At 41.6% G+C, this 72,089-nt stretch overlaps 2 protein-coding genes across 5 annotated transcripts; one reads left to right on the top strand and one right to left on the bottom strand.

Annotated features, from left to right (window-relative positions):
- Positions 1-35,621: 35,621 nt before the first annotated feature.
- On the bottom strand, positions 35,622-37,873 carry LOC103000541 (sperm acrosome-associated protein 5). The gene is made up of 4 exons (XM_007180280.2): positions 37,729-37,873; positions 37,146-37,304; positions 35,826-35,904; positions 35,622-35,721 (listed from the first exon to the last, which is right to left on the bottom strand). The coding sequence occupies exons 1-4, from the start codon at positions 37,871-37,873 to the stop codon at positions 35,622-35,624; spliced, it is 483 nt and encodes a 160-aa protein (XP_007180342.2).
- Positions 37,874-42,693: 4,820 nt separating this feature from the next.
- Positions 42,694-69,613, top strand: LOC102999915 (zinc finger protein 182). Of its 4 annotated transcripts, none has more exons than XM_057537835.1 (6): positions 42,694-42,857; positions 43,056-43,241; positions 44,126-44,184; positions 61,324-61,450; positions 61,765-61,857; positions 65,908-69,613. In XM_057537835.1, exons 3-6 carry the CDS (start codon positions 44,170-44,172, stop codon positions 67,536-67,538), a joined length of 1,866 nt encoding a protein of 621 aa, XP_057393818.1. In that variant the 5' UTR covers positions 42,694-42,857; positions 43,056-43,241; positions 44,126-44,169; the 3' UTR covers positions 67,539-69,613. The 4 variants fall into 4 exon arrangements, with proteins under 4 accessions (XP_057393818.1, XP_007180339.2, XP_007180340.2 ...); XM_007180277.2 differs by having other exon boundaries at positions 42,695-42,857; positions 61,762-61,857; positions 65,908-69,612; XM_007180278.2 differs by having other exon boundaries at positions 42,698-42,841; positions 61,762-61,857; positions 65,908-69,612.
- The last annotated feature ends 2,476 nt before the right edge of the window (positions 69,614-72,089 follow it).

Here is a 72,089-nt window from a genome sequence, read left to right as displayed (position 1 = left end):
TGGGGAGGGTGCCAACCCCTCACCTCTAGTGTATTTTGGGAGACAGGGAAAGTGAACAGACTTCCCCTTCCAAAACCTCTCAGGAGTGGTTCCCTACCAGCCAGGCTTACTACTTCTAGAAGTGGGCAGGGAGTGAGGCTGCACTTTGGGGCTTTAGGAGTAAGGGCTGCGAGGAACTTCCCTGGTGGTCCAGTGGTTAAGGCTCCGCACTTCCACTGCAGGGGGCGCGGGTTGGATCCCTGTTCGGGGAACTAAGATCCCACATTCCACGCAGTGCGGCCAAAAAGTAGGAAAAAAAAAAAAAGAGTAAGGGCTGCGAGCCTTACTCAGTATTTTGCTGTCAGCACAAGGAAAGCCAAGAGAGAGTCTTGACTCCAGGACTCTGAGCCTTCTGCCGAGTGTGGTCAGAAGGTAGGTAGATCTTCCTGCTCCAGCAAGGCTTAGAACTCTCAAGGGTCTGTGGAGTGCCATCTCTGTTGATGGCATCAGCTCCGTAACTCTATCCAGCACATTTCTCTTGTGAAATCACTACCTTGGGAGCAGACCGTTCTCAATACACCTGGGAAGAGACAAGCTGTGCATTGCAAAGATTGGTAATGACAGACTGGTTCCCCATAGGCCTAGGCTATCCTCCACCCCTTCTTCCAGAGCAAGGGCCTGGAATGAAGGCAGTTTCCCCTCTGTCCTTGGAGCCTGGAGATTTGCTTTGGTTCTTTGAGGTGGAAGAGACTTAGGGGGCCCTGCCTAGAGCAGCTGTGTGTGCACAATCTGGCCCCTCTCGGGCTTTCTGATCTCTTCCATCGCATTGCATCTTATATCCCTCAGCCAGCCAGACAGCCTCCTCGCTCAGGAGTGGTTTGGTGTGACATTTGTGCAAGTCTTGGCCCACTACATCTTCCCCTTAGGAGGAAAGTTCAGCTGTCAGTTGAGTCAGCAATTAGTCCACAGGCTTAAAACTACATGAAGGCAGGAAATTGTCCATGAGCAGAGCTGGAACAAAGCTTCAGTCAGTAAGAACCCGCAGGATGTTGAATGGTGTCCACAGGCTGCTCTGAGGGGACATGACCTCCAGGAGTGGGGACGGGAGAAGGTTGCTGCTGTCTTTACAGTTCCACTGCCTAGACCAAGTTTCTGCATTCTAAATGGATAGTGTCCATCCCTCATGTAATAGTGGTTTCTGGCCCAAGATGAAACTATCCTTTTCAGTTGGAGAAGGTACAGAGGTGGGCCAGGTGGGAAGGCCAGAAGTGCTGATTGCTCAGCCGTCGGGACCACCTGTTCTTGCTCCCCTTCTCTAGTGGGAGCCAAGGGGAGGCTGGCTGATGGGTGTCTGTGGATCAAGGATGTAGTAGGGACTGATGCTCTCACCTCCCTCTAGCCAAAGATGGGGCTCTGCCTGCTGTGTGCCTGTCACCACCCCCCAGCAGTCATATCCTGGCTTCCCAGATGGAGAAGTGGCAGGCAAAATTTTAAAAAGAAAGAAATGAAAACAGGAAACTATGGTGTTGGGGGGAGATGGGAGGGGAGATGGGAAAACATTTTGGATTTTGTGTGTGTGTTTGTGGGTGTTTTTGGTTTTGTTGTTGTTTTTAGGCAGTTGTCTGTAACTTTCCTTAAGTGCTTTTTCTTTTTTTTAATTTTCACATTGTATTCAATACATATAGCAATACATATTAAAATATTTAACAATAAGGAGATTTTTAATTTTTTTCTTTTATAAATTGCTTTTCTTTTCTTTTTAATTTTTTTTTTAAAAAGTAAGCTGCAGGCTTTAGCTTGGAAAACACCAGGGGAGTGGGGGGCAGAAACCTGAGGCTGCTGCCCCTTATCTGCCTTCACGGTACTGTCCCCTTCTCCCAGCTCCTCCCTGACTCTGTGACCCAGGCCTCAGACCTTCCAGCTAACCACTTCCCATGAGCCACTACTGTGATGTCAGCCTATAACCAAAGGAGCTGGGGGTCTGGGCCTGGTGACCAACCCTTCTCCACCCACTCAGTCAGGGTGCTCCCCACCTGCAGGCAGGAGGCAACACCCTATCTGCTACCAGCAGCCCCTTCCAGAGCCCACTGCCCCAGGCCTCCCTGTCTAGCCCAGCCATATGCAGCTCTGCCCCACCTGGGGATGATCTGCTCAGAGATGGGCTGGCAGGGCCGGCCCAGCCTCCCTGGTAGGCAAAGACTCTGGAAACCTCTGGGGTCCTGTGTTCGGCCATGTGATCCCAGGGGTGCACATGGGCCCCTTGGGTATCTGAACAGAAGGGTACGGGAGGGAGGGCCACACCCCTGCAGTCCTGCTCTGCTGGTCTAATGGGCAGCTGCCCACCCTACCCAACCCCGCACCGCGGGCTCCTGAGTCAGCAGATTAAGCATTTTATAAATTGAATTTTAAATACATGTTTTAAACTTGAAAAAAAATAAACTGAGGGTCTCTTGAGAGCCCCCAGAAGCAGATGTTGCCACAAGGTAGACTGCTTTCCTACGAACTTCAGACCAAGTAGATGACATCATGAGGTGATCAGCTTCCACCCAAGATGCCAAACAAGACCCTGTAGGATTCTTTTACATACTTCCTAATCTCACCATTTTTACTGTTCTTCTTGCAGTATCATCCTTTTTCTCTCTCCCCTCCAGCATCATCTTTGCTATCCACATAACTCCCCCCATTACAACTGCAGCTTTCTGTAATGAGCCTTCATTTGTATTATCTCCTCTTCCCCTTCACCCAAGCTGTTCTCCCCTTTAACAATTCTGCCATCCCTGCAAGGACCCCAGAATCTATAGCGTTCCTTCACTCAACTCATAGTACAGTCTCACAACCTTACTTTAGAATGCTGGTTATGTTCTCCCTCTTCTTCGGAAGCCTCCAGCTTCCCTTAAATTCCTATGCCATCTCATATTTAACAGCATCCTTTGTGCTATCACTCAGGGTCCCTTTAGCTTTTCCCCCCTAGACTTCAAAAGGAATCTCCTTCAACCTCAATACTCTTCAAAAAGGGCCATCTATGCTTAACCAGACTGCCTTCTTTTCTCACCTTAACTACTCTATTACCTCTGATTTAAGTTTTCCAGACACTAGATGAGGCAAGAGGTCTACAAAACATGTTACAACTACAAGCTTAGGCAGAATCCAAGCCCCAGAAGGAGGCTGTGCCCTTCTTGTCTCATCAGGTTCTTAAGAAGCCTTAGAACAAGAGGCTAAGAGACTGGGAGTAAATCTAAAAAACTTGCTGCGACAAGTCAACTATGGCAACCTGCATGCCTAGAGCTGCTGCAGTGTGGGCCACTTAGAAGTTCACCCAACCACCTGCATCTTCTATGCTCTGCTACCGAAAATAACCATGATTGTGGATCTTACCACTAACATCTAAAACCACTAACATCATTGCCAGAGAACTACAGGAACTCCAATGAGTGGATCTTCATAATTGTCTGGCATTGGACACCATCCTGGCCCTTCAAGGGGGGCGCTTTTGTAATGATCGGGAGCCATTGCTGTGCATGTGTTCCCTGAAAGCTCTCTGATGGATATGCCATCACCAAAAACATCCAGACATTCCAGAAAATTCTTCAGATTTCCATTGTCATCTTCACTCCACTATCTGAACACCCTTCAGGCCCAATGTCTAGGAATCTTCTCGACTTGCTCTCTCTGACCCTCAAATCTTGGTTTTACTCGCTTATTCAACCTTTAATAACTATTATTTTATTTTATTCCTGAGTATTTCTCTTGTTAAATGCCTAATCGCTAAGGCCTTCCAACAGCTGTCAGCCTAACAGCACAATCAACAGATGATACAGTAGTCAGTTCTTCAGGAACAAGAGGAACGTGAAGGCCAGCACCCCCTTGAAAACTACTTGGACCTAACTCAGCTTCCCAGTGACTCATTCCATCCCTAATAGTGCTCAAGGACAGATTTTGTCTGACTTAAACAACAAGGGGGGACCGACTAAGTGTTCACGATTACCTGTTGCTTACCCTCCGCTTTGTCTTGACCAAACTTGAGTCAGGCTTCTCCCTTCCTACAGGTTCCTGAACTCTGCTTGCCCCCAAGCCTGAGCAAACACAAAAAAGTGAAATTTGCCTCCCTTCTCAGCTTCTCCTGAGAACTGACTGACAACAGCAGGATACTTTCCTGTCAGACCCCACTGGCCATTTCCCCTTGCTTGTCCAACTTCCCTCGAAAGATTCTGCTTTTCTCTGCTTGCCTCCTCCTTACCCTGTGAAAGAAAAGCCTTTTTCTGCTTGATTTTGAGACCCTTGTAGACCTTATGGTCATAGCATTCTCCCTATTGCAACCAGCCCTCCCCCATTGCAATAGTCCCTTTCCCTCTCTTCCAATAATCCTTCTGAAAAAAAGTTTCTCAAAAAAAAAAAAAAAGTTTCTCCTTACTAAGTCCTGATTTGTTTTTCTTTGACAACCAACATGCAACAAGATGTGTTAATAAGGGCCCAGAAATAGGTAATCTAGAGCTATGCTGTTATCTAACACCATGGCTGCTAACGTATGGTGAGATTCAGCCAAGAGTTCCTGTCCTTGGGCAATTTATTTAATTTGTGTGGATAACTCCTAGGACATGACTGGCTGTGTTTCTTTTCATTGTTGTGTGACGTCCTGCACATACCCTGTTCCTACTGTCCATCCCCTCACCAATTAGTGATCCTAAAGTGGTTAGTATCAGGGGAATATTTGGAAAGATTGTGGCGTTGGAGAGTTGTGGCTAGTGTTGTTGGTGAGGGTAAGTCCTTGCGGGGTTCTGTTGCTGAGTAAAAATCTACTGCAATTTTGAGTCAAACCCAGTGTCCAGTGTTGGACAAGGGGAAGCTTGTAATAGGGAAAGCCCTTTACCAGGGATTCCCTTACAGGCCCACCAAGGCTCCCATTGTTGCCTATATTCTGTGTTCCTGTGAAGGCAAGTTGTGTGGCTTAGTGCAATTCCAGGTGGTGTTAATAGGAGCTTATAATGTTATAGCCAAGTAAATGTGCATGTTATCCACCCCATACTCAGCACCTGAGTCAACTCAATTGGTTATGTGCTCAGCCCATGATTGGCCACATATTTGAAGCTAGAGTTGACCCACAGAATTAGAAGGCACCTGTGAGTCGCAAGCCATATCTTAGAGCCTGGCTTAGCCAGAATGGGTGTGGCTGGTAGCAGTAGAGATGGAAGGAGGAGTGCTAACCTCAGTGATGGTGTCTGTGGTCATGTTAGTAGGACTGACCAAACTGAATGGCCAGCAGCGTGCTTCCCATGGTCCCCATCCTGACCCATGTTGTGTGTCTCCCGTGTTGTGCATGTGGCATGTTGTTTCCAGGCCTTGTCAACAGTAGGGTGTAGTTTGCCAGGGGAGGGTGATCCATCAATGGGTGTGTAGTCGACACTGGTGAAGGGAGGAACTTCTCAGGTATGGAAGGGGCACAGCAACAGAATAGGGGTGAAAGTCAGAGGTCATCTGTGGGCAGCAGTAGGAGTTCTGATTGTCCCTTGGGTATCGTCCAAATGGTGTTACCCAGTCCAGGGGTAATTAGTTCCACCTCCTGGGTATCGGGAGCTGGTCCAAGATTGTTCTATGGTGATTTAGTGGAGTGTGTGGGCAGCAGATGAGGACGCCTGTCTCTCCAGATAGTGGTGAGTGGTCTGCTCATCTTACACTGGATGAGGAGCAGAAGCATGCTGAATGTGGTCCCAGAGTTGGTGGTCCACAGCAGGTCCCTGTTGGGCTCAAGGGAGAAGTGGCTGCTAGGCTCTGGAGTTTCTATGAGGGAGAAGGGAAAAAGGTGGACGTACCAGGTGGATGTTCATTTGCTGTGGGCAGCATGCAAGGCTCCCATGTCCATGAAAACTGGTAATTGGGTTGTGTCCAGTGTGGATGTGTCCACCAGGAGAGGTCACAGCGTCTCTACAGGTGGTCATTTCATTTGTTGTGAATTTTAATACAGTGCAGTTATGTCTTAGGTCTGCACTTTTGAACTTGAGGGACCATCTTCCTCCAGGTTCTCTCAGGAGCCCTTGTTTTAAAATACCATTATGCCTTTCTGTGACATCTGCTGCTGTAGGACAACGGAGCAGGTGAAAACTCACACAGTGTGATTTTGTAATGCCCGCTGTTGCGTTGCTTTGCAGTGGGAGCCTTGATCTGTTTGTATAACTGGCAGCACTCCCAAGGGCTGTGAGGCTGCGGTGTTAACACTTCAGTAACATTAACAGAGGTTGGGGCCCCACAAGAGCCATCAGTGGAAGGCCTGTGTGGGCACCCACCACTATTAACCATGTGTTAACATATATGTTCCTGCTGCTGCAGGGGGAGGCCCAATGAAATCAATTTGCCGTCTCTGATGTGGCCCTCCTCCTCTGTAAATTGTCCCTCCAGTGAGGTAGGCCCAATGTCTAGATTTCTGGCTTCTGGTACAGCCACTAATGTTTTGTCTCCCTGCTGAGCCGACTCCTCTACTAACAATCCATTTTCATAACCCTGTGATGCCCCAAAGCCCTGACCTCTCGTGTGCCCCCTGATAGAAGGGGAGGGTGGCTCTTCCCAAAGGTCTGGAGATCTCCCCCTCCTTCCAGAGCCCTAGCTGCTTTGGTGGTTCAGTTAGTTCATCAGGCTTTGAGTCGTAGAGCACTTCCTCTGTGTCTTGTTTGGTATGAGCCGAGGTATGGTGCACCCAGGTGGGCAGAGTGGGAGCCAGTGTGGCAATTGGCCCCATACCTCTTTAGCCCAAATGTCTTGGCTTGTATTTTCCAGCCCTGATTTTGCCAAAGTCCTGACCAAGTAGTTAGCTCATGAACACCAACCAGGAGTCAGTAAAATATGAACCTTGGGAAAATGTTTGTCAAAGGCATACTCTATTGCTAGGACTATTATATGCGGCTCAGCCCACTGGGCACTTTGGTCTGTGCCCCGTATGGATTTGGGGGTGACAGGCTGTGGCTCTCTATTGTCTGGTCCCTTACACCTTGCGCTCACTCCATTGGTAAAGGAAGACCGTTGCTTTGCTTGTTTTGAGGGTGCTGACCATCCTCCCTCCCGTCCCCGTTGAGCAAGGGGTAGAGGCATTTCTGAGCTTTGGGCGAATGAGCTTCAGTGGCAGGTATGTGGTTATTTCCTCATGGAGTTTGTGACACTCCAGTAGGGCTGGGTTTAGCTCAACCCTGTAGATAGCATTTCCATTTTAATAACGGGGCCTCTGAGGCCAGTCTGATTTTATGGGGAGTTTTTCTTCCATTACGTAGGGCATACGAGGAATCTCAGTCTGTGGGATAACTGGCTCTGCCCCAGAAAGGGCCTCAGTTTCCATAAGTGCCCTGTATGCTGCTAGAAATTGCCTCTCTGGTGGCAAATACATCTGGGCTGAGGCTAGGGGCCCCTTACAGCAAAAGCCCAGGTAGAGGTTTGCCTGCCCATTTGGTCCAGAGGCCCCAGGAAGCAAATTTTGGGGTGGGAGCAGAAACTTCTAAATGTAAGTCCTATCCTTGGGGCACTAGTGGGAGAGCTGAAGTGATAGCCTCCTTTAGTTTATCTAGTGCCTGTTGTAGCTCAGGTCCTCACTCAAAATGCAAGACTTGCAGGTGACTCAATACGTAGATAGGGTCTAGCAAATAGTAGACGTGAGGAACGTGTTGGCACCAGAATCCAAACTTTTCTACCAAATGTTGGGCCTCCTTGCTGATGTGGGAGGTTGGAGCACTAGGAGCTTTTATTTTATTGGATTAGGAAGAGTTTGCCCTTCTCAGTTCTGAATGTAAACCCCCAATTTAACAGACTGGTAGGGGCCTTGTACCTTATGGAGGGAGGCAGTTGCCCATCCCCTTTCAGTGAGGTGTTCACTCAGGGTTGTGACAGCCTGGCCCTCAGTGCCTTGTCATATCCTGTACTATGGCGTGTTTACCGCCCACACCAATAACGAAATGGTAACTGGTTCCCACTGGTTGGCGCCCACCAATAGAGCAAAAGCCTTGGGTTTGTTCCATGAAGTTAGCTGCTGACTGAGCCGGTCCAATAATGGGAACAGGGATAGTCTCCAAGAGAACAACCAGGAAAGAAACATCTTTTAGCAAATCTGGGCCAATTTTAATAGTTAAGTGGGTAATTTTCCTTTTAATTAATTGTCCTCTGAAGTCAGTCACCTCCTTGGCGGGGGGGGGGGGGGGGGGAGTTCCCTTTAAAGCATGAATGCTCCCTGGGATTAGGAAGGTTTGAGCACCTGTGTCTAACAGAGCCAGCCAGTGTGTTTGTGTTCTGGAGCCCAAACTACAGTTAATGTGATACAAGGGCGATTCTCTTCCAGGCGGGGCCCTATATCTGTGACTGCTGGATCCCTCTGTGTGGGCTGTCCTGGCCACTGGTGGAGACCAGAGGCAAGTACTAAAGATGAGGCTGCCTCTGAAAGGGAAGCCTGCCGCAGCTCATAATCTAACCCTAGTAAGTAGTACTATTGCTGCACTGATTTATCAGAGAACCTCCAATTTGGGACCCTCTTGTCCCTTAACCTGTGATGGTTAAGTTTATGTGTCAACTTGACTGGGTCACAAGTGCCAAGACATTTGGTCAAACATTATTCTGGGCATGTCTGTGAGGTTCTGGATGAGATTAACATTTGAATTGGTGGGCTGAGTAAAGCAGATCGCCCTCCCCAGTGTTGGTGGGTCTCATCCAATCAGCTGAAGGTCTGAATAGAACAAAAAGGTGACCCTCTCATAAGTAAGAGGGAATTTCCTCCTGCCTGACTCCCTTGAGCTGGTACTTTTTTTTCCTGCTTTGGGACTCAAATTGAAACATTGTCTCCTCCTAGACCTCAAGCCAGCAAATCTTTGGACTGGAACTATACCATGGTCTCTCCTAGGGCTCCAGCTTGAGGACTGTAGATCTTGGGACTTGCCAGGATAACCCTGTGAGCCAATTCCTTATGAAAAAAAACCCTCTTTTTATATATACATCCTATTGGTTCTGCTTCACTGGAAAATTCTGACTAATGTATAACCTGTCTTGTTTTCTCAGAGTTCACGCTTAAGCAGAGGCCAAGCTGTAAGTTTGTTTGACTTAGGAGGGGGGAGGCTTCACTCTCGATAGTAATTTTGATTTAGGCCAGGTGGCCTAAACACTTGGATCTGAGTTTGTCTTTCAGGAGTTTCTATTAAATCCAAGGCCAGCTGTGACTTTTGAACTGTTTTCGTGTTAACCATCATTGCCAGTAAAGAGGACTTACCTTTGTCAGGAGCCCCTCTGAGAAGCAACGCTGTGGACTCAGGACTCTATTCACCCTCCTCCCACTTGCCCAGTCATCCTGCTGCACACCATCTGTTACCTGATAAGCCCACTCCAGCATCCCTAGCTGATGGAGGAGATCTTTGGCCTCAGCTGGTGTTTTCCGTTGACAGTCTGCCCAGGTGATTATGAGGCCTCATGTGGGGTGGGTGGCCCTCCAAGCCATAAAAAAAAATCCATATCAACAAGGTATATGTGAACTAGGGTCCAAAGCTGCCTCTGGGGGTCCTTCCTCCCTTCCTCACTAATTGTGCAAGATCCCTTACCAGAGGCCCATTTTTCCATCCCATTCTGTGGCCACCAATTGTTTAATTCCAGACCCTGTTAGGTGGAATTCTCGCTCTCTGCCTGATACATTCTATACAGCCAGGCAGCCCCTTTTTCATTTGGTTCCCGGACTCTGTCCTTATGGAAGACTGGGCCTCAGGGAGAAGGGGGATGTGTCGCTTCCGCCAAGTGAGAACCTGTCCCTTTTTTTTGACCTTCCCCTCCTGTGTCTTCTGTCTGTTACTTTGTGGGTGGTCCTGGGTGGAGGGGTAGATTCTCCTCACCATGACCGTGCTGGCATCATGCTGCCTGGGCCTCTAGAGGGCACCAGTCCTCTTCTCCAGGGCCCTCCCCTCCATCTGGTCTTCCCGTGAGTGTAAGCTCCTACCTCCTCACCAGCCTGTGGCCTGGTGAGAAACCACCAAGAGGAAGTTCTGGCTTGCCTCTCTCATTCAGCAGGATGGCCCCCTGTTTAGGAGTCCTGGGAGAGGCAGGAAGATAACTTCCTTGTCTTTGTCACTTTAAGTAATGCTTTAGCCACCTCAGCCCAAGAGTTGGGGTCCAGATAGCCCTCCAGGGAAGGGCTAGAATGATGCCACCTGTAACAGCAGATCCAAGTGCGACAGCATCAGAGTCAGGCTAGCTGTTTGCAAAGGCGCCTCCCCCAACTGCACTTAGGGGACTAACCTTGGCCTGATGCCTCTGCCTTATAGGCTTGTTTAGCTGCCACAGTGGCCCCCAGCGACAAGGATGTCCTCTCGTCACAGAGTAACCCTGAATCGCTGGCCATTGTCAGGGAGCTCCTCCCATTATAGCCCATTACGGGGTCAGGGGTATCCACCCCTCAGTCCTGAGGTGTGCACCCCTCCCCCTTTTCTGTTCAGGCCCACAGGTCTTACAGTGTCCACCACCTGCCTAATGGATACCCAGGTGGGCAGGCTGACTTCCTACCGCATGCAGCTGGGCCCCTCTGGCCCCCCCCCAAAATTAGTTCCAGTGGCATGTGTTCACTCAAATACTGATGCTATCACTTGGCCAGGCTATTGAAGCACAGGAGGATACCCCCCAAAATATAGAGTGTAATACAGTACAGAGCAGTGCCACGCCAAACCGAAGCAGTGGTATTCCAAATTTTGAATCCCACCCATTTGAGGCCATCCAGGGTTTTTGCTAATTGATTTTTCTGCTGACTGGGTGGCCTCCATATCTATTTCCTAATTATCTCCAGAAGTTCTCCCCTTATTGCCACTTACGGGGTTTGAGCTATTTGGGGGTTATCAAGAAAAAAATATGACCACGAGGTGGCAGGAGCACACATGAGTGTTACTGGGCTTGCAGGCTGGGGAAGTGCCTCACGGCAGGAGCCTGTACGAGGAGGAGGGCAAAGGAACTGCTGGGGGCTAAGGGGTTAAGAGAGGGAGCTTTTGTGTCTAGGTGATGTCACTCAGCAGCAAAGTGGGGAGTCTCTGGGTCAGAGAGCCCTGAAGGGCAGCAGCAACATGGGTCTTTTACAGCCCGGGCTTACCTTATCTATTGCTAGCAGATGTAGGGTGAGGTTTCGTTGGGTATGCAAAACAGGTAGGCTCTAAATGGTGAAAAATCTACTTGTTTGGGCTATTTATAAAATAATTGGATGCGTACAAATTTAAGTTGGCATCAGCAGGTTTTGAGCTATTGGGTCTCAGCCTGCAGTGAAGAAATAAACAACCTAAGGGCCAATACAGAAAGGCCATCTTTGACCTATCTATATAACAGGTGAAGGCACAACCCATCCCATTAGATCCTTAGGAATTCTGGTGGGATCTTAGTTCCCCGACCAGGGATCAAAACTGTGTTCCCTGCAGTGGAAGCACAGAGCCCCAACCACTGGACTGCCAGGGAATTCCCAGAATTCTGGCATCAAGGTATAAAGGTAGAGTTACAGATTCTCATTTAGAGATCATCCCTGCTTCTGGCACCTGCAGTTGTAGCCCCGGTCCCAGGACCACTGCATCAGGTCGGAAAGAAGAAAGTTGAGGTGTTGTAGGGAAAGAATTGTGTAGTGGTAACAGCATCTTCCCTGCCCTCTCTGCCTCAGACCTCACAGAAAAATGGAGGAATCTATCTAGCAGGGACTCTCCCTTGGCCTGTATCATGTTAAATGTGACCATACATTCATGAAGGGGTGTAAGCCAGTTCTTCATGCCTTTATCTCCCCCACTTTAGGCATCTACCTGTTCCAATTCTCTATGAAATGAATACTCTGAGCTATATATGCAACATTATATATTCATTTAAGGCGCTATCTCTTTGCTCATTTTTGGACACTATGAGCTGTAAAGTGTGTTCTATGGTTTGAAATAATGTAACTCAGTGGTCCCAATTGCTACAGTAACTTCTATTCCAGTCCTTTTTTTTTTAAATGCACCTTTATTGGAGTATAATTGCTTTACAATGGTGTGTTAGTTTCTGCTGTATAACAAAGTGAATCAGCTATACATATACATACATCCCCATATCTCCTCCCTCTTACATCTCCCTCCCACCCTCCCTATCCCACCCCTCTAGGTGGTCACAAAGCACCGAGCTGATCTCCCTGTGCTATGTGGCTGCTTCCCACTAGCTATCTATTTTACGTTTGGTAGTGTATATATGTCCATGCCACTCTCTCACTTCATCCCAGCTTACCCTTCCCACTCCCTGTGTCCTCAAGTCCATAATCTACATCTGTGTCTTTATTCCTGTCCTGCCCCTAGGTTCTTCAGAACCTTTTTTTTTTTTTTTAGATTCCATATATATATATGCTAGCATACGGTATTTGTTTTTCTCTTTCTGACTTACTTCACTCTGTATGACAGACTCTAGGTCCATACATCTCACTACAAATAACTCAATTTCGTTTCTTTTTATGGCTGAGTAATATTCCATTGTATATATGTGCCACATCTTCTTTATCCATTCATCTGTCGATGGACACTTAGGTTGCTTCCATGTCCTGGCTACTGTAAATAGAGCTGCAATGAACATTGTGGTACATGACTCTTTTTTTTTTAACATCTTTATTGGAGTATAATTGCTTTACAATGGTGTGTTAGTTTCTGCTTTATAACAAAGTGAATCCGTTATACATATACATATGTTCCCATATCTCTTCCCTCTTGCATCTCCCTCCCTCCCACCCTCCCTATCCCACCCCTCTAGGTGGTCACAAAGCACCGAGCTGATCTCCCTGTGCCATGCGGCTGCTTCCCACTAGCTATCTATTTTACGTTTGGTAGTGTATATATGTCCATGCCACTCTCTCACTTTGTCACAGCTTACCCTTCCCCCTCCTCATATCCTCAAGTCCATTCTCTAGTAGGTCTGTGTCTTTATTCCCGTCTTGCCACTAGGTTCTTCATGATCTTTTTTGTTTTTTTTCCTTAGACTCCATATATATGTGTTAGCATACTGTATTTGTTTTTCTCTTTCTGACTTACTTCACTCTGTATGACAGACTCTAACTCCATCCACCTCACTACAAATAACTCAATTACGTTTCTTTTTATGGCTGAGTAATATTTCATTGTATATATGTGCCACATCTTCTTTATCCATTCATCCAATGATGGACACTTAGGTTGCTTCCATGTCCTGGTTATTGTAAATAGAGCTGTAATGAACATTTTGGTACACGACTCTTTTTGAATTATGGTTTTCTCAGGGTATATGCCCAGTAGTGGGATTGCTGTGTCGTATGGTAGTTCTATTTTTAGTTTTATAAGGAACCTCCATACTGTTCTCCACAGTGGCTGTATCAATTTACATTCCCACCAACAGTGCAAGAGGGTTCCCTTTTCTCCACACCCTCTCCAGCATTTATTGTTTCTAGATTTTTTGATGATGGCCATTCTGACCAGTGTGAGATGATATCTCATTGTAGTTTTGATTTGCATTTCTCTAATGATTAATGATGTTGAGCAGTCTTTCATGTGTTTGTTGGCAATCTGTATATCTTCTTTGGAGAAATGTCTATTTAGGTCTTCTGCCCATTTTTGGATTGGGTTGTTTGTTTTTTTGTTATTGAGCTGCATGAGCTGCTTGTAAATTTTGGAGATTAATCCTTTGTCAGTTGCTTCATTTGCAAATATTTTCTCCCATTCTGAGGGTTGTCTTTTGGTCTTGTTTATGGTTTCCTTTGCTGTGCAAAAGCTTTTAAGTTTCGTTAGGTCCCATTTGTTTATTTTTGTTATTATTTCCATTTCTCTAGGAGCTGGGTCAAATAGGATCTTGCTGTGATTTATGTCATACAGTGTTCTGCCTATGTTTTCCTCTAAGAGTTTGATAGTGTCTGGCCTTACATTTAGGTCTTTAATCCATTTTGAGGTTTTTTTTGTGTATGGTATTAGGGAGTGTTCTAATTTCATACTTTTACATGTACCTGTCCAGTTTTCCCAGCACCACGTATTGAAGAGACTGTCTTTTCTCCACTGTATATGCTTGCCTCCTTTATCAAAGATGAGGTGACCATATGTGCATGGGTTTATCTCTGGGCTTTCTATCCTGTTCCATTGATCTATGTTTCTGTTTTCATGCCAGTACCATACTGTCTTGATTACTGTAGCTTTGTAGTATAGTCTGAAGTCAGGGAGCCTGATTCCTCCAGCTCCATTTTTCTTTCTCAAGATTGCTTTGGCTATTTGGGGTCTTTTGTGTTTCCATACAAATTGTGAAATTTTTTGTTCTAGTTCTGTGAAAAATGCCAGTGGTAGTTTGATAGGGATTGCATTGAATCTGTAGATTGCTTTGGGTAGTAGAGTCATTTTCACAATGTTGATTCTTCCAATCCAAGAACATGGTATATCTCTCCATCTATTTGTATCGTCTTTAATTTCTTTCATCAGTGTCTTATAATTTTCTGCATACAGGTCTTTTGTCTCCTTAGGTAGGTTTATTCCTAGATATTTTATTCTTTTTGTTGCAGTGGTAAATGGGAGTGTTTTCTTAATTTCACTTTCAGATTTTTCATCATTAGTGTATAGGAATGCAAGAGATTTCTGTGCATTAATTTTATATCCTGCTACTTTACCAAATTCATTGATTAGCTCTAGTAGTTTTCTGCTAGCATTTTTAGGATTCTCTATGTATAGTATCATGTCATCTGCAAACAGTGACATCTTTACTTCTTCTTTTCCAATTTGGATTCCTTTTATTTCTTTTTCTTCTCTGATTGCTGTGGCTAAAACTTCCAAAACTATGTTTAATAATAGTTGTGAGAGTGGGCAACCTTGTCTTGATCCTGATCTTAGTGGAAATGGTTTCAGTTTTTCACCATTGAGGATGATGTTGGCTGTGGGTTTGTCATATATGGCCTTTATTATGTTGAGGAAAGTTCCCTCTATGCCTACTTTCTGCAGGGCTTTTATCATAAATGGGTGTTGAATTTTGTCGAAAGCTTTCTCTGCATCTATTGAGATGATCATATGGTTTTTCTCCTTCAATTTGTTAATATGGTGTATCACGTTGATTGATTTGCATATATTGAAGAATCCTTGCATTCCTGGAATAAACCCCACTTGATCATGGTGTATGATCCTTTTAATGTGCTGTTGGATTCTGTTTGCTAGTATTTTGTTGAGGATTTTTGCATCTATGTTCATCAGTGATATTGGTCTGTAGTTTTCTTTCTTTGTGACATCTTTGTCTGGTTTTGGTATCAGGGTGATGGTGGCCTCGTAGAATGAGTTGGGGGTGTTCCTCCCTCTGAAGTATTTTGGAAGAGTTTGAGAAGGATAGGTGTTAGCTCTTCTCTAAATGTTTGATAGAATTCACCTGTGAAGTCATCTGGTCCTGGACTTTTGTTTGTTGGAAGATTTTTAATCACAGTTTCAATTTCAGTGCTTGTGATTGGTCTGTTCATATTTTCTATTTCTTCCTGGTTCAGTCTCGGCAGGTTGTGCATTTCTAAGAATTTGTCCATTTCTTCCAGGTTGTCCATTTTATTGGCATAGAGTTGCTTGTAGTAATCTCTCATGATCGTCTGTATTTCTGCAGTGTCAGTTGTTACTTCTCCTTTTTCATTTCTAATTCTATTGATTTGAGTCTTCTCCCTTTTTTTCTTGATGAGTCTGGCTAATGGTTTATCAATTTTGTTTATCTACTCAAAGAACCAGCTTTTAGTTTTATTGATCTTTGCTATCATTTCCTTCATTTCTTTTTCATTTAGTTCTGATCTGATCTTTATGATTTCTTTCCTTCTGCTAACTTTGGGGTTTTTTTGTTCTTCTTTCTCTAATTCCTTTAGGTGCAAGTTTAGGTTGTTTATTTGAGATGTTTCCTGTTTCTTAAGGTAGGATTGTATTGCTATAAACTTCCCTCTTAAAACTGCTTTTACTGCATCCCATAGGTTTTGGGTCGTCGTGTCTCCATTGTCATTTGTTTCTAGGTATTTTTTGATTTCCTCTTTGATTTCTTCAGTGATCACTTCGTTATTAAGTAGTGTATTGTTTAGCCTCCATGTGTTTGTATTTTTTACAGATCTTTTCCTGTAATTGATATCTAGTCTCATAGCATTGTGGTCGGAAAAGATACCTGATACGATTTCAATCTTCTTAAATTTACCAAGGCTTGATTTGTGCCCCAAGATATGATCTATCTTGGAGAATGTTCCATGAGCCCTTGAGAAAAATGTGTATTCTGTTGTTTTGGATGGAATGTCCTATAAATATTAAATGACATATTATTGACAGTTTACATAATCCAGATCTAAGTGTCAGCCTGGTGGGTCATGTGACCCCTTACAAGATCAAGAAGGAATGTTATCTTTTATGGAGTTGTCTTGCTGATGCTAGGAGAATGTTCCTCTTTATGGTTGAGCAGGTACTCCTGCCAATGGGGGAGGTTTGGTCGATGCATAATGCAGATACACAACACACAGTCGGGGGGAGGGAGGAGGTCAAAGGGCAGAGAAGAATTTTTATGTTTAAATTTTTCTTGTCTTGCCATAAAGTATGAAGTTTGTTTTGCATGAGTTAACAGAGTCCTAGTTTAGATCATGGGTTCTACTTGTAGAAGCATTAATAATGAAAGAGTTAACAGAGGCCTGGGGTCAACAACAGCTCACAGGGACATTAATGGTGGATGAGTTAACAGAGAGTTGGGTTTGATGTCTACAAAGAACTCTTTTGCTGGAATAATTAACAGAGATTTGGATTTAAGGTTAAAATAGAGGGTCTTTGATGGTGAAAATATTGAGAGGAACCCAGGTTCAAGATGAGATTAGAGGAGCATTTGAACCAAGTCCCCCTAAAACAGAGTTCCCCCGCCAAGTTTATGATTAACGTCTCTATCTAAAATTGTATTCCCTTCTTGTTCTGTCCCTGTTCCCCTCAGGATATAGGAATATCAAAAAGGGGATTGAAACTGAGCAGGACCCTGCAGGAACTTCCTGGCTACAAAAGCCCCTCTTTGTCCCCTGTTTCTTGTTTGTAGAAAAAGACTTTAGTCTCCTAGACCTTCTCTGAGCTCCAAAGAGCAGACTCAAGCAGTTACTAATTAGGGAAGTGAGGGAATGCTGAAACAAGGGAAAAGCAGTCAATAAACAATAGTTCAGTGACAAAACAGAGTCCTAGTTCCTCCTCAAGGGATATACATAGCAATCTGACACATATCTTTGAGTTGTTCGGTGGAAACTAAAACTCTCTACTCAGGTGAGGGATGATTACATGCTGAGCACAAGCACTAGACCGCAGACTGGTTGGAACCAAAAGCTTGATGATTAAGATTCCTGAAACATCACCCTGTTACTATACCACCACCAACCAATCAGAAGAAAGTCCATGAGCTGATCACACACCTTGCAATCCCCAACCCTAATGTTGCTTTAAAAACCCTTCCCTGAAAACCATGGGAAGTTCTGGTCTTTTGAGCGTGAGCTGCCCCTTCTCCTTGCTTGGTATCTGCAGTTAATTCTGTACTTTCCTTCACCATAACCTGATGTCAGTAGTGCTGCACAGTAGGCAAGCAGACCCAAGTTTGGTTTGGTAACACACTGATGGTTGAAAATATAATACAAGCCTTGATTTGAGGTCAAACCAAATAGAACTTTATGGTGAAATTTGTTCCATATGTCCAGGAACAATATCCAGACCAGAGGAGTATTGATGGTAGAAGAATTCACAAAGTCACAGATTTAAGAATCACAGGCCATTAATATTGGAAAAGTTAACAGAGACCTGAATCAGAAGGTCAGTGATGTGGGAATTGTTAACAATTGTGGCAGATTGTTATATTAATGTATTTCATGCCTTCCAATGAGTCACTCCTCCTGGTATCCAAACTCTTCTGTAGTCACTTGAAGGGGCCCAGAACTGAGATTGGACCATAGCAGCATAAATGGTGGAAAATTTAATAAATATCCAACTTTTCAGTCTGTCCAGGGGGGCATTAACGTTAGAACCATTAACAAGTGCCTGAATTGACAATAAAAGCAGAGAGGCAGTGATGGTGGAAGAGAGCTCAGAGACCTAGACTTTGAGATTTAGACCAAAGAGCCATTGATAGTGGAAGAGTTAAGAGTGGCCTAAATTTGCAATCAAAGCAGAGGGGCGCAGTGGGGAAGTATTAATAGAGGCTTAGGATTTGATATCTAGATTAGGGGATCATTGCTGATAGAACTGTTAGCAGAAGGGTTCAAAATCTAGACTAGAGGGCTTTGGTAGCAAAATCATGACCAGGATAGGAAGTCAGAGCAGAGGGATAATGGTGGTGGAAGAGTAAAAATAAGCCCAAGTTCAAGTCAACAACAGATGGTGGAAGAGTTAACAGAGACAAGTGTTTGAGTTCACAAAGGAAAATTGTCAGTGGATGAATAACAGAGGCCTGGGTCAGAGTAGCAATGATGGTGGAATAGTTGAAGAATGCTGGGATTGAAGTCATCGATGGTGGAAATATTAACAGAGGCCCAGGTTGAGGTTATAGTGGAGGGCTAGTAATGATGGGATACTTAACAGAAGCCTGAATTTTAGGTCAAACCAGGGAGGTATTAATGATAAAATAGTTAACAGGGGCCCAGGTGCCAAAGCAGAACAAAGGTGTTGTATTAATCTGGGTTCTTCAGAGAAACAGAACTGATTGTGTGTGTGTGTGTGTGTGTGTGTGTGTGTGTGCGTGCACGCATGCATACATAAAAAGATTTATTATAAAGTAATTGGCTCACACAGTTATGGATGCTGACAAGGCCCAAGATCTGCAGTCAGAAAGCTGGAAACCCAGGAGAGCCAACGGTCTAAGTTCCAGTCCCAGTGCACAAGACTGATGTCCAGCTCAAAGACAGGCTGAGAGAGTGAATTCTCCCTTACTGAGTCTTTTCTTCTATTCAGACCTTCAATAGATTGGATAGGGCCCACCCACTTTAGGGAGGGCAATCTACTTTACTTGTCTACAATTCAAATGTTAATCTCATCCAGAAACACTCTCAGACACTCCCAGAATAGTGTTTAACCAGTCATGGCCCAGTCAAATTGATATATAAAATTAACCATCACAGCGTCATTGATAGAGGAAGAATGAACAGGGGCCCAAGTTTAGGATCAGGCCAGAAAGGCTGTTGGTTTGATGTTGGCATAGTTAACAGAGACATAGGTTCTAGTTCAGAATCAAGGGACACTGATTGTATAAAAGTGAATGGAAGCACAGTTTCAAGGTCTAGAATAGAGAGTTACTGATGGAATAATTTGAAGATGCCCAAGCTAAAGGTCATTTCAGAGCAGCATAGATGGTACAATACTAAAAAGAGGCTTGATATCAAAATGACAAGAGATAACAAGTGTTGGTGAGAGTGTGGAGAAAGGGAAACATTTATACATTTTTTGTGGGAATGGGAATTGGTATAGCCACTATGGGGAAAAGCATGGAGATTCCTCAAAAATTGATCCAGTATTCTCACTTCTGGGTATATATCCAAAGGCAATGAAATCAGGGCCTCGAAGAAGTATCTGTACTCCCATGTTCATTGCAGCATTATTCACAATAGCCAAGGTATAGAAACAACCTAAGTGCCTGTTGACAGATGAATGGATAAAGAAAATGCACACACACACACACACAGAGGAATACTATATAGCAATAAAAAGAAGGAAATCTTGCCACTTGCAACAACATGGATGAACCTGAAGGGCATTATGCTTAGGGAAATAAACCAGACAGAGAAAGACAAATACTGTATGGTATCACTTATATGTGGAATATAAAATAATCGAACTTATAGAAACAGAGAGTAGAATGGTGGTTGCCAGGGGCTGGGGGTAGGGGAAATGGGGAGATGTAGGTCAAAGGATTCAAACTTTCAGTTATAAGATGAATATGTTCTGGGGATCTAATTTACAGCATAGTAACTATAGTTAATAATACTACATTGTATACTTGAAATTTGCTAAGAAAGTGGATCTTAACTGTTCTTACCACACCAAAAAAAAAGTAACTATGTGAGGTGATGGATGCGTTAATTAACTTAATTGTGGTGCTCATTCACACATACACACACACACACACACACACACACACATATATATATGTCTCATCACGTGCATTCCTTAAATATATATACTTTCTATTTCTCAATTATACCTCAATAAAGCTGGGGAAAAAACTGAGAGGCTTGAGTTCAAGTTCAGACCTGAAAAGCTGGATATTAAAATATTTAACAATGACCCAGATTCAAGGTTAGACTAGAAGGGCACTAATGGAAGAATAGTTAACAGACGCATGAGTTACACGTGGGTCAGAGGAAGAGCATTGATGGTGGAACAGATAACAGGTATCCAGGTTCAGTATCAGTCTGGAGAGAATTTGAAGGTAAAAGCATTAATTCTAGGCCCTGAGTTGAGAAGAGCATTGATAATAGAATTTGTAACAGAGGTTCATGATTTTAGATCTATACCAAATGGGCACTGATGTTGAAAGCATTCACAGACCAAAGTTTGAAGTCAGACCAGAAGAAAACTGATAGAGGTAGATAAATCAGAGGCCTGGAATTTGAGATCTAGACCAGAAGGTAATTTGTGGTGGAGGAGTTAACAGGGGCCTGGGATTAAGGTCAGTCCACAGAGACATTGATGGTACAATAGTTAAAAAATACTTGAGTTTGAGGTCTGTCCAGAGGGGCATTCATGTTGGAAGAGGTAACAGAGGCTCTGGGTTTGAAGTTATAGCTGAGAGACACTGATGGAGGCATAGTTAACAGAAGTTCAAGGGGTATTTTTTTAAAATTAATTAATTAATTAATTTTTGGCTGCACTGGGTCTTCATTGTTGTGCAGGCTTTCTCTAGTTGCAGTGAGTGGGGGCTGCTCTTCGTTGCGGTGCGCGAGCTTCTCAGTGCAGTGGCTTCTCTTGTTGCGGAGCACAGGCTCTAGATGCGGTGGGCTTCAGTAGTTGTGGCACACGGGCTCAGTAGTTGTGGCACACGGGCTCAGTAGTTGTGGCTCGCGGGCTCTAGAGTGCAGGCTCAGTAGTTGTGGCACACGGGCTTAGTTGCTCCGTGGCATGTGGGATCTTCCCGGACCAGGGCTCGAACCCATGTCCCCTGCATTGGCAGGCAGATTCTTAACCACTGCACCACCAGGGAAGTCCCCAGAAGTTCAAGGGGTATTAATGGTGGTAGTTTAAAGTGACCTGGCTTCAAGGTCACAGCAGATGGATATTCACAGTGGAGAAGTTGACAGAGGTCTTTCTCAATTTCAAAGTGGAGAGTCATGGATGAGGGAATTAACGGAGGCCCAGGATTTGAAGCCTAGACCCAAGGGTATTTATTGCTTTGTATTGCACTAATTATTAAAGGGTTAATTAGGATAGTTTCAAGTTCTAGGTGGAGTAGTTTAGAGAGGCTGACTTTGAGGTCAGTCTAGAATATCAGAGATACTGGAAGACTTAATGAGGCATTAATTCTCATTACAATACAGAGGGGAATTGATCAAGGACAAGATAATAGAACCAAGGACAAATTCTAAAAAAGAAGGAAATTGATGGTAATTGAGTTAACAGAGACCCAAATTGGAGGTCAGTTTAGGGGGACAGTGATGATAGAAGAGTTGTTTGATGCTTGGGATTTGGTATCCAGACCAAAATGAAATTGATGTTGGGATAGTTAACACAGGGCCAGATACAAGGTTAGAAGCAGAGAGGTATTGATGGTGGTATTGTTAATAGAAGTCTGGATTCAAGATTTACACCAAAAGAGCTTTTATGATGGAATAGGGCTGGAATTGACATGAGACCAGAAAGCTATTAATGGCACAATATTTAACAGAGACCTGGGTTTAAGGTTAGACCAGAAAGGTGTTGATGGTGAAAGTGTTAACTGAAGTACAGTTGGGATGTCAGATCCATTAGTGGTGAAATAGATAAGACAGTCTCAGATTTATGGTTAGGAATACGAAACAGGTGATGGTAGAATAGTTTGTAGAAGTCCAGATTCATGGTGAAAGCAAAGGGATTTAGATGGTGGCTCTTCAATGTGGCAGAGCCTACCCCTACCTGTCACTCTTGGTCCGAACATTACCACCTGCAGCCCTCCTATTGGCTTCAGTGCTGGTACCACTTCTCCTAGCCCCAGGGTCACTGCCTCACATTGGGGCTTCATATTGGCAAGGCTTGTTCCTGCCCATCACTCACAACCCAGGAGTCACTGCTGTCTAGGCTTTCCATTGGTCCTTTAATGGTGTCAGGGTATGCCCTCAGTCTGTCACTCATAGCCCTAGCATTACAATTTCCATTGAGTCTTCAATGCCAGCAGGACCTGATCTGGCCTGTCACTCACAGGCCCAGCATTACCACCCTCCATGTCTCTTATTGGTACTTAGACCCAGTGTCACCTCCCCCCCAGCCTCCCATTGGGCCTTCAATAGGATAAAGCCTGCCTCTGCCTGTCAGTCACAGCCCTTGTGTCCACCTCATCCAGAATTTCCATTGGTCCTTCAGTGATGGCAGGGCCCACCTCACCTGACCGTCAAACCCCAGCACTGCCATCCTTCAGGTCTACCATTGATTCTTCAATGCTAATAAAGCCAACCCTCACTTGTCACTTGCAGCCCCAGGGTCAGCACCCTCCAGGGCTCCCGTTGACACTTTCATTTTGGCAGGACCCCCCAGTCTGCCAGCACCAGTGTTACCACTTTCCAGGCCTCCCATTGGCTTTTCAGTGTGACAGAGCCCATCCCAGGCTGTCATTCAGAGTGCTAGTGTCACATTCTCACTGCCTTCTGAGCCTCCCATTGGCACTTCAGTGGGGCAGAGTCAAATCCTGCTTGTCACTTATAGCCCAAGCATAACTGTCCCTCAGGGCTTCCATTGTCTTCCCAGTGTCTATCCTTGCCTGTCACTTTCAGCCTAGTATTGTCACTGGCCAAGTTTTCCACTGGCCCCTCAAATGGGTACAGTTCACCTCTGCCTGTAACTCACAGTGTTAATATCCTCCAGCCTCCCATTGGCCCCTCTGAGATCTTCCAAGGCCAGTCTTTGCCTATCACTTACAATCTTTCTGCCCCTGGAATCCCAAAGTCTCAGATAGAATTAACAGAAGTCAGAACAGATTCAATATTCAGATTCAAGAATACACTTGATCAATACTGATGATGGAAAAGTAGACTCATAATTTGAGACCCATACTTTGATTACAAAAGAATTAACAAAGTCACAGTTTTATGATCCATAGCAGAGAGTCATTGATTGTGAAATGGTTGCATAAGATCTACGTTTGATGCTCAGGCAAGAGGAGCATTGCTAGTAGAAGTGTTGAGAGAAACCTGGACTCTTTGCATACTTTAGAGGGGTTGTTTTAGGGGGAATATTAACAATACCAAAGATACAGTTTAGACCTTATCCCTAAGGTCTAAACCTTAGACTCAGATTCATGAGTCTAAAAAACAGAGAAGCATTGATAGTGGAAGAATTGATAGCTAATTTGATTTAAGATCTAGATCAGATGGGCATTGATATTGGAAAAGTTAGCAGGGGCATTGTTTCTTTGTCACATGTGGTAAGTTAAAAATGGCCATAATCCTTTGCTGCTTCTCCCATTCTTACATTGGGCTGACCTTGTTACATACTTTGACTAGTAGAATGTTGCAGAAGTGATGTCATGCTTGTTATAGCCCAAATCTCAAGAGTTTCAGATTTGCAGTTTCTGACTTCACTCTCATAGAACTCTTCCTCCATTATTTAAAGAACCCCAGGATGGAAATCCAAGTGGAGAAGAGAGGCCCAGCCATTCTAGCCATTACAGCCATCCCAGGTGAGGCCCCAGACATGAGAGAGAGGTCTTCCTGGACCTTCCAGCTGCCTGCTGCTGCATATGTGAGCCCATGTGAGAACAGCAGAGGAATCACCCAGTCAATCCTCAGAATCCTTAAAAATAATACATTGTTGTTTTAAGTCACTAAGTTTTGTGGTCATTTGTTACACAGCAATATATAACTGAAATCTCATATCAGAGGAGTTTTAATGGTGGAATTGTTATCAGAGGACAAGGACAAGCCAGGGTCCATTGATGGTCCAGAAACACATTGGTAATACAATAATTGATAGGACTTGGGTTTGATTTCAAGATCACAGGGGCAATGATTGTGGAAGAGTTAACATACACCTAGGCTGAATTTCAACCAAATGATCACCGACAGTGGAATAATTTAAAAAGGCTGAAGTTAAAGTTCAGACCAGAGGAGCCTTGATGGTAGAACATTTAGGAAAGTCCCAGGATTCAAGATCTCTACCAGTGATATATTGATATGGAAAACAACAGTAGTCCTGGTTCAAGGTGAAATCAGAAGGACCTTAATGGTGGAAAAGTTAATAGAAACCTTAATTAAGTTAATAGTCACTTTTGAAAGTTTTGCTTAGTAGCTACTACCCAAATAATGTCAGGAAGTTACAAACATGGAAAAAAAGATGAAGAATAAAGTGAGGGAGCATATGTATATAAGCAAAGGGTTGTGATTAGATATGAATAAGGCATTATTTGTATTGGAGAACTAATTAGAACACAGTGGAACAGAAGCTACTTTATTTCATCTAATTTAAGCTACCATCAATTGTAAGATGCAACATTATTTTATGTACCTCTAAGGAAGAAAAATCCCTCTGCTAATGGAGCCATTTCTTGCCATTAATACTAAAACAACCTGATTTTACAGATGTTACAGTGTGAATAAAAATGTGTGTCCTTAATAGAATGAAACATGACATTTTTGGAGAACTTGTGTAATGCAAGTTTAGATGCATGGGTGAATCTTGACTGTGTTAGGCTTTGTTTGTCAGGCTGATCACTGTAAAATTTTTCTCATTCAATAGAATTTAGAGATATGAAAACCAAGATCTAAAAGTAGAGGTTAAAGTGTGGGGCATCTTTTAATTTTGGCCATAATGTAGTTGCTTGTATTGGACTCTCTTGCTAAAACAACTATAAATGCTGGATAAATACATACAAAACTTGTCTGAAGGTACTGGAAGCCCACCAATGCATGCAGGACTTGAGGAGCTACAATTCTTGAGAGAAGGGAAGCACAGGGAGTTCTACTTTAACTTTGGTATTTTCCAAATGGCAGTGCAAGACAATAAGAGGGAATAGAGACCATTCAGAAAGTGACTAGCTTGCCAAAACAGTTGGGATTAAGAAGCAAAAAATCTCAGAGAGGAAGGAACTGCAGAGAGAGAGCCAAAATATCTGTGTACAAATACCTCTTTGTCTGACTCTAAGCTCTATGTGTGCAGGGCAAGATTCCAAGAAACCCAATAGAAAACTGTAGCTTGGAGAGTGAAGAGATGAGTGGAGATTTTGGTAGCTATTTGGTACTAGAGAAGCAAAGGATGGAGTTCAAGCCCCACCAAGGTAGAGAGGCCCTGGCATGCACTCTAGGCTTTCAGTTGAGACCCAGAAGAGCCACGCCCTTGGACTAAGAGCTACAATTTAGTAGTAAGGGTTACACCCTATGAGTGAGGTATAAGTGGAATAGACCAGCCTCAACAAAGCCTAAAATCAAGTCTCAACGGGATCGATGTGATTTCACCAGATTCTATCTGCAGCCAGAGGAAAACTATGATTAATATGTTCAAGAATATGGAGGGAAAGATGGACAAATAGATGGAAAGATGGAAAAATTTAACAGAGAACTACAATCACTAAGGAAAGGATCAAATGGACATGCTAGAACCCAAAATTCTAATATCAGTGATTAAGAACTCATTGGAAGGGCTTAACTTTAGATTGAACACAGTAGAAAACAGGAATAATGAACTAGAAGACAGGACAATAGAAAATATACGAAAGTAGCACAAAGAGAAAAAAGAATAAAGTATAACAGTATAAAAGACATAAATAAAAGAGAGCTATGGTGGAACAGCTCCTCCACAGTGCCCTGGTGACCTTGTATGTATCCACATAGGCCACACAGACAAGGCTGGAACTAGAGCTGAATCTATGTCTTGGCAGAATGACTGTATTGTTCCTGGAAAATGAGAGCATGAGAGGCTTGTGAGGAGCTCCTATAGGGTCATTTCCCACTTGCCTCCCTATCTCCTCTGGGAGGGCACTTCTCTCTCGCCGCAGGTTCTATTGAGGTATGAAGTTTTCTGCCTCACTCCCTAAAGGTAGAGCTTCAGGCTATAAAACTTCTTAGCTGCAGCATGGCTATAGGTGTCTCAGTAACAGAGTGTCCTATCCTTCCTGTTGCAGTCATCAGGCCCCTTTGTTTTGGTGTTGCCCTGAACAGGGTCTTAGGGAGCTGTAATCTTTAGTTGATCCTTTTGTTTGCTGTCTAAGTAAGTAATAAACAGTCTGAATCTAGAAGGGGCTCATTGTTTCTTTACAGGCTGAATATGTCAGGCCTTGGCCTGGCCTTGCCTTTTGCTTGACAAGAGGATAGAGAGAATGGGAACAGAAGTAATATTTGTAGAAATATTGAGTATTTTCCAACACTAATGGTAGTCATCAGCCCACAGTTTCAGGAAGCACACCAAACCCTAAGTATTAAACACAAATAAAACTACATCTAAACTCATCATACTCAAACTGATGAAACCCAAAGTTATAAAGAAAACCTTAGAAGCTGTCCTTAGAAAAAAGGACAAAGGAAAAACAATAAGATGAATGGCTGGTTTTTTCAAGAGAAATTCTGGTAACCAGAAGAAAATGGAATGATATCATTGAAGTACTGAAAGGAAACAAAAATCTGCCAACTGAGAATTCTATACCCAATTCTATACCAGTAGTCCAAAAAGGCAAGTGAAATAAATACAAATATTTATTACAAAGCTTACTACAAAGCTAAGAGAATTCATCATCAGTAGACTTATACTACTAGAAATACTAAATATTAAAGTTATTTAATCTGATCCCAAATGGAAGCAAGAAACATAGAAAGGAGTGAAGAAGCACAGAAAGGTTGAACATAAAAAAATGAAAAAATATATGCAATGCAAACACTAATAGAAAGCTGTTGTAGCTATAATAATAACAAAGAAAGTAGGCTGTAAGGTAGAAGTAATGCTAAAGATAAAGAGGGAAATTTCATAATGATAAAAGGGTCAATTCAAGAGAAGATAGAACAATTCTAAAATTTTAATCTACCTGCATTATTAGTTTTTGTTGCTGCTGTAACAAATTACCACAAACTTAGCTGCTTAAAGCAACACCCATTTATTACTTCACAGTTTCCATGGGGCAGAAGTCCAGGCAAAGTGCGGTTCAGCTGGGTTCTCTTCTTAGGGTTTCATAAGGTTGAAATTATGGTGTTGGCAGTGCTGTGTACCTTTCTGGAGGCTCTAGGGAAGAATCTACTTCCAAAGTCATTCAGTTTGTTGTCATAATTCACTTCTTTTTCACATGGTCCCCTCCATCTTTAAGCTGACAATAGCATGGCAACTTCTTTCTGTGCTTTGAATCTCTGACTTTCCCTTCTGCCTTTCTCTTCCACTCCTGCCCCTGGGTATCTGCTTTTAAGGGCTCATGTAATTACGCTGGGCCCATATGGGTAATCTGGGATAATCTCTCTAAATTAGGATCAACTGATTAATAATCTTAATTACATCTGTAAAGTCCCTTTTGTCATGTAACAAAACATTCATGTGCATGGCAACTCATCATATTTAGTTTCTGGGGATTAGGACAGGACATCTTTGGGGGTCCATTATTCTGCATACTACATCACCTAATAACATAGGTTCAAAATATATAAAGTGAAAGCTGATAGAATTACAAGATGAAATAGACAAATCCACAACATAGAGATTTTAACACCTCTCTCAGTAATAGAATAAACAGAAAAAAAGTCAGACATGTTATAGAAGAGTTGAACATCACAATTAACCAACTTCATATAATTGGCACAACTTCATATAATTACTACACCCAACAACTGAAGAATTCAGTCTTTTCAGGTGCACAAGGAGCATTTATCCAAATAGAACCCATGTTGGGGACTTCCCTGGTGGCGCAGTGGTTAAGAATCTGCCTGCCAGTGCAGGGGACACAGGTTCGAGCCCTGGTCTGCGAAGATCCCACATGCCGCGGAGCAACTAAGCCCGTGTGCCACAACTACTGAGCCTGTGCTCTAGAGCCTGCGAGCCACACAACTACTGAAGCCTGCACACCTACAGCCCATGCTCCGCAACAAGAGAAACCACCGCAATGAGAAGCCTGCGCACCACAACGAAGAGTAGCCCCCACTCGCCGCAACCAGAGAAACCTGTGTGCAGCAATGAAGACCGAACACAGCCATAAATAAATAAATAAATAAATAAATAAATAAATAAATAAATAAATTTATTAAAAATAAAGAACCCATGTTGGTCCATAAAGAAAGTCTCAACAAATTTCAAAGGATGAAGTTATACAGTGTATATTCTCTGACCACAGTGGAATTAAACTACATGCCTATAACAGATAACTAGAAAATCCTCAGATGCTTGAAAATAAGTCACGCACTTGTAAATAACCCCTCTTTCATTCCCCTTTCAATTGCTATCCCCTGACTCATGGGTAACCACTATCTGATTTTCACCATCATAGATCATTTTTGCTTCTTCTTGAATGTCATGTAAATGGAATCATACGTTATTATTCTTTGGGTTTGGCTTTTTTTCATTCATCATGATGTTTTTGAGACTCATTCTTGTTATTTTATATATCAGTAGTTTGTTTTCTTTCCATTACTGTGATTCTATTGTATAAATATATCACAATTGTTTATCCATTCTACTGCTGCTGGATGTTTCCATTTTGGCTATTACAAATAATACTTCCATGAATATTCTTGTTTATATCTTGGTGAACATATGTGTTCATTTCTGTTGGATATTTACCTAGGAGTGGGATTGCTGGGTCCTAGGTTAGGGGTATGCTCCTCAATAGTAGATTGAGTTACAATGTTTTCCAAAGAGGCTGTACCATTGTACTCTCACCATATACGAGAGTCCCAGTTGTTTCACATCCTCACCAACATTGGGTTTTTGGTCTTAATTTTAGCCATTCTGTTGGTATATAGTGGTATCTCATTGTGGTTTAAATTTGTATGTCCCTGATAACTAATGATTTTGAGCACCTTTAAATATGTTAATTGGCCATTTATATATCATCTTTTGTGAAGTGTCTGTTCAAATCTTTTTCTATAGGATTGTTTATATTTATCTTACTGGGGGCTTCTCTGGTGGCACAGTGGTTAAGAATCTGCCTGCCAATGCAGGGAACACGGGTTTGAGCCCTGGTCCAGGAAAATCCCACATGCTGTGGAGCAACTAAGCCCGTGCGCCACAACTACTGAGCCTGCCCTCTAGAGCCCTCGAGCCACAACTACTGAGCCCACGTGCCACAACTACTGAAGCCCGCACTCCTAGAACCCGTGCTCCCCAACAAGAGAAGCCACCGCAATGAGAAGCCTGCGCACCACAACGAAGAGCAGCCCCCACTCGCCTCAACTAGAGAAAGCCCGCATGGAGCAACGAAGACCCAACGCAGCCAAAACTAAATAAGTAAAATAAATGAATTTATAAAAAAATATATATATATATATCTTACTGATTTGTAGGTGTTCTTTATAGTTTCTATAGTATAAAAGTCCTTTGTTAGATACAGGTATTGCAAATATCTCAGAGAAGGCATCTTTGAAATGATTAAACAGTAGCTTTTCTCTTAAGAATATTCCCTTCTTAAAAAATATTATTTTAATTTTGGGACTTCCCTGGTGGGCCAGTGGGTAAGACTCCATGCTCCCAATGCAGGGGGCCCGGGTTCAATCCGTGGTCGGGGAACTAGATCCTGTATGCCTTAATTAAGAGCCCTCATGCCACAACTAAGAAGTCCTCATGCTGCAACTAAGAAGTCAGCATGCTGCAACGAAGAAGTCCACAGGCTGCAACGAAGATCCCGCGTGCTGCAACTAAGACCTGGTGCAGCATAAATAAATAAATAAATAAATAAATATATTATTTTAATTTTTATCAAACTGATTGAATAGAAGTATGTAATTACAGGGATTGGTGTCATTCGAAGATGTGTCTGTGGACTTCACCCAGGAGGAGTGGAATCATCTGGACCCTACTCAGAGAACCTTGTACAAAGATGTGATGCTAGAGAACTATAGCCATTTGGTCTCTGTGGGTGAGTACAGCTTCCTTGAGTAATTCATAGTGTACCCAATAGAACAACTTTCCATCTCTGAAGTGTAGTAATACTTTGACCTCAAGTTCCAGGAACTAAAGATTTTTATTTTTATTTTTATTTTTTTTATTGACATATAGTTGATTTACAGTGTTGTGTTAGTTTCTGGTGTACAGCAAAGTGATTAAGTTATATATATATATATATATATATATATATATATATATATATATATATATTCTTTTTCATATTCTTTCCCATCATTTTTTTTTTCTTAAATTTTTTGGCCGTGCCGCACGGCATATGGGGTCTTAGTTCCCTGACCAGGGATTGAACCTGCATCCCCTGCAGTGGAAGCGTGGAGTCTTAAACATTGGACCACCAGGGAAGTCCCTCCATTATGATTTATTACAGTATATTGAATATAGTTCCCTGTGCTATACAGTAGGTCCTTGTTGTTTATCTATTTTATATATAGTAATTTGTATCTGCTAATCCCAAACTCCTAATTTATCCCTCCCCCACTCCCTTTCCCCTTTGGTAACCATAAGATTCTTAAAAAAATTTTTTTTTATTGAAGTATAGTTGATTTACAATATTGTATTTGTTTCAGGTGTATAGCAAAGTGATTCAGTTATATATATACATATATCTTTTTGAGATTGTTTTCCATTATAGGTTATTATAAGATATTGAATATAGTTCCCTGTGTTATACAGTAAGTCCTTGTTGCTTATCTATTTTATGTATGGTAGTTTGTATCTATTAATCCCATACTCCTAATTTATCCCTCCTCCCCCTCTCTTTCCCCTTTGGTAACCATAAGTTTGTTTTCTATGTCTGTGAGTCTATTTCTGAGGAACTAAAGATTCTTAATCGCTCTTAGACTGAACAAGGTGTTTGTATTTTCACCTCTCATGTGAAAGTTATGCTTATTAAAATGTACCTTCCTAATTACTTTGAGGCCCTGAAGCCCACACAGATGTGCCCAAGTCTTGTATCATTTCCCATTACAGGGTATCCTGTTACTGAACTAGATATGATTACCTCTTTGGAGAAGAGAGGACTTTGGATCATAGAGAGAGAAATCCCAAGTTCGAGTTGTACAGGTAAATAAGAAATGAATAGGTGGGAGACGATGAGGGTAAGACTCCAGTGTGTCAGTGAGTGCCAGACATCTCTTAAAGCTCAGAAATATCTTCCTAAAGCATATGAACTTTTTTTTCTAACTCCAAATTGTTAGTTTTGTGAGTTACTGTCTCATGGTAATCTTGGAATGAGATGGAGAGGAACTAGACTATAATCTAGCCTTGTCCTTCTGCTTCTTCTCTTGGTCACCTCAGTTGTTTTCAGCCTTCCTGAAAGGCTCTTTCCATCCTATTTTGAGTCCCCTCCCTCCAAATCCTAGATCTGATACCATTTCAAAAAATCATTTTTTCCTACTCAGTGGCTACCTAAACCCATTTTCACTTTCTCTCCTCAATTTTAAGGTACTTTTCTTAAACAATCAAAGTCACTTATATTTATTGTTACTCTCCTGTTCCAATATCTATTAGAGCAATTTGAGCTTCTTTCCCCTTAAGCTCAGCATATAGGAGAGACATGTGCTTCGAATTACTTTCTGACTGGTATCTAGTCAAAAGAAAATAAAAGTCAACCCTACAAAGGTCTGCTTCTGACAAAAGGTGTATTCACACGGTATGGTTTATTATTCTTCTTTCTAGAAGTCTGGAAAGTTGACCAGCTGGAGAGGTACCAGAAAAACCAAAACAGACACCTGAGGCAAGCTATAGCCATTAATGAGAAAAATTTGACTAAGGAGAGAGGTCATGAATATAATGGATTTGTAAACCCACTTCCTCAGAGCACAGGGGTGGTTTCTTCATTACACACTCCCTGTATATATGACTCAGAAAAGTTTTCAAGATAATTCGGGTTTACTCAGTCATAATAGAGGCTTTGCAGCTCCGAATGTTATGAATGTAATGTATGTGGAAAATTATTAATTCATGGCAGGCTTAAGAAAAATAATGGAATGAAATTCCATGACCATAATGTGGGTGGGAAAGGTCATAAGCATAACCCATTCTTTGTTCAGCATAATATAACTCAAGCTGGAGAGAAAATCTGTTAATTTCCTGAGTGTAGAAAAACTTTCAGCAAGAATTCACTCCTATTGCTCATCAGATCACTCATGTAGGAGAAAAACCCTACGGATGCACAGAATACAGAAAAGCCTTCAACAAGAAGGCATGCTTCAGTGTACATCAGAAGTACAACGCACAAAAGAGAGAAACCCTTTGAATGTAATGAATGTGGCAAATCCTTCAGAGAGAAATCAGCACTGCATATACATCAGAGAACGCACACAGGTGAAAAACCATATACATGCAACGAATGTGGCAAAGCCTTCCAAGAAAAGACAAAGCTCATTATACGTCAGAGAACTCACACAGAAGAGAAATCCTGTGAATGTAATGAATGTGGGAGAACCTTCAATCAAAAGGTACATATCAGAGAACACACACAGGAGAGAAACCCTATGAATGTAATGAATGTGGCAAATCCTTCAGAGAGAAATCAAAATCACGTAGACATCAAAGAACTCATACAGGAGATAAACCTTTTGTGTGTTCAGACTGTGGAGGAGCCTTCACCCTTAAGCTGAATCTCAGTGCTCATCAAAGAATTCATACAGTAGAAAAAAACCTATGGATGTACTGTATGTGGGGAAGTCTTCTCCCTGAAGTACTATCTTATGTTACATCGGAGAGCTCATACAGGAGAAAAATTTGAGAAATCCTATGAATGCAAAGAATATGACAAAGTTTTCTTCCAGTAGTCATATCTCATTATTCATCTGAGAGCTCACACAGGGGAGAAACCCTATGAGTGTAATGTATGTGAGAAAGCTTTCTCCCTGAAATCATATCTTGTTATACATCAAAGAACTCACACATGAGAGAAAACCTATAAATGTGATAAGTGTAGTAGAGCCTTCAGAGAGAAGTCAAAACTCACTCTACATCGAAGAACCCACATAGGTGAGAAACCCTATGGCTTTCCTGAATATAAGAAAAACCTTCCAGAAGTTAAAGTTCATCATGGATTAAAGAACTCAGAGAAAAGAGAAACTTTGCAAAAGAACTGAAAATGGAAAATCCTTCATAAAAATGTGAAAGGAAAAGAAAAAGGTGAGGTGAAAGGATCATGCCTTAGCTAAAGTGGTCAGGGAAGGTCTTTCTAAAAATAAGAAGCCAGCCATACTGGGGGTAAGAACATTCCAGGCATAAGGAATAGCAAGAGCCAAGATCCTGGTGCAAAATACTTGGCCTCTGTAGTTGTTATCATGGGTGTATAGTGGATGACCATTATACATCAGAGAGGTTGTTCAAGACTGCAGTCCTTTGAAGCCTTGAATATATGAGAGCCAAACCTCATGGTAAATCTGGGCACAGGTATCAAGAGAAACCCAATTTAATTGATTTCAATAAACATAGTCCCATGGCAATGATATTAAGGGAAATATTCCAGATTTAATATCAAACTCTCATAGAAAAAAACCTAATACAGTCTATTATGAAGAACAGCTGCTTTGACATCTCTCATAATGGGGAATAAGTGCTACCTACAGAAAAAAGAGTTTACCAAATGATATAAAATTAGAGATTTAAAGATAACCACTAAAGGAATAACAATGATAAATATACTATAAATATTGTAAATTATTAGAAAGGATGCATAATCGGAACAATGTAAAGGAAACACTAGGGCATCAAATCCAGTTTTCAGAAGTAGCAACGGTTGATAATGCCAATATTCTTGCCCCAACCTATTCTACGTTCAAGATTTTGGCTTCTTCTTCTTCTTTTTTTTTTTTTTTAAACAATCACTTTTGTTATTTATTTATTTATTTATGGCTGTGTTGGGTCTTCGTTTCTGTGCGAGGGCTTTCTCCAGTTGCGGCAAGCGGGGGCCACCCTTCATCGCGGTGCGCGGGCCTCTCATTATCGCGGCCTCTCTTGTTGCGGAGCACAGGCTCCAGACGCGCAGGCTCAGCAATTGTGGCTCACAGGCCCAGTTGCTCCGGGCATGTGGGATCTTCCCAGACCAGGGCTCGAACCCGTGTCCCCTGCATTAGCAGGCAGACTCTCAACCACTGCGCCACCAGGGAAGCCTCCTGGCTTCTTCTTTGTGTGGACCTTCCCCCTGTCTGAGCTAGATCATGCAGTCTTCCCAGAAATACTATGAGCTACCTGATAGGCTTTTAGGAGATCTGCTTTTTACTTAAATTCACCAGAGTTTATTTATGCTGCTTTTGATAAATAACTATCTCATTCAGAAATTGGTATCCAGAGTGATGGTACCTTTTATGGACCCCAGGGAAATGTGAGATTTGGTTATCTAGGCTGGTTGGGGCTGAAGGCAGGGGAAATCCAGGTGGCATTAAAGAAGGGGGCTCTGGCATTCCTTGGCATGCAGTAGCAGATAACTGCTTTAATGATCATCTGTGCTTATCTGGATGAAGTCAACACTGAAAACAAGGCTTTGGGTAGTTGAATATCCACCCCAACCAAAGAGTACAAAGGACGTGAGGGACTGCTTCCTCACGGGGGTGGCTGCTTCCAATGGGGCTGGTCGGCACAAAGAGAAAGAATGGCAAGTTCAAATTCCTAAATTCTCTGCTCAAGACATAGACTGAAACCCGGGGATTCTGTAAAAATAATTATTACCTTGTGCAGCCATTGAATTCCTGGCCTAAATTTCCAGTTTGTCATTTGAAACTTTGGTTACAGATCATGAAAGAAGGAGTTGGGGGCTGAGAGTTAGAATGGTAATAATGTGGGAGGATGTGGGAGAATGTGAATACTTTAAAATCCTAATTCCCACTGAGCTTTCTCTGTAAGCTGAAACCAATTCCATTTTCCCCTGAAGAGACTGTATCTACCTTAATTAAAGACCCTGTAGTTACTTCAACAGAGAGTGATACTTTTTAAGGGAAGCCAATTTTCATACCTCCCCACACCACCCTTCTATTTCCAGACCTAGAATTGTCTTGTGTACTAAACACTTTATGTGCTTTACAAACATTAATTCATTTAATTCTCTCAGCAACCCATGAGATAGTTACTACCACTATCATCCTCATTTTGCAGATGAGGAAACTGAGGCACAAAGAAATTAAGTGCCTCACCCAAGGCAACTTGGGGACAGTAAGTGGTAGAGATTGTTTCTGAACCCAGGAGAACCTATGCTCTTAATCACTACGTTATCCTCCACCCCCACCCTGAGTGATCTCGTGTCCCCTGATTAGAGCTTTGAATATATGGAGGGAGAGATTGAATAGGGGTACCTTCAGGCATTGGAAAAATGAAGAGAGTCAGACATCAGGGGTCTCTTGCATTGTTTATAGATATCATCCTTTGTTAAATCCACAAGAGAAAGAACAGAAAGGAAAATGAAATCTCTATCTCTGGGAAGCTGAGTCATGGATGAATTTCTGTTGTGTAAGGTTTTGCATACATATGACACCCCTTGAGCCATTCAGATAAATCATGGCCAGAACAGTGCTGGTTCCAAGAATCCCTGGGAAATGAAGGGAGAGAGGGAGGATGAAGTGGACAGGCTGATGGGGTGGCAGTGCCACTATCCTGGCTGCCCAGAGTCCAAGCCATCCCCATGAAACTTACCAGGTATTCATACCATTTTGTGAGGACACTATCTGCTTGGCACACATGATGTCATCCAGAATATGGCGGTTGAACAGTTCTAGGAGGAAGAGAGGGATATAGTAATCTGGTGTATTGGAGACAGGGTGACAGTGTATGAAGGGACAAGGGGTTCTGGGTTTCTTGGGGCCTGAATAACTTCAACCACTATATTGCCTGATTCTAGATGACCTTGATTCACTTATTAGCTGGCTATGAATTACATCAACTGCCATGTTGACTGGTTCTGTACAACCTTAACTCATTGACTGATCCTGAGTGATCTTGACTGTCACGTTTGCTGGTTATGAGTAACCTCAACCACCATGTTGGCTGGTCCTGGACAACCTCAGACCCCATGTTGGCCAGTTCCAGATGACTTCAACTGTCATTTTGTATGGTTATGAATGATCTCAACTGCAATGGCTGTTGGCTGGCTGGGAAGCCACTCAACTGCAAGGTTGGTCAGTCCTGGGAACTTCAAACACTATGTTGTCAGGTCCTGGATAACATCAACACCCATTTTTACTAGTTACAAGAGACCTCAGTCTCTATGTTGGCTAGTCCTGTTCAACTTCAGCTACCATGGTGCCTGGTCCTAGATGACATCAACTGCTATGGTGGCTAGACGAGGATGACCTTAACTGCCATTCTGACTAATGATCTCAACCACTATGTTGACTAGTCCTGGATAGCCTCAGCCTTCAAGCTGCCAAGTCCTGGGTGATCTATTCTGTCACTGTGGCAGGACTTGGACAACTTCAACCTCCACTTGGGCTGGTCCCAAATAACCACAGTCTCCATTTTGGCCTATCTTGGACAGCCTCAAACACCATTTTGGCCAACCCTGAACAACTTCTACTGCTATTCAATTTTGTCCTCAACAATACCACACTCTTGTCTGGAAAATTCTTTCCTTTCTGCACAGAGGTACCTTGTTTCTGTTCCTACAGACAGATATCTGCTTCTTCCTTCAGGGCCTGGACAACCCCAACCCCAAATCAGGACAGTTTCCCCCTCCATTCCACTTGGAGCTAAGTGTATTGTTTCCTGAGTCCTAGAAAATGGCAGCCTCCATTCTAGGTGAGGTTTGGGAGCTCTGAGTCCTCCTGACCTAGACAACATCTCAGTGCAATCTGGGTAAGGATACAGGCTGGTGTCTGTAACAGCCCAGGCAACTCTGCTCCTTTCCCTATCATTTTTCTGCTTGTTACTCAAGGCTATGGCTTAGACAGTCTTGCCCTCTGCGTGTTGGGGAGTGGGGCCAGGCAGGGCTTCAAGGTGTTCTCAATGCTGCCTTACCATGACACTCCATGTGACAGAGGTTCTGGGTAGGTGTAACACCATTGTCACACCACCAGGCAGAGTTCAGCTGGAAAATGCCATATGAACTGCTGCCATCAGGATTGTGGTCCACGAAGGAGGTGTCAAAGCCACTTTCATAGTGCGCCATGCACAGCCCTGGGGCAGGGAGGGGGGAGGTAGCAGATGGGCATGGGTCTTGGGAATAGGGGAGAGGGTAGGGTGAGGGAGTGGGGCAGGGATGGTTTTCATCTTAGTTGTTGGGGGTGAATATCTTGGTTTGGGGTTGATGTTGGTGATTCTGGTGAGATACCAGTAATGGTGGTGGTGATGGTATTCGTGGTGATAACAGCAGTGATGACATTGATGGTAGTGATGGCGGTGTTAGTAGAGATGAGGGTAAATGGTTGTGAAGGCAATGATGATGAAACTAGAGTTAGTTAAAATACTCATCATAGTCAGAGAGTGACTGAGAGGATCATTCCCTAGCCTGGGAGGTAACAAATGGCAAAGGGGGAGGGCCTGGGTCTGAGTGTGGTGGGCGGCCCGTGGCATGGGTGGGACTTGGGGTGACGAGTCTCACAGTCTCCAATGGTGTAGCCCTTGAAGCCATTGAGGCCCGCCTCCTCCAGCTTCATTGCCAGGTCACAGCGTTCGAAGATCTTGGCATCCACAGTGGCAGGCATCAGTATGGCCAGGGTCACCACCATAGTGTCCCAGGCCTGCATTATGACACCCACAAGCCCTCCTAACTGACCCATTGCTTCAGACTCACCCTCCAGTTCTCAGAACTAAGGATATGCTGGAATTTTGTGCTCTGTGAAGATCTAAGTGACAGATTCTGGAACAGAGAAGCCAGAGGGTTGGGCATCTCACCATCTTCCCCTGTGCTAGCTCTGTTAAAGACACAAAGAAAAAGAAAGATACTGATGTATACACAGAGGTGGAAGGAGACAAGGACAGGGAGAAACCCAGAGATATCAGAAAGGGATGCAGGGAGAGAGGGGCTGGGGACACAAAAAGGACAGACAGGACCCAGGTAGTAGACCTCACACTCAGCCCACATTCCCCTACGTTCCTTAACACTGTCCCACTCTACTCCCATTAATCATGCTCTACCACTTGGTTACCTCCATTTCCACTCATTCTGCCCCTCATCACCTCCATTTCCCCCACTCTGCTGAGTAGTCAGCTCTGGTCACTACACCATGCCTACTACCACCTCGGATTCCTCATGCTTTATAAAATATGACCACTGTGCTCTCCCCTTTGCTCCACATTACTTCTATTTACTCATTCTCAGCACCTCCTTCACCTCTCTTCACTTAGTGTGCTCTGTTCCACCCTCATTTACTGGAATCTGCCCCATGTTACACCCATTTAATCAGATTCTGCCCCACATTACGTATTACACATTACATATTACATATACATGTTCACTCTACTGCTTTTTCACCCCCGTTCTCGTTCTACATTTTATTCCCTCGTCCACTTACACTGCCTCTTATCCACCTATATTCACTCACACTGGGCCTCGTGTTACTGCAATTCCCTAACCCTCTACTTACTCTTACCCAAGTTCTCTCACATCCTATTCCTTCTTCACCTCCATTCACTCCCAGACTCTCTTTTCCTACTTTCACCTTCACTGCCTGACACCGCATCAAATGACTCCCATACGCTCTCACGTGGCTCATCCTTCACCTTTGTTCATTGACTCTGGGCCTCATTCCCTCCCTCATTCACTCTATTTCTGCCCCTTCTTCACTTCTATTCTCTCAAGCGCTCCTCCCATATTACCTGCATTTCCTGAAATTGTATTACTCCCAAACACTAGCCCAAGTTATCCACACATACTCACTCTACACTTGGTCACCTCCATTCTTTCTCAATCTTCACTGCCTCCCATTATCTCATTCATTTAAAGTCACTCCCGATGTAACCCCTGTTTCCACTCATCAACCTTGTTCTGCTCCCGATTCATGTTGAGTTGCTCCCACTCTGCCTCGCGGTACCCTCGTTCAGTCACACTCTGCCTCGGATTTACCACTTTTTGCTCACATCGGGCTCCATTTCCCCCACTTAACTCACCTTGGGCCATGTGACCTTCATCCCCTCTCCCTTTGCCTCACAATACCCAATTCCTCACCTTCTTCTGCTCTTTACTTCCATCCCCTCTCACTCTGCCCAACATTACCTCCATCCACGCACATGCTTTGGCTCATTCACCTGGGCTGATTCCCACTGGGATCTCTGCACATTACTGGAACTCTGCCCCGCATTACCTGCCCCATCTAATCCCAGTCTGCCTCTCATTCACCTCTGGTCGTTCTCCTCCCTCGTAGTATCCCCACTCAAACAAACTTGACCCGATTCACTTATTCACATTCTACCATGTATTCATTTCTGTTTCCTCTTATTCTGCCCCTTGTGCCCCCCATTCTTCCCTCTGTGCCTCACATGACTTCCATTCACTGCTACTTTCTCCCTAAATTCACCTCTCCTTACTCATACTGTGCCCCATAAACCATCATTCATTTACACTTCAATCCTTAGTACTCATATCGACTTGCACTCTCATGCTTTATCAACCCCATTCACATTCACCACCTTTCACAGCGTCCCATTCACTCACAGTCCACTCCCTCTTTCACTTTTTGCCACTTAGATGGTGCCTCATTTTCCCATCACTTACTCAGTCTTATCCATAATCTTAAATTGATTCAAAATTGAATGCGTAGTCATTCCCTCACTCTGCCCCACACTACCCACATTCACTCCACTCCACTGCTCATTCACCTCCCTGCCATCCCCCTTTGTCTCTCCTTGCCCCCATTCATTCCCAATTTGTCCTTCATTCACCATTATTCAGCCCCCCCGCCCCCACTGGGCCCACATGTCTCTGTTTAGTGACACATCTGCCAAGACAGAAAAGTCTGATGTATTGTTCAGGATTCAGTTTGGCTGCACATACCAATACCACCCTAAATACCAATGGCTTCAAGAGGATGGAAGGGGATTCCTCTCTTGGAGGCAGGGCTAGAGTGGCAGCTCCAAGCTCACCAGAGCTGGCTGCTCCTATGCTGTAGCTCTGCCAAACTCACCTGCTACCTATGGTCCAAAATGATTGCTTACAATTGGCAACACTTCCACAGTTTTGAGAAAATGTATCTTAAGAGCAGTTGTAATGACTCACCAGCGAGGTGGGGGTGGCCTTTGGGTTGGAGTGTCACATCGTGCAGATTCTGTGGTGGGACCAGCTACCTGTCAGCTTTCCACACCCCTTCACCTAGCTACCTGCTGCTTAGGCCACTGAATGAGTTTGTACCTGTAGGGACTGATGGTAGAGGATGCCCAGGACAGAGAGTGGGCATCCTAGCTCCACAGCAGAAAATCTGGTTTCACGTAGCTTGTGGATATGTGAACCCTGGGACAGTTTCTGCAGGGCTGTATCACTGGCTCAGAATATTTTTGGAGCTGGAAATCACTGTACCCCAACACCCACCAACCCTATAGGATTTCCCCCTACACACAGGGGTGTGTGTATATATATGTGTGTACAAGGTGGCGGAGAAGTTATGTTTACAGGATGGAAGAAGCCAGACTGACAGGGGCCCTAAAGGTCCAGCCCCTACTATTTTCCACCTCCTAATGCATTAAGAGAGTTGACAAGTTTTGTACCCAGAAGGCAGAGATCCTTAAGAGAGCAAGAGACCTGAGTTACTTCCCTGCTTTCTCTCTTTGCTTTGTCTGCTAGGAAGCTCCATCTATATTCCTGGCCCCCCCCCAAAAAAAATTCCTTGCCTAGTTTTAATGGTTCTGGAATGAGGACCCTCAGATATTTTCTGGAAGTTCTGTGGGATACTGAATAAACAAAAGAAGAGTATTATTGGGTAGAAGTTAAGGATCCAATCTTGGGAAACTGTGTGACTTTAGGCAAGTTACTTAGTCTCTCTGGGACTCAGTTTCCTCACCTAACAAGACGGGTGGGACCACAGGATTGTTCACAGAAAGTGGGGACTATCTGAGGCAGGTCATGTCATGTGCTTCACACAGTGCCTGGCACACAGGAGATACTGAGCTAGGTCTCAGCCTCCATTATCACTTGCTGGGCCTGTTGGCAGGAGCCTCCTTATTGTTCTTCCTGTTTTCGCCCTTGCCCTCTGCAATCTGTCATTCACAAAGCAGCCTGCAGGTCATCTTTTTATTTTTTTCTTCTTATTAAAAAAAGTTTTATACATACACACATCTAATTTTATTTTAATCATCATCATCACTTACACAGCACTTGCTGTGTTCCAGGCATTGTTCTAAAACATTTACAATTATCAGCTCATTTGTCACCACAGCCCTAATGAGGTAGGTGCTGTCATTATCCCCCATTTTATAGATGAGGAAATTTAGCACAGAGGAGTTGAGTCCTGACCTAGATTACACGGCTGGTAGGTGGGCGTTTGCAACCAGGCTGTCTCCATCATGTTTGTTTGTTTGTTTGGTTCTGTTTTCTCTCCTGCTGTATTCCCAATATCTAGAACACTACCTGGCATATGGGAGGTGCTTAAGCAAATTCCTCTGGAGCTCATGTCCTAGCGGTTCAAGACAGGCAATAAACAAGAGTCTAGTATACGTGTATTTTTAAAGTTAATATATAATGCTAGATTGCTTCAGACTGGTGTTTTAAAAATCTGATAGCCCTTAAGGGCATCCCATTATGTCAGAATGAGACATGAGCTCTGTCCCTGGCAGAGGAGGCCCTACAGCATCTGGCACTCACTCACTTCTCCCTTGCCCACACCTTCTATATTCCCAACACACTGACACTGTTTCTGTTCCTCCAACGTGCCAAACCAGGTCCTACTTCAGGGCCTTTGTAACAGCCGCGCCCTCCACCACGAAGCTCTTTGCTTCAAATATTTGTGTGGCCGGCTCCTTTTGATCAGCGTTAACTGTCACCCCCGACAAATGGAGATCGTCCCTGCCCATCCTGAGACAACAACATTGTCAGCCACTACTTAACACATCCCCTTCATCCCGGTGCGTGTGTGTACTAGGTGGCCATTTATTTATTCTTCAGCTTCTTGTTTGTCTGCACACCGTCCTTCAAACGCTAGACTGTACACTCCCAGCCTTAGCCACTGGATGGAGCCAGTGACCTCTCCCTACCTCCTAGCCTTTGTGCATGCTGAGCAATTCTGCCACGCATCCCGACTTCCTATTCAATTACACCTGCAAACCCGATACTGCCCTCCAGGCTCAAGACATGAAATTCCCGCCTGCTAGCATTCTCCTTAATTGGGCCCTTTCCCTCCCTCCATAAGGAAACCGATCTTTGGAGTCTTAGGAATGACGGCCTCAGCAGATCAACGTAAGCACCTGTTCTACACTGCCACCCTCGAAGGGAAAAGACGCAGTGGGCGCGGCCATCGTTTCAGAGCAGTGACGTCACCGGAGCGGCCATCTCCCCTCTGCGCCTGCGCCGCAGCCCCGTCGCATTCGCGTCCGGCAGGCGGGAGGGGGCCCCGTGTTGACTATTGGTGTACGCGGGCTCAAAGCCCCCACTGAGCGTGCGCACACCCGGCCGCTACAGCCCTCTGGGCTGCGGAGCCGGAGTTGGTCCCAAAGCGGAAGTGCTTCTCGGGGCCAGTTTTCGTAACGGTCTCCTCTGCAGCGAGCACAAAATCTGTGTCGAGAGAGAGGTTGAGGGGGCGAGTGGTAGGGGTGATGGGCTGAGTGATGGGGAGTTCTGGGGGACGAATAAGGCGGGTTTTGGGGCGTCACTGATGTGGGAGGTTGTGGGGTGGACCGAGAGGTCAGCGAATGAGGGTTTGTGGGCTCAGTGGTAGACAAAGTTATGGGGCTAGTCGGGGTTGAATGGGGCATATTAAACGTTGACTTTTACACATTTTCCAGCACAGTGACCTGCGCTAAGGGTTCATACGCACCCCTCAAGCTCCTCCTTAGGCGCCCCCGCCTCTCCCTCTGTTCCTCTCCCCTTGCCCGAGCCCCGAGGTAGGGGCCTTGTGTGAATGCTCCAGCTGAAGTGAATCTGCACCCGAAGGCTTCCTTCTGGCTCCTGGGCAAGACGTCCCCAGTGAGGTGAGGAGAAGCAAGAAGAGGCACCTGAGAGAACTCACCTGATTAGGGGCCTCGCGCAGAGTCTGGGGCTTGGGAGGCGTGGGCAGGGTCTGGTGTTGTGGGGTCTGGCGGGGGGGGGGTCGGGCTTAAAACGCCTGGGAATAATAGTGTTAAAGTTAAGTGGGGTTTTTTTGGGCATTTAACACGTAAGTAACACATTTGCATTATAGATTGATTAGAAAATAGAGAAGAAAATAAAAAAGAACTAATTTTAGACCCCTCTGTTTAAATGTTCATTCCTTAGACACTTTTTAGTGTGTATAAGGGATATGCATTTTTAAACATTTAACGTATGGTTTTAAAATGGGTTCCTGAAGTTTGATAACCTGCCTTTTCTTTCATTTAGAAGTTACTGCCATTCAGCTTAAAGATTTATTCTGTAACATTAAAAAAACTTGTAATTTAGATATATGTACAGAAAATACACAGATAAGTGTACAGTACCATACAACATTATTTTCAGTAGCTACATAGAATTTAATCCCTTGTATTTCCTTATTAATCCCATATCATGGGTCATAGAGGATCGTTTAAGTTTGGCATTGTTAAAGTCAATGCTGAGATGAAGGTACTTACAGAGAAATTATGATACATTATTTCATTAAGGAAAATACCTAGAAATACAATTTCTGAGTCAGTACACAAGTATATATAGAAGAAAACCTTTTGTGTTAGATGTTCACATGAGAAAAAGACTCAAGAATACACAAGTGGTTGTTAAAACCACATGGTCGCCCAAACTTCCGCAGAGCAGCTTCATGTGAGGGGATTTCTAGGCAGATAATTCTGGGCACTGGAAGCCTGATGGGGTCTCTCATATGCTCTCCACTTCTCCACTCTTTTAGCTCAGGCTTCACACATCTCTGTCTTTTCCCAAGAAGAGCAGGAAATGGCCAAACCCCAGGTAAGGATATTGTCTGTTCCTTCTTTTATTTTACCATGAATGTGATGAGCGATGTAGGAATCTCAGACATAAAAGAGAAAATTATTTATAAATAAGCATTAGAATCAGGGAAAATGAGACAGCAGCAAGGCCAGATTAGAATGTAGACAAATGACTTAGGGCAACAGACAGTTACGCAGTACAATATTAGTTGAGTTGCAAATTTCTCTTTGAGCCTCTGGCAGCCAGAGGTAATCTGGCTCACTTTACTCATCAAGGAGAGAACACATCAAGCCCTCAGGGAAGTAAAGGTTTCCTGCAATTGCCTTTCAAGGCATTTCTTTGCTGAATCTTCGTGTGGATGGTGGAATTGTCTTCAGTCACAGCCTAATGATTAATGCAGCCTCTGGTTTCCTGCAGATAGTCCTTATAGCATTCTTCAGTGAGCTGGAGACATAATATCTAGATGTAATTTGGGAATGAAATATCTTAGGGAATTTGTTTGTCTTCCAAATGATTTTGCTGAAGTAATTTTCTCAGTTGGACTTCTGATTCTCATTTGGCCAGAGACAAAGTCCTGTAGGCACCCACAGCCCACCATCTTTTTTCTTTCACTTAATATTTTTTTATTTTTAAAATTAGTGTACAGTAAAATTGATTTTGTTGTCCAGGTCGATAAATGTTAACACCTATGTAGATTGTTATAACTAATCTGTGGGATAGAGAATAGTTTCATCCCGCCAAAAAACTGCCTCGTGCAACCCCTTTTAGTCATATCCTCCCCTCCCTGTAACCTCAGGCAACCACAGACCTGTTCTGTGTCACTAGAGTTTTATCTCTTCAAGAATGTCATATAAATGGTATCATACAGTATATAGCTTTCCTTTTTTCAAATTAAACTTTCTTTTGCAACAGTTGATTGACATGCAGTTGTAAAAATAATACGGAGAGATCTCATGTATCCGTTGCCCAGTTTGCATCAATGGTAGCATCTTGCAAAGTTATAGCACAATGTCACAACCAGGATATTCACATTGATATGGTTAAGACACAGTTCCATCACCACAAGGATCCCTTATGTTACCCTTTTATAGCCACATCCATCCATTTCCCCCCTTCACCCTATGCCTAGACTTCTAGCAATTACTGATCTGTTCTCCATTTCTAAAATTTTGTCATTTCAAGAATGTGATATAATTCAAATCACATAGTCTGTAACCTTTTGAGATTGGATTTTTTTTTCACTCAGTATGATTCCCTGGAGATTCAGCCAAGTTGTGTGTGTCCATAGTTCTTTCCTTTTTATTGCTGAGTGGCATTCCATGATGTAGATGTACCACAGCTTATTTATCCATTCTCCTGTTGAAAGACATTTGAATTATTTTCAGTTTTTGGCAGTTGTGAGTAGAGCTACTTTAAACATTCATACACAGGTTTTTGTGTGAACATATGTTTTCATTTCTCTAGAGTAAATATTGGATTGCTGGGTCATATGGTAAGTGTATGGCTTAACTTTTTAGGAATCTGCCAAATTGTTTTCTAGGATGGTTGAATTATTTTTCATTTCCACCAGTTATGTATAAGAATTCCAATTGCTTCACATTTTTGCCAGCACTTGGTATTGTCAGTACAGTTGACACTTGAACAACGCTGGGGTTAGGGTCACTGACTCCCCCAGTAGTTGAAAATCTACCTATAATCGGCCCTCTGTATGTGTGTTTCCAACTAACTTGCAGATCGTGTAGTACTGTAGTATGCATTTATTGAAAAAAATCCACGTATAAGTGGACCCATGCAGCTCAAACCCATGTTGTCCAAGGGTCAACTGCGTTTTTTTTTTTTAATTTATTTATTTTTGGCCCTGTTGGGTCCTCGATGCTGTGTGCAGGCTTTCTCCAGCTGCTGCAAGCGGGGGCCACTCTTCTTGTGGTGCGCGGGCTTCTCACTGTGGTGGCCTCTCCCGTTGCGGAGCACAGGCTCTAGGCGCTCAGGCTTCAGTAGTGGTTCACGGGCTCTAGAGCGCAGGCTCAGTAGTTGTGGCACACGGGCCCAGTTGCTCCGCGGCATGTGGGATCCTCCCAGACCAGGGCTCGAACCCATGTCCCCCACATTGGCAGGCGGACTCCCAACCACTGTGCCACCAGGGAAGCCCTAACTGCGTTTTTAATTTTAGTCATTCTAGTGTGTAGTGTTATCTCATGATGGCTTTAATTTGCATTGCCCTAATGGCCAATGATGTTGAATGTCTTTATATATGCTTATTTACTTTTTACATATCCTCTTTGGTGAAGTGTCCAATCAGGTCTTCTGCGCATTTTTAAATTGGATTGTTTGTTTTATCACTATTGAGGTTTTTTTAAAATTATTTAATTTATTTATTTTTGGCTGTGTTGGGTCTTCGTTGCTGTGGGCAGGCTTTCTCTAGTTGTGGTGAGCGGGGGCTACTCTTTGTTGCAGTGTGCGGGCTTCTCATTGCATTGGTTCTCTTGTTGCAGAGCACAGGCTCTAGGTGCGCGGGCTTTAGTAGTTGTGGCACGTGGGCTCAGTAGTTGTGGCTCAAGGGCTCTAGAGCACAGGCTCAGTAGTTGTGGCACACGGGCTTAGTTGCTCTGAGGCATGTGGGATCTTCCCGGACCAGGGCTCGAACCCGTGTCCCCTGCATTGGCAGGCGGATTTTTTATTTAATTAATTAATTAATTAATTAATTTTTGGCTGTGTTGGGTCTTCGTTTCTGTGCGAGGGCTTTCTCTAGTTGCGGCAAGCGGGGGCCACCCTTCGTCGCGGTGCACGGGCCTCTCACTGTCGCGGCCTTTCTTGTTGCGGAGCACAGGCTCCAGACACGCAGGCTCAGTAGTTGTGGCTCACGGGCCTAGTCGCTCCACGGCATGTGGGATCTTCCCAGACCAGGGCTCGAACCCGTGTCCCCTGCATTGGCAGGCAGATTCTCAACCACTGCGCCACCAGGGAAGCCCCCTGGCAGGCGGATTCTTAACCTCTGCGCCACCAGGGAAGCCCAATCACTACTGAGTTTTGAGAGTTCTTTATATATTCTGTGTACAAGTCCTGTGTCAGATCCATGGTTTGTAAATATTTTCTCCAAGTGTGTAGCTTGTCTTTTCATTTAATAGTGTTGTTCACAGAGCAAGAATTTTTAACTTTGAAAATGTCCAATTTATAAACCATTTCCTTTATGGGTTGTGCTTTTGGTGTCAGGTCTAAGAACTCTTTGCCTAACACTAGGTGAAATGGAAAACCTCTAGTCTTCTACCTCCTATGTAGAGAAAAACCCAGTTCTTTCATACTGTGTCACTCCTGTGAATCTTTCTTTACTCTCACACAGAACGCTTCACTTCTGATACTTCTGGTCACCAAATGTGTGGAGGTTTCCCCCCAGAACAAGCAATTCTCTGTGACACCAGCTGGGTGTTCTACAACTTAATTCTGATACTATCTACCTGGAGATTGTGTCAGATCCCACAGGTTAAGAGCTCAGTTCCACAAGACTACCCCCACCTCCCAACTTAAGATGCCAGTCAGAAGCCCAGTGCTTATCACTTGTGCTTCTGACCAACCAGCTGTTGATTGGAGCTTCCAGCGACCCCCTCTTTGAGTTCGACTAATTTGCTAGAGTGTCTCACAGAACTCAGGGAAACACGTTCCCCAGTTTATTAAAGGATATGGTAAAGGATACAGATGAACATGCAGATGGAAGAGATGTGTAAGGGCAAAGTATATGGGAAGAAGTGTGGAGCTTCCATACCCTCTCTAGGTCCAGGTGTGTCACTCTCCTAGCACCTCCATGTGTCTACCAATTCAGAAGCTCTCTGAACCCAGTCCTTTTGGGTTTTTATGGAGACTTCATTACATAGGCATGATTAACTCATTGGCATTGTTGTTATTTATTTATTTATTTGGCAATTGGCTTTTGATTCAACTTCCGGCCCCCTCCCCTTCCCCGAGGTTGGGGGGCGGGACTAAAAGTTCCAACCTTCTAATCACGTGGTTGGTTCTCCTGTCAACCGGCTCCCCCTCCTTAGGTGGGGGGTCCCAAATTCATCTCATTAACATAACAAAAGACACCTTTATTGCTTTCCTCACTTAAGAAACTCCAAGGGTTTCAGGAGCTCTTTCTGCCAGAAATTGGGAGCTAAGACCAAAAATATATTTCTTATTATAAATCACAATATCACCCTAGGTCATGAAGATTTTCTCCTATTCTATAAGTTTTACAGTTTTAGGTTTACATTTAGACCTAAGATCCATTTTCCATTAATTTTTATGTAACGTGTAAGGATTAGGTCGTGGTTCATAATTTTGCAAATGGATTTCTATTTGTTCTAACCCCATTTGTTGAAAGGACCATCTTTTCTCCATTGAATTGATTTTATGGTTTGTCAAAAATCAGTTGGCCATATTTGTGGGGTCTATTTCTCGACTCTCTTCTGTTCTGTTGATCTGTGTATCTAACCCTCTGCCATTACCACACTGTCTTCATTACTGCAGCTTTATGGTAAGTCTTGAAATCAGGTAGTATGACTTCTCCAACTTTATTCTACTTTTTCAAAAATTTTTGGCTATTCTTGTTTCTTTGCCTTTGTCATTATATATCAATTTTAGAATAATTTAATTACTTTTTTTTGGCTGCGTTGGGTCTTCGTTGCACGGGCTTTCTCTAGTTGTGGCGAGCAGGGGCTACTCTCTGTTGTGGTGCACGGGCTTCTCATTGCGGTGGCTTCTCTTGTTGTGGAGCACAGGCTCTAGGCGTGTGGGCTTCAGTAGTTGCAGCACGTGGGCTCAGTAGTTGCAGTGCACGGGCTCTAGGGTGTGCTGGCTTCAGTAGTTGTGGCACGTGGGCTCAGTAGTTGTGGCACACAGGCTTAGTTGCTCCGCGGCATGTGAGATCTTCCTGGACCAGGGCTTGAACCCGTGTCCCCTGCATTGGCAGGCGGATTCTTAACCTCTGCGCCATCAGGGAAGTCCCCTTGCTAGGACTTTGATAGGAATTGAGTTAAACCTATAGATCAGTTTGGGGAGAATTGACATCTTTATTATGTTGTGTCTTCCAGTCCATGAACACAGTATGTCTCTCCATTTATTTAGATCTTTTATTGATTTCATCAACATTTTGTAATTTTCAACATACAGAGCATATACATTGTGTATTAGTCTGCTCAGGCTGCCATAAAACGCCACAGACTGACTAGCTTAAACAACAGAAATTTATTTTCTCACAGTTCTGGAGGCTGGAAGTCCCAGATCAGGGTTGGTTTCTGGTGAGAACTTTCTTCCTTGTAGACGGCTGCCTTTTCACTGTCCTCACACAGTCTTTCCTTTGTGCATCTGCAGAGTGAGAAGGAGCTCTGGTGTTTCTTCCTATTTTTAGAAGGACACCAGTCCTGTTGGATTAGGCCCCACTCTTATGGCTTCATTTAACCTTAATTACCTTCTTAAAGGCCCCATCTCCAAATACAGTCACATTGGGGGTTTGGGCATCAACTTAAGAATTTTAGGGGGGGACACAGTTCACTCCATAACAACATGGCATGTTTCATTTTTTAAGCCATTGTAAATGGTTTTGTTTTTAAAATTTCAATTGCGAGTATTCATTGCCAGTATATAGAAATATGATTGATTTTTGTTTGTTGACCTTTGCTATGGTCTGGATGTTTGTGTGCCCCCAAAATTCACATGTTGGTATCCTAATGCCCAAGGTAAGTGATGGTGTTAGCAGGTGGGGCTTCCTCTTCTTATTTATTTATTTACATCGGTAATACAGAATTTTTATTTTTATGGATTTTAATTTTTTTCAGTGGATTATAATCCATTACTGTCACTGTTTATTTTGCTGTTCACTTGTCCCTGAGTTATCCAGTGGGAGCCCCTTTAAGCTGGCTTTTGTGTCCTTTTGTCACATCCTGATAATTTTCTGAGCACTTCCTTAGTTTCGACATAATAAGATGTTCCAGCCTCCATCTTTTACTTTCCCTACCCCAGGCCTAGAATCAGCCATTTCTTCAAGGAGCACTGGTTCCTGTTAGTAAATAATTATTTATAGAAATCAAAATCTGGGTGCTGGGTGTGCTCATTGCTGCTGGGCATCATTACTTCTAGGCCCTTTCAGTGAACTCTGTGTGTGTGTCTCTATTTATATGTCTGTGTATGTATGTGTGTGTCTGTATATACACACACACACACCTTGAATTCATACAATATCCCAGGAATCTTCTTAGACTTCTCTCATTCCATATTTGCATCTGCCTTCACCAACAGTGAGAGCACTGGATCCTAGCATCAATATATTGACTCATTTGCTCAGTCTTACAATATACAGAAAGTAGAATCAGAATTCCTGCACCCACATCTGTGAAAAATCAACCTATTGAGTACAGTACATGATTTGTTTGCATGCCTTTTGTACTGAGGATATGTAATCAAAGTACTCTGTTTAGAAGTTACTTGAATTAATTTTTCCTTTTGGGTTTTTTTTTTCCTAACTAGTGTGCTTATGTTATTTGGTATACAGTTAGGTTCATTTTTTTCTGTTGGTATTCCATTTTAGATTTTCTTTCTTTCCATTTTTGTTGATTTAATTTTATTCTTTATATGTAAAATGTTAATATGATTTGAAGAGACAAAACTATACAGAAATATATACACATAGTTGTCACCTCTCCCCTGTACCTTCTACCCTATTCTCACTCTGCCTTGGAGATAACCAATCTTGTTAGCTTCTGATTTATGCTTATAGTGTTTCTTTTTAAAAGAAGCAGATAAAGGTATATTTTAAAAATTTCCCCTTCCTTCTTACTCAAAAAGGTAGTATACTTTATTTATAGTCTTTTGCACTTTGCTTTTTTCCCTTAGCAATATAACCTAGAAATTGCTCCATGTATGTTTACAAATATTGTCCTCATTCATTTTATTTTAATTGAGATATAATTGACATATGACATTAGCTTCAGGTGTACAACACAATGATTTGATATTTGTGTATATTGCAAAATGATCACCACAATAAGTCTAGTTAACATCCATCATCACACAGTTACACGTTTTTTTCTTATGATGAGAACTTTTAAGATTTATTTTGTTAGTAACTTTTATATATACGATACAGTATTATTAACTGTAGTCACCATGCTGTGCATTACATCCCCAGGACTTATTTATTTTATAACTGGAAGTTTGTACCTTTTGACCCCCTTTACCTATTTTGTCTACCCGCCTCCCCACCACCTGGCTCTGGCAACCACCAATCTGTTCTTTGTATCTATGAGGGTTCTTTTGTTTGTTTGTTTGTTTGTTTTTAGATTCCACATATAAGTGAGATCATATGGTGTTTATCTTTCTCTGACTTATTTCACTTAGCATAATGCCCTAAAGATCCATCCATGTTGTCACAAATGTAAAGATTTCCTTCTTTTTTATGACTGAATAATATTCCATTGTGTGTGTGTGTGTGTGTGTGTGTGTATGTGTGTTTGTATGTATCACATTTTCTTAATACATTGATCCATCCATGGACACTTAGGTTGAGTCCATGTCTTGGCTATTGTAAATAATGCTGCAGTGAACATGGAGGCGCATATATCTTTTCCAGTCAGTGATTTTGTTTCCTTTTGAATAAATACCCAGAAGTGGAATTGCTGGATCATATGGTAATTCTATTTTTAATTTTTTGAAGAACCTCTATACTGTTTTCCCTAATGGCTGCACCAATTTACGTTCTCACTAACAGTGCACAAGGATTCCCTTTTCTCCACATCCTTGCTGACACTTGCTATTGCTTGTCTCTTATAATGGCCATTCTGACAGGTGTGAGATGATAGCTCATTGTAGTTTTGATTTGCATTTCTCTGATGATTAGTGCATCTTTTAATGTGCCTGTTGGCCATCTGTATGTATTCTTTGGAAAAATGTCTACTCAGGTCCTCTGCTTATTTTTTAATTGGGTTGTTTGTTTTTTTGATACTGAGTTGTGTGAGTTCTTTATATATTTTGGATATTAACCCCTTTTCAGTTATATGATTTGCAGATGTTTTCTCCTGTCTGGTAGGTTGCCTTTTCATTTTGTTGATGGATTCCTTTGCTGTACTGAAGCTCTTTATTTTTTATGTAGTCCTATTGAGTTTTGCTTTCGTTGCCTTGCTTTTGGTGTCATATCCAAAAAAATCATTACTGAGACCAGTGTCAAGGAGCTTACTACCTATGTTTTATTCTAGGAATTTTATGGTTTTGGGTCTTATGTTCAAGTCTTTAATCCATTTTGAGTTAATTTTTGCACGTAGTATAAGATAGTGCTCCAGTTTCATTCTTTTGCATGTGGCTGTCCAGTTTTCCCAACACAGTTTATTTTAGAATTGATTAAAGAGGCTGTCTTTTCCCCATTGTATATAGTCTTGGCTCCTTTGTCATAAATTAATTGACCATTTATGCATGGGATTATTTCTGGGCCTTCTGTTCTGTTCCATTGATCTATGTTCTGTTTTTATGCAAGTACCATGCTATTTTGATTACTACAGCTTTGTAATATAGTTTGAAATTAGGGCATGTGATGCCGCCAGCTTTGTTGTCCTTTCTCAAGATTGCTTTGTCTATTCAGGGTCTTTTGTGATTTCATACGAACTTTGGATTGTTCTGTTTCTGTGACTTGTTCATTTTTATAGCTGCATAGTATTCTATTAGTGGATGTACCAGTTTGTTCAACCATTCTCCTATATACATGTGAATTTTGGTTGTTTCAGTATTTTGCAATTAAGAATAATGCTGAAATGAAATATACTGTGCATAAGTTGTTTCCTTTTTGTGCAAGTATATCTTCTATGTAAATTCCTACAAGTGGCATTGATGGGTCAAAGGGTAAACACAATTTATTAGATATTGCTAAATTCCCTTCCATAAGGGTTGTACTGTTTAACATTCCCACCAACAATGTATGATAGTACCTGTTTCTCTATGGCTGTACCAACAGAGAATATTGTCTGGCTTTTAAGTTTTTCCAATCTGCTAGGGAAGAAATGATATCTCTGTATAGTTTTAATTAGCATTACTATTATTATGAGTAAAGTTGAATGTAATTTCATATATTTAAGAGCCATTTATGGGAGTTCCCTGGAGATCCAGTGGTTAGGACTCGGCACTTTCACTGCCATGGCCCCAGGTTCAGCTCCTAGTTGGGGAACTAAGATCCTGCAAGCTCACAGTGCAGCCAAAAAATAAATAAAATATCTATAAGAGCCATTTTTATACCTCTTGTTAATTGTCTTATGTTTTTTGTCTAATTTTCTATCATGTATTTGTTCTTCGTTTCCCTTTGATTTTTAAGAGTTCTTTATATATTAAGGATATTAATCTTTATCTGTGATATATGTTACAGCAATCTTTACTTGTGATATATGTTGCAACAGATTTCCCCCCTGGTTTGTCATTTGTCTTTGGACTTATGTGTTTGGACTTGCCAAAGTGTTTTTATATTTTTGTGGTTGTATTTATTAATCATTTATTACATCTGAATTTTTATTCATAGTTAGAAAGTCTTTCCCTCCATTCAGGTTATATGGACATTCACCCATGCCTTCTTCTAGTACTTTGTTTGGTTTCAGTTTTTTACATTTAGCTCCCGATCCATTTGGTGTTTATACTTGTGTATGTAATGAGGTATGGATCCAATTTAGCCTTTCCCAAATTGCTCTCCAGTTGACCCAGCACCATTTATTAAAAAGTGGGTCTTTCACCCTGTGCTTTGAGAGAATGCCTGTATCAGAGTATGTTCTGGTATCTGGTAGGGCTACTCCCTTCCTCACAGTTTCTCTTTTCCAGACTTTTTCTAGCTATTGTTGCACATTTATTTTTTGATATGATCTTTAGTACTACCTTGTTTAGTACCATTAAAAAGCTTGTTTTTTAAATTAGGATCAGATTAAATTTATAAATTAACTTAGGGATAACTACATGTTTGTGACTTTCTATCATTCTATCTATGAAGAGTTGGACAACTCTGAAGTTAGAGGGAACTGTCCCGATAAGAGACCGCCCTCACTCCTGACACCAATTACAAGTTTGGGGGTCCCCAAGGTCACCCTTAGGTTTGACAATTCACTGGAGGGACTCACAGAACTCACTGAAAGCTGTTATACTCATGGTTATGGCTTGTTACAGGGAAAGGATACAGATTGGAACCTGCCAAGGGAAGAAGTACATAGAGCAGAGCCCTAGAAAGTACCAAACATGGAGCTTCCATTTTTCTCTCCCCATGGAGTCAGGGTGCATGACTTTGTGTGGTTGGCATTGATGTGTGATAGTACACATGGAGTTCTGTCAACCAGGGAAGCTCTTGTGAGCCTCGGTGTTCAGAGTTTTTTTTTTTTTTTTTGGTAAATATTTATTTATTTATTTATTTTGGCTGTGCCGGGTCTTAGTTGTGGCACTTGGGATCTTCACTGCCGCATGCAGGATCTTTTAGTTGCAGCCTGAAGGATCTTTAGTTGTGGCATGTGGGATCTAGTTCCCAGACCAGGGATCGAACCTGGGTCCCCTGCTTTGGGAGCACGGAGTCTTAGCCATTGGACCATCTGGGAAGTCCCCCAGAGTTTTTAATTAGGGCTTCATTTTATAAGCATGATTGTCCATGTGGCTGCTGTCTGTCTCCAGCCCCTCTGGGAGTGACCCAAAGCCCCCACCCTAAATCATGTGGTCGATCTTTCTGGTGTGGCCAGTCCCCACCTAAAATTACATCGTTACGCTATTCATGGTGACTCAAAGCCCCTATGCAAAACATACTTCTGCCCTTCCTTCCTTCCTTCCTTCCCTCCTCCCTCCCTCCCTCCCTCCCTTCCTTCCTATCTGGTTATTTTAAGGAAATTACCATTTATTCTGTTTTTTTTTTAAATCGGGATTGGGTATTGAATTCTGTTTCAATATTTTTGTATCAGCATTTCTTATATTAATTATCTTAATCATGTAAGTTTTCTCTTTAGGTCTGTTTAATGGTGATTTATGTTAATGAATCTTCTAATATTGAACTATCATTGTATGCCTGGAATAAATTTTAATTGGTCATGATGTATTATTGTCTTAATGTGGATCTATTCTTTTTGCTTATACAGTTGACCCTTGGACAACATGGGTTTGAACTGTTTGGGTCCACTTATATGTGGATGTTTTTCAATAGTAAATACTGCAGTACTACACAGTCCATGTTTGGTCTGTGCTAAAATCCACAGATGTGGAAAACCACTGATATGGAGGGCTGACTATAAGTTATACGTAGATTAACCCCCATGTTGTTCAAGGGTTAACTGTATTTTATTTAGGATTTTTTGCACTGTTGTTCATAAATGAGATTAGTCTGCATTTTCCTATTTTGTACAACCTTAAATGAGTTTATGTGTCAAATTTATACTCAGTTCTTGTACAAATTTGGAAGCTTTTCATTTTTCTATGCTTAGGAAGAATTAGAGCAGTTAGAGTCTTCTTTTTTTTTTGTTTTTTTTTATAAAGAGAATCTCCGAATGCAAATCAACAGGTATTTTTTTTTAAAATTTTATAGCTACTTTATTTATTTATTTATTTATTTTTGGCTGTGTTGGGTCTTCGGTTCGTGCGAGGGCTTTCTCTGGTTACGGCAAGTGGGGGCCACTCTTCATCGCGGTGCGGGGACCGCTCTTCATCGTGGTGCGGGGACCGCTCTTCATCGCGGTGCGCGGGCCTTTCACTATCGCGGCCCCTCCCGTTGCGGGGCACAGGCTCCAGACGCGCAGGCTCAGTAGTTGTGGCTCACGGGCCCAGCTGCTCCGTGGCATGTGGGATCTTCCCAGACCAGGGCTCGAACCCGTGTCCCCTGCATTAGCAGGCAGATTCTCAACCACTGCGCCACCAGGGAAGCCCAGTTAGAGTCTTCTAAGGTCTCTTGTGAGCATGAGTCTTATCCTGGGCATATGTGTGGCTTTCTACATTCCCTTGTACATGGGTGCTTTTGAATGTCCTAATTTCCCAAGGAATCCCCCCCAGTATTTCCTTTCAGGCCTTAGGCAGTCTGTTGTCTGTCTGGACTGTAATCTTTTGCCCCAGGCATCTCTGGGTTGTTAGTTTGCCTTGCAGCCTTTAAGAGCAACGCCTACTGCTTTCTGGCCTGAGTTCAGAGTTAGGTGAAACAGAGAGGAGCACCTTGCATCAGTCTTTCTGGTAGCCCCAGACAGGTTAGAACAGACACACACTAATTTGTGAATAAGGTCTGCTCTGCTTCCTTCAGAATTAGGGGTTGGGGGTCCCACATGGGGAACATTGGCTGCTGCTGCTTCAAGACTGCTGTCCCTTAGGAGAGGGGCAAGTAAAGATGCCATGAAGTTTTCCTGATGTCTTTTAAGTTGCCTTTTTCTTGATTCCATGTGGTTACTGCAAACCTTTGTTTTCCAGAGTTTTGACAAAGTTGGTTGTGACACTTTTCTGCTTGTTTTTTAATTTTTATTTTTGGGGTGGTAGTGGGAGAGAAGCTAAGGGCTGGGAGCTGCCTACTCTGTCATTTTGCTAATGCCATTGTGGGGTGAATTTCTTATCACCTGAAATATTTTCTAATTTTCTATTGTTCTCAAAGAAGCTTTGAATGGATGCACACTGTTTTCATCTATTTAAGGACAGTGTTGGAGGTTGTGGTGACTTGCACGATTCTTGGCTCAAGAGCCCCCTCTTTTGTCAGTGAGGCAAACTGCAGTTCCCTTAATGGAGACTTTTCTTTTGGCACTGTGGAGGGGCCACTTGTGTGTGCTCTGACTTGTTTTAGTTTGTTTAGGTCATTTTTTGTCTCACATGACCTTCAATTTCCCCCTCTAGCTTTTCCCCTTTACAACCCAATCTCCACATGGTTCTTCCTCATTCCTTTTTATCATCTGCTCCCTTGGAGGCGATGCTTTTTTGTGACTGCCACCTTGGGTCCCATATACCTTTCTTATAGCTGGTGCTGTGATTGATCCAGCCCATTTTTCAGTGTTTTTATACTTATGGTAGATTTTCTCTTTCTAAGCTTTGATTTCAGCTCATTCTTAGGTTCTCTGCTCCCCTCTCTGTTCTCTTGACTGTTTTCTTCATACCCTTCTCACACTCCAGAAAGGTTTGTGGCAGTAATTTGAAAGCCAGCTGAGCTAGAATTTGGTATTTGTTTTTCAATTATAGGTAATTAGAAATGTGTATAGTACTCTCTATTTTCTATTATAAGTTATACTGAAGGTATAGGTTATGTATAGTTTTATTTGTTCTTCATATTGATCTGTATAGTTTTTTGGAGGATATGTGAAGAGATTTGGATTTAACTACTTCACCTTTAACAGGTGAAGTTATTCTAAATTACCTGGAGGATCCTTAATTTTTTTAATAAAAAATTAAGGTATAATCTGTATACAGTAAAATAGGCCTTCAGTGTACAGTTCTGCATCTTTTGGCAAACGCTGCAAGTTTTGACACTGCCACAATGAAGATGTAGAACAGTTCTATCACCTCCCAATACAGTTGATGCTTGGACAACTCGGGGGTTAGTGGTTCCAGCTCCCTGCACAGTTGAAAATTTACGTATAACTTTGGACTCCGCCAAAATTTAACTGCTAATAGCCTAGTGTTGACCAAAAGCTTTACCAATAACATAAACAGTCTATTAACACATATTTTGTATGTTATATGTATTAAATACTGTATTCTTACAATGAAGTAAGCTAGAGAAAAGGAAATGTCATTAAGAAAATCATAAGGAAGAGAAAATACATGTTCAGTACTGCACTGTATTTGTCATTACTTAAGTTTGCGTCATCTGTTTACAAGATGAATCACGTCTGTCAGTACCTACATTAATATTGTTTTATATGATACAAAATACTGTAGATGTTATACAGATTATTAACAGGACATCAACAATGAAAAGATAATGTGAAAAAGAAATTCATATTTATTTACAGTTATAATGATTCATACATTGATAACGAAGAAGCAGCAATATGATTGCTTTATGGTAGCGTAGTGTAGTCGATATGATTGCTTCATGGTAGCTTAGCCTATACACTAATGAATGAATCGTTATATAATTTTATGGCATACAATATTACAGTCATATTCGTAATACAGTATTGAGAACATTGTTACATTTTTTAAAAACCCAGTTACCTGTGATGATAGGCTGATAAGCAGTTTCTCCAATTATGAGAGAGAACGGCATACTGTACGGTAATAAAATTCTTTGAAAGCAAAGTTTATAGTAGGAAAACTAACACATTATTAATTTTATATAAATATCACCATATGCCTATGTAAGGATAGAATAGTATCTACATATATTTTATGCTTTCATGACATTCCTAAATTTTTCTTAATATTTTCAATATTTCTAGGCTATGCAACTCATCTGTGAGTTTTTTCAAATTGTTGCAAATCTCCAAAAATTTTTCCAATATATTTATTGAAAGAAATCTGCATATAAGTGGACCCATGTAGTTCAAATCTGTGTTGTCAGATTGTCAATCTGTGTTGTCAAGGGTCAACTGTATTTCCCCTTTGTAGTCAACCCCTTGCCGCACCCTGGCCCCTCGTAATCACTGATATATTTTTGGTCTCTACAGTTTTGCCTTTCCCATGTTATATAAATGGAATAATACAGTGTGTAGCTTGTTGAGTCTGGCTTCTTTCACTTAGCATAATACATTTGAGATTCACCCATGTTGTTGCATGTATCATTAGTTCTTTCAGTTTTATTGTTTAGTATTACATTGTATAGATTACAGTTTGTTTTTCACTCACTGGTTGAAAAACATTTGGGTTGTTTCCGTATTTTGGTGATTACAAATATACCTGCTATATAAATGTTCATGTACAGGTTTTTGGGTTTACATAAGTTTTCTTTCCACTTGGGTAAATATACCTGTGAGTGGGATTGCAGGTCCTATGGGAGTATATGCTTAACTTCATAAGAAACTAGAAAACTGTTCCAAAGTGGCTGTTCCATTTGCATCCCTATCTATGATAAATGAGACTTCCAGTTGTTCCACATCACCAGCACTTGGCATTGTCAGTTTCTTTTCCCATTCTAATACGTATGTAGTGGTAGCTCATTGTGGTTTTGATTTGTAGTTTCCTCATGGTTAATGATGTTGAGCATCTTTCTATGTGCTTATTTCCCATTTATATATCTTTGGTAAAGTATGTCTCTTTTGCCTTTTTTTTTTTTCAATTTTGAGAGTTCTAGTTCTTATGTATTCTCAATACAACTTCTTTGTCAGGTATATGATTTGTAAATATTTTCTCCCGTTCCATGGCTTTTTATTCTTTTAACAGTATCTTTTGAGTTTTGGTGTCACATCAAAGAAATACTTGGCAAACCTAAGGTTAAAAAGATTTTCTCTTATATTTTCTTCTAAAAATTTTATAGGTTTAGATTTTACATTTAGGTTTGTGATCCATTTTGAGTTAATTTTTATATATGTTGGAGGTATGGATTGAAGTTCTTTTTTTATTTCTATTTTTTGGCATATGGATATCCAATTGTTCCAACACCATTTGTTGAAATGGGAACTCCCATTTTCCATCAAAGTGCCTTTGCATTTGTCAAAAATAATTTTAAGTATAAAGATATAAAGTACCTTTAATTATAACATACATGAAGTACAGTTTATAAGTGTACAGCTTGATGAATTATCACAAAGTGAACACACTGTGGAGCCACCCCCAGGTCAAGGTGAAGATTATAACATAAATCACGACCTAAATCCCCCTTCATGCCCTCTTTCAATCAATACCAGCCTCAAAGGTAATCACTCCTAACTTCTGACATCATGGATTAGGCTTGCCTGTTCTCTTACTGTATATAAATAGAATCATGCAGTATGTGCTCTTTTGGGGCTGGATTCTTTTGCTCATTAGTACAATTGTGACGTTCATCTATGTTGGATATGCAGCTGTAGTTCATTCCTTTTCATTACCACATAGTATTCCTTTGAAAGATTGTGCCACAATTTACCTACTGTATTGTTGAGGGACATTTGGATTTTTCCCACAACTTAGTATTAGAAATAGTGCTTCTGTGAACATCCTTGTACTTGTTTTCTAGAGCACATGTGCATGATTTTCTCTAAAGTGTGCACCTAAGAGTAGAATTTCTGGGTCATAGTGTTTGCAAATCATTAACTTTAGTAAATAATGCCAAACTGTTTTCCCAAGCAGTTATACCAGTTTTTAACATTCCTACTAACAGCGTGTGCGAGTTCCCATTTCAACACAGTCTTATGGCATTTTAGTCATATAATTATAATGTTTCTGGTGGGTGCCAAGTGGTGTCTCAATGTGGCTTAAATTTTCATTTACCTGAGTGCTAACAGGGTTGGGTATATTTTCTTATGTTCATAGAACATACATCCATATGTTTATTTTTTCTTTTTAGTGAAGTATCTATTCACATCTCTTGTCTATTTTTCTGCGTTGTTGGTATGTTTCTTTTGATTTGTAGGGGTTATTTTATATGTTCCAGATCAGAACGCTTTATCACTTATGAAAGCTGCCGATAATCTCCCCATCTATAGCTTGCCTTTGCTGCTGTATTTTTAATCTTGTAACATGTATGTCTTTTCCTTTATGAGTAGTGCTTTTCATGTCTTGTTTTTGAATGTTTTCCCTACCCCAAGCTTATGAAAACATTTTCGTATATTATTTTCCAGACACTTCATTGTGTTACCTTTCACATTAGATTTACAAGTTACCTGTAGCAGATTTTTGTATATAGTGAGAGTTAGGGGGTTAGATGTCATTTTTGTCCCCATATAGATATCTGGTAACCCATCCACATTTACTTGAAAATATCATCCTGTCCCCACTGTTTTGCAGTTTCAACTTTATCATAACTCAGGTGTCCGTACATATTTGGATTATCTTTTTAGTTCTACTGGACTATATGTCTATCCGTCTATCCTTGTGCTAATACCACATTGTCTTAAATATTCTGTTATTTAATGTAATAGTTTCTCTACCATGACTTGTGATTTTTTTTCCCACAGAGTAGGTCACTAACTTGATAGGCATCCTGTATTAAGTTATCATCATGAACTGGGAACCCAGTCAGAAGCTCCCCTACATTCATTCCATCCTTATCACCCAGTTGTAAGCATATTAGAATAAAAGAATGTGCAATTATAGGGACTCATGACATTTGAGGATGTGGCTGTGGATTTCACCCAGGAGGAGTGGCAGTACCTGAACCCTCCACAGAGGAACCTGTACAGAGATGTGATGCTGGAGACCTACAGCAACCTGGTCTCTGTGGGTAAGAATGGCTTCCTCAGGTAATTTTGCTGTTTATGATTATTCTGTCCGGTAGAACGCCTTTCCTTTCTCAAGTATGGAAACTTGCAAGGCCTCTGAACTGATTGAAGAGTCTGTCATTAAATTCCATGGATCAGAGTTCCTTTTCCCCCTTTGCTTTCCTGACAAGGTGTTTGTGAACTCAAAACTCAGGTGAATTGGTTTGACGACCATTGTGTCAAGTGATATATCGCTTGTACTGCCCCAAACTCCACCTTCCTTTTTCTCAGAGGCTCTGAAGACCAAGGAGGTATCGCTGTCATTTCTCATTAGCAGGGCAGCAGGTTACCAAACCAGATCTCATCCTCAAATTGGAGGTAGAAGAGCCATGCCTGCCAGAAGGAAAAATCCCAATTTGGAGCTTTCCAGGTAAGTGGGATTGACTCAGGCTATGGGGACAGGAGGTCCCAGCTTGTCAGTCAGGGGTGAGGACCTGTGAAAGGACTTTGAGGAATAGCTCAGGAATGGTTGTTGGAGGACAGGGACATGAACACCTAAGACTGACACCCCCTCCCCTATCCTACACCCACCAGACCACTCTCCTTAAGTTGGTGCTGACCGATAAGTTTCTGCACAGCTCCATTTCCCTGTATAAAATTGTCTTGTAAATGCCAATCCCCCGGCCCCACGCCCTGCCACTTCTATCGTTCTTACCTCCCACTGCTCATCTGAAGCCAGGCCCACATGAGTCACAGGCCTAGGCACTAATGCTCTAATTCCAGATTGGGTTACCTGATTCCATCCAGTTTAGACATTCCTATCAGATTTGTTCTCCTAAAGCATCTTGATTCTCTCTTTAACAATAGCTTTATTAAGATATAATTAACATACAATAAAATTCACTCTTTTGAAGTGAAACTCAAAAACTCAGGATGTTTAGTATATTCACAGAATATACTATCTAACCATCACCACTATCTAATTCTAGAACATTATCATCACCCTCCAAAGAAACTCCTATCCCTTATCAGTCAGTCTCCATTCCCCAACACCCATCCCCCGGCCAGCACTAATCTACTTTCTATCTCTATAGTTCTGCCTATTCTTGACATTTCATATAAATGGAACCATATAAAATGTGGAATTTTATGTCTGGTTTCTTTCACTTGGCATGTTTTCAAGGTTTGTCCATATTGTAGCATGTGTCATCCCTTTTTATGGTGGAATGATATTTCATTGTATGGATATTCCACATTTTGTTTATCCATTCATCTGTTGATGGACATTTAGGTTATTTCCACTTTTTGGGTATTATAGATAATGCTGCTATGAACATTCATGTAGAAGTTTTGAAATGTACATTTTCATTTCTTTTGAGAACATACATAGGAGTGGAGTTGTTAGACCATGTGATAGCTGTTTGTGTTAACATTTTGTGGAACTGCCAAACTGTGTGTATATCCTGCTCCTCCAAAATTTTTACCCGGTGGTTTTAACGTTCACTGATGATTCTTGCCTGAATCAGTTATTACTAAGATGGTTGGAAAAATGGTGCACTTTCTATCATTCCTTCTACATTTGTAAGTTGGCATTTTTCTGTAAAGAACTTTCCTTCTTTGTTGATTAGTTGGAATACTTCAATAAAGAGGGATTGCCCTCCATCTATTACAGTTGACCCTTGAACAACACAGGTTTGAACTGTGCAAGTCACTTATATGCATTTTTCAATGGTAATGGTACAGTGCTAGATGATCTGCAGTTGGTTAACTCCACGGATGTGGGACCGCAGACTAGGAGGAGAAACTACCTATATGGAGGGCCAACTATAAGTTACAGTTGGATTTTCAACTGTGCAGAGGGTCAGTGCCCCTAACCCCTGCATTGTTCAAGGGTCAACTGTATTTGGTTATATATGAGTTACATGTATTTTTCCATTTATTTATCAGTTTTCAAAATGAGTTGGTTTTGTAGCATCATTCAAAGCCTAGTATGTCTTTTTGGAGTATCATTTATGGACTTATAGATTTAAACACTTTTATGTTTTGATCCATTGCCTTATCCTTATTATAAATCAAACTGCTCTATCTCTGGCCAGTGGAAACCCCTTCAAGTTGGGTCCCTAGTCTTTGGTAGCTTCCTTGCTTTCTGTTGTTACAAGATGTTCCAGGCTCATATTATATAGTTCCTTTCTCTGCCCTGGAATCAGCCATTTCTCCAAGGAGCCTTGGTTCTTTTTAGTGGTAAATAATGTTTTGTGACCACAATTTGGATGTTAGGGAATTGTTTCTAGGCCTTTTCATTGACATAGCTAGGAACTATGTAAAAAAAGATTTTTAAGAGAAAGATATATCACGTATTCAAATGTATATTTCCAAATCAAATTCTGGACTTAAAGGTTTTTAATTTATTAATCTTACATCTGATGGTAATATTGTTAGTATTATTCTGAGACTGCTGAATATGTATAGCGGGTTGAATCAATTGAGGTAATCATGTTGGTGCCATTGAGAATCAAGACTTTTTAGCATGGTTGTTAGGAAATACAGATGAGGGGATATTTATTACTATTAGGGAATCCTTTTATTTTCAATTTTGCTTTATGAGTATATAAAATATTTGCAAAATATTAACTTGGTTCCAAAATCAAACCTAGAAAATAAAATAAAATCTAGAAAACAAGGTATATTCAAAGAAGTCCAGCCTCTTTCCCTCTCCATCCTATTCTCTCTCTTCCTTCCCCCATAGGTAACCATTTATTAAAATTTAAAGATTTATCCTTCCATTGTTTTTTATAGTATGAGCCTATATTATTTTAAATATATACTTATATATTTGTTTCCTCCTTAGAAAAATGGTAGCCTACTGTGCTTATTTTTATACACCTTCTTTTTTCAGTTAATTCAAGAACATGTTAAATATACTGAGATAGTCCTTACTTCTTTTTATAGTAATGTAGTGACTCAATCATAATAGTAGTAGCTGTATTGCATTAGTGGTAGTTGTTGTTCTAGTAAACATTTGAAGTGCTGTACATAAACATTACATTTCAGTGGGCACTGTTATAATTCCTGTTTTCCAGGTGTGAAAGTAAGATGCAAATAGATTAGCTAATATGCCTAAGGTCACAGAACATGTAAAAGTCTGATCCAGGATTTGATCCTGGCCTAGAGAACTTACGACCCTAGCCACATGTGCTATGTTGCTTCTTAACCACCTAAGGAGGTCCAGATTCAGTAGATCCTTGGTGGAGCTTGGGTCCCATCAAATGTATTTTGTAAAAGCTTTTCTTATGATTATGATATTCACTCTCAGTTAAGAACTAGTGCTTTACTATGGAAAGAAAGGAAGTCATAGGAAGAGAAGCCACAGCTGCATGATCCCTTTTAAAATTCAGTATTACTCTCAAATGTTGTTATTAAGTCTAAGTGGTAATATGAGTAGTTATTGTGCTCTTCTTTCAACTTTTCTGTATGTTTGAAATTTTTCATATAAAATTTTAGGAAAAGGTGAGAAGAAAACTAAACTACAAAAAATAATAATTCAGTGTATGTGCAAAAAGTATTTACTGTCCAGGATACCATTGGTTTTAAGACACACCACTGAGAAATAAAATTTGCCACCAATTAATTTATGACATGTCATTGATTGTAAGGTGAATCTGGATTCAGAGGTTTTAAAATGTGGAATAATATGCATCTTATAATTGATGAAGTATGGTATATTAAAGGCAAGGCCATGCAATTTTAACTGTCTAAATGAGTGGTACAGATAACTGACTACTTTAGAAGTTAATGAAAGTTAAAGTCATTGAGGAAGATCAGATTAAGCTTTTTTGAAAAGACTGAACTGCTTCTTGAAAGTTATCTGGATTCTGAATATAGCAAAATATGGAGGACTGGGCTATGTGGGTGACGGAACACGAGGAAGGGTTTGGAGTTAATAATGGATGGAGATTTTAGTGGAATTAGTGTAGACAGAAGAAGAAGGTGGTGTTGAAGAACTGTGAATGCAAACTTGGATGAATACAAACGTGAATCCAAATTGGGCAAAGATATTTAGGTTTCTTTGTTTTTGTAAGGCGAATTATTCTAGATATTTCTCTCATTTACTGAGAATGTGGGTTTCAGGATTGTTGTAAGATTTGAGTCCACGAGTCACAGTGTTGTATTTCTGTCTAGGTGGAAATAGTGTAAGTCAGGAACAGTTAAGAGTTCATATGATAAATAAAGGGTGATAAGATCCCCAGAGTGATGTAAAAGTAGAGGTAAGAAAGACTGAGATGTTAGGGTAAGATTGTTTTTGGTAACAAAAAGGCTAGCAGGTGGGAGTTTAGTAAAAGAACAGGATTTGATGGCTGTGATTCTCCAGGAACTCATAAAATGAGATATCAGTATCAGCTTTCATATGGCAGGGCATTTCTAAAGAAGGTCCATTCCATAATGTGAAAGTATAAAGATGGTTTATTGTACTTCTTTCTAGAAGAAGCCTGCCAGGTTGATGAACAGTTTGAGAGACAGCATCAGGATGACCAAGATAAATATCTGATGCAAGTTGGATTCCCTGACAGGAAAACAATTACCACCAAGAGTGGCCTTGACTATAATGAATTTGGAAATATACTTCATCTGAGTACAAACCTTGTTGCTTCAATACAAAGGCCCCATAAATATGAGTCATTTGGATATAATATGGTAGATAATTTAGACTTATTTAATAGAAGCTCTGCAGGAAAGAAACATGATAATGAATGTGCAAAATTATTCTTCCATACTGAGTATGAGAAAACAACTCCTGGAGTAAAACCCTATGGATATAAAGAGTGTGGGAAGACCCTCAGGCAAAAGAAAGGTCTTAGTCTACATCAGAGAATTAAAAATGGAGAGAAACCCTTTGAATGTACTGCATGTAGGAAAACCTTCAGCAAGAAGTCACACCTCATTGTACATTGGAGAACTCATACAGGAGAGAAACCCTTTGGATGTACAGAATGTGGAAAAGCCTTTAGCCAAAAATCTCAGCTCATTATACACCTGAGAACTCATACAGGAGAGCGACCCTTTGAGTGTCCAGAATGTGGAAAAGCCTTCAGAGAAAAGTCAACTGTCATTATACATTACAGGACTCATACGGGAGAGAAACCTTATGAATGTAACGAATGTGGAAAAGCCTTCACTCAGAAGTCAAACCTCATTGTCCATCAGAAAACCCACACAGGAGAAAAAACTTACGAATGCACCAAATGTGGGGAATCTTTCATACAGAAGCTTGATCTAATTATACATCATAGTACTCATACAGGAAAGAAACCCCATGAATGTAATGAGTGTAAGAAAACTTTCAGTGATAAGTCAACTCTCATTATACATCAAAGAACTCATACGGGAGAGAAACCTCATAAATGTACGGAATGTGGGAAGTCTTTCAACGAGAAGTCAACCCTCATTGTGCATCAGCGAACTCATACAGGAGAGAAACCCTATGAATGTGATGTGTGTGGGAAAACCTTCACCCAAAAGTCAAACCTTGGTGTACATCAAAGAACTCATTCAGGAGAGAAACCCTTTGAATGTAATGAATGTGAGAAAGCATTCTCTCAGAAATCCTATCTCATGCTACACCAGAGAGGTCATACAGGAGAGAAGCCCTATGAATGCAATGAATGTGAAAAAGCATTTTCCCAGAAATCATATCTCATTATACATCAAAGAACGCATACAGAAGAAAAACCCTATAAATGTAATGAATGTGGCAAAGCCTTCAGAGAAAAGTCGAAGCTCATTATACATCAGAGAATCCATACAGGAGAGAAGCCCTATGAATGTCCTGTATGTTGGAAGGCTTTCAGCCAGAAGTCACAGCTCATAATACATCAGCGAACACACACAGGAGAGAAACCCTATGCGTGCACTGAGTGTGGCAAAGCCTTCAGAGAAAAATCAACATTCACTGTACATCAGAGAACTCATACTGGAGAGAAACCCTATAAGTGTACAGAATGTGGGAAAGCCTTTACTCAAAAGTCAAATCTTATTGTACATCAGAGAACACATACAGGAAAGAAAGCCCATGGGAAAGGCCATACCCGGAAGTCTAAGCTCATTTCACATTAGAGAGTCAACAGTGCAGTTATCTTCACTGAAGGAAAGTTTTGTCAGTTTAAACATTTTAAAAGTATGTTCTGACTTCTGGTTTAAATATGGGGAGTAAAGTCAGCCTTTTTTCCTTTCCACCTCAGTCTTCACCCAAAAGCTACTAGGAGAAAAAGAAGTGGACGTGTAATCTCTGTATCTGACAAAATTAGGAGATCGCTGAAACCCTGATGAGAGGGCTGCCAGAGGCAGAGGAAATCAAGCACCAGTGCAAGGAGATTTCAAAGGCTAGAGAGGAGTGGTCAAGGCTGCAGATGTGAGATAGCACTGGTAAGGACTCTTAGCCGAGTTTTAGGCGGAGTGCAAGACCAAATAGATACATAACAATGGTAACAGAGAGCATGGGCAGGTGGGACGTTTCCTAGACCCATTTGGAGTCTCAGGAGAGACAGGCAGGGGCCTCAACAAGGAATTGCTCAGACAAGCCATATTTGCAGAAAGTAGTCTATACTCATGAGCAGAGCAGTTGGCAGGGGCTGGGGAAAGAGAAGGGAGTGTTCTTGTAAAGAACCCAACAGCTGCCCCTATTTACTGACTCTGGAAAGTCAAATCTGAAAAACCTACCAAATGCAAAAGTAATTCCAGTTAGAAAAACTCTGATCTGCCTAGAATGTGGCCCCATTTCTTCCCTTACATGAACTTCCAGCAAACAACAAGTCCAGGAAAAACTCTTACTCAATGAGGAGTGATTCCAAGGCAATCAAAACCATAAATGTACATGGCTTTTGAGCCAGCAGTTCCACTTCTAGGAATGTATATACTCATGCATGTACAAAATGATGAACACACAGAGGTATTCAGTGATGCACTGTTTGTGAAAACAAAAGATTGGAAGCTTTCCACATGGCTCCTGAAATCCTGGAATGTTCGCACAGCAACCTTTTAGGTAGACAAAAAAAAAAAAAAAAAAAAAAAAGGATAAAGAGAACTTGGACACCATTTGTGTAGTGATGTGGGATGACCTCCAATATACATTATTAGAAAAGCAAGGTGCAGGATACTGAGGATAATATGCTACCATTTGTAAGTAAAAAGGAGAACAAATGGTGAATACATAATTGAGTATATATGCATAAACTATCTCTGGAAAGATACACGAGAAGCTGGGAACCCTGATTACCTCTGGGAAAGGGAAGGGGAAGTGGGTGGCTGGAGGGAAGGAATTGGGAGGGAGACAACTGTATATCCTTTCAGAACTTTTGAAAATTGTACTATGTGGATGTACTACCTTTTCAAAAAATAAAACTTTTTAAAAAGCATATTTTCTATTACTGTTCTAATGAAGTCAGATTCTAGATGTAGGATTTCATAACATTTAGTATAGATATGCTCAATGTGGAGTTTAATTTTTTTAGAGTGAGTAAATTGAATTATCAGTCAAACAAACAAAACAGATATCCAGCCAGTTCCAAAGGCACACAAGCATTGCTTTCTTGAGGTTGCCAAATAAAGTGATTCTAAGGTCAGCTGGGGCTACATTATGTAAATCTACAATAATTGAGACTGGAATACATTTCTTATTTAGTATGCACAGTGACATCTGTGAAAATTTCCTGTACTAAAGCCTGCCAATGCCTTTCTGTATCTTAAAACGATTTAAATTACTTCATTCATGCATGTGTGTGTATTCTTTTTACAAGAGATATAAAGCATAAATCCACAGAGAGGTTGAATAACTTGCCCCCCAAATCACACCTCTGCTGGTGACAACATTTTCCAAGGTGAGAGACAGATTGAAAGACATGATCTTAATGGACACAGCCAAAGTCCATGTAATAGCACTTTTGCTCCAGAAGGAGAGGTCCCACTGTATGAATGACCATATTTGTGGCCCTCACCCTATTGTGGTTTTTCACTGAGGCCATCTCCGTGGTGGAATCAAGCTTAGTAGATGCAAACTATTACATTGAGAATGGATAAACAACAAGGTCTTAATGTATAGCACAGGGAACTATATTCAATATCCTGTGATACCACCATAATGGAAAAGAATATGAAAAAGAATGTATATATGTATAACTGAATCACTTTGCTGTATAGCAGAAATTAACACGACATTGTACATCAACTATACTTTAATAAAATTAAAAAGCAAAAGAAACATTTCGTCCTCCTGCTGATAGAGAATATTCCTGGGGTTTCAGGCCCATCAAAGGTCACCCTTAAGTGGGATGGGGATGGGCGGTCAGATCTGCCATTTCAGGTTGATCTTGGACTCCTGCTTCCTGGGGCCCAGATGGCAGTCTGATGTGATGGGCCATGTGTGTAAGCAGAGGTGAGTGAGGCAGGGACCCAGAGGGGAAGGGGTGGAAATCTCCGGCAATAGATGGGAATAGCAAAGTGGATCTGGGGGTCATCATTGATAAGAAAGTAGTAGAGAAAAAATGTGTCTTTGTGGCATTTTACAGCTGCTGTATGAATTTAGGAGAAATAGTATTTCCTGTTAACTAGCAATTGTCTTTATCTGTACCTGTTATGCAATGCTGCCTTTTTCTTTCTCACTCTGAGCTGATTTTTCACTCTTTCTGTCCCAGAGAAGTTTTTACTCTTCACTACCCCTTTTGACCAAGGGCAGGTGAGGTCAGCTACAGAATATTATTCTGGAAAATTCACATCTTCACCATTGTCTGGGTTACATTGATCTAAAGATGGTTTGGAGAACATAATCTGTAGTTGGACAAATGTCCATTCTTCACATTCCTTCAAAAGCACCTTAGTGTTGCATCATCAGAAAGGACAGTGGCTGCACAGTAGCATTTAGGACTCTGGAGGTCCCACATTTAAACACTGTAACACAGATACTAGGGGAATGGTTATACTAAGAATGTGTAGTACACTCCTAAGTCAAGAGCCAAGTTTACCCAAGTAAAGGAAAAGAGCAGATCCCATTCCTAATCTGAAGAGTATGCAGAAGCAGATATTGGTGCCCTAGCAAAAATATCAGATACATTGATTTGCTTGTTTGTTTCTCTGATATTTTTAGTAATGTTAAAGATCCCAGAGAACCTATTGGAATATAGGTACAACATTCTTCCACCTTGAGAGGCCAGTATTATATCTAGAGTGGCTATATGCTCAACCACTGCTTGTCTGATTTCATGAACCTCTCCTGCAAGGAGTTCTATAGCCTTAGTGACCTTGTCTAGTTTTCCTGCTGTTCTCTGAACAATAGTATGTAGAATTTCACCCACTTTTCTGGCCTCTTACCAAGTGTGGAAAGAAGAGACTTGGTGACAGAAAAAGGCAGTCCAAAGTTCCTCTTGAGTAAAGTCTTTGGACTCAAATCAAGGTCCAGTCTCTCTCCTTCTGGAATCAAATTATCTCAAGACTTCTTTCTCTGAAAAGGAAACTTATTGAAGCAAAAGAAACCCTGGGTGATATTAGGGGCTCTTCTGAAGGCAGGCATTAATTTACCAAGATAACAGATGCTGTGCAATTTGCAGTTAATAGGCATTTATGTCACAAATCCAATACAGTTCCATCAGGGGCCACCAACTGATCTGTCTTTGGTCAAGATAACCCCTATGGGGTTGTCAAATGGTATTGTAATGTTTTGCAGCATTTGACAAGAGTGGTCCTATGCCAAGCATTGACAATTTTAGTAATAGAGACTATTGAGTAGATCTAAGTCAAAAGAACTGGAGCTGCACCTATATAATATGCTTTTTGGTAAGTTGTGTATATGTAAGACAGCCTCATTGCTGTGGCTAGGACATATGGATCAATGGAACATAATAGAGAACCCAGAAATAAACCCACACACCTACAGTCAATCTTCGACAAAGGAGACAAGAATATACAGTGGAGAAAAAAGTCTCTTCAGCAAGTAGTGTTGGGAAAGCTGGGCAGCTGCATATAAGTCAGTGAAGTCAGAACGCTCCCTCACGCCATATACAAAAATAAACTCAAAATGGCTTAAACACTTAAATATAAGACATGACACCATAAAACTCCTAGAAGAGAAAATAGGCAAAACATTCTCTGACATAAATTATAGCAATATTTTCTTAGGTCAGTCTCCCAAGGCAAAAGAAATCAAAGCAAAAATAAACAAATGGGACCTAATCAAACTTAAAAGATTTTGCACATCAAAGGAAACCATAAACAAAATGAAAAGACAACCTATGGACTGGGAGAAAATATTTTGGAAACAATGCTATCTTTAAAAAATTTTCTTTTAAAATATAGTGATTCACATTTTTAAAGGTTATGCTCCATTTATAATTATTATTAAATATTGGCTATATTCCCTGTGTTGTACAATATATCCTTGTAGCTTATTTTATACCTAATAGTTTGTACCTCTTAATCCCCTACCCCTATATTGCCCCTCCTCAGATGTGTACTATTTTTATTTTGCACTTATAACATCACGGTATGAGAGTGACTGTGTCCCCCACTCCCTCATCAACCTTTTTTTTTTTTGCCATTGTCATAGGTAAAGGATAGTAACTCGATGTGGTTTAAATATGTTTGAGTTATCTATAGCTGAGTAACAAATTATTCACAATT

Source organism: Balaenoptera acutorostrata, chromosome X, assembly GCF_949987535.1.
Source record: "Balaenoptera acutorostrata chromosome X, mBalAcu1.1, whole genome shotgun sequence".
Taxonomy (NCBI): Eukaryota; Metazoa; Chordata; class Mammalia; order Artiodactyla; family Balaenopteridae; genus Balaenoptera; species Balaenoptera acutorostrata.
The sequence above is the reverse complement of the archived record's forward strand: the minus strand, read 5'-3'. Positions and strand labels throughout refer to the sequence as shown.

What these genes read in the sequence shown, in the direction of transcription:
- LOC103000541 (XM_007180280.2), bottom strand. Translation starts at nt 37,873, where the DNA reads ATGCAGGCCTGGGACACTATGGTGGTGACCCTGGCCATACTGATGCCT. An exon ending in GGGCTACACCATTGGAGACT is followed by an intron (nt 37,305 to 37,728) that starts GTGAGACTCGTC and finishes TCCCTGCCCCAG; the next exon opens with GGCTGTGCATGGCGCACTAT. An exon ending in CTGTCACATGGAGTGTCATG is followed by an intron (nt 35,905 to 37,145) that starts GTAAGGCAGCAT and finishes TCTTCCTCCTAG; the next exon opens with AACTGTTCAACCGCCATATT.
- LOC102999915 (XM_007180277.2), top strand. An exon ending in CAGCAACCTGGTCTCTGTGG is followed by an intron (nt 61,451 to 61,761) that starts GTAAGAATGGCT and finishes ATTTCTCATTAG; the next exon opens with CAGGGCAGCAGGTTACCAAA. An exon ending in CCCAATTTGGAGCTTTCCAG is followed by an intron (nt 61,858 to 65,907) that starts GTAAGTGGGATT and finishes ACTTCTTTCTAG; the next exon opens with AAGAAGCCTGCCAGGTTGAT.